This window comes from Salmo salar, chromosome 18 (genome assembly GCF_965601325.2).
Source record: "Salmo salar chromosome 18, fSalSal1, whole genome shotgun sequence".
NCBI classification, from domain to species: domain Eukaryota; kingdom Metazoa; phylum Chordata; class Actinopteri; order Salmoniformes; family Salmonidae; genus Salmo; species Salmo salar.
The window spans coordinates 19,703,433-19,775,521 of NC_138308.1; the positions used below are offsets into that span (position 1 = coordinate 19,703,433).

The following is a 72,089-nucleotide window of genomic DNA, read 5'->3' on the forward strand; positions in this document are numbered from 1 at the left end:
TTGAGACAGGACACCTTTATAAAACACCTTCTCAGCTAGAGCGGGAGCCTCTCCGCTAGAAAGGAAGAAACAGTATGTGTCACATTGCCAGAAGAGGGAGAGGAGGAGGAAGCATATTTTTATTTTTCTCTAGGAGCACGTTGGTGGAGAGGAGAGAACAGCAGGAAAGACAGGAGCAACAGTGCATTTGGAGTGATGAAGAGGAGAGGACCTGTTGTTTTCTTTCAATAGCCTATGGAAAGTAATTGCCTGGGGACGTGGGCTAGACTACATGTTAAATACATGAACTGCTCAAGATGAGATTGATAATGCGAAAAGACAACAATTCCTGGGATCTTCTGAAAGCAAGTCAGTATTCTGGATATATTTTCAGTTTCTTATGTATCAAAGTGGTGGTCTTTTTGAGAGACAAGTTTAAATGTTACTTTCCACAATGGTAAATCTTTGCAAAATGTAATTTACACTGCGTTGTTGAATAATGTACCCCAGTGACGGATTTCTTTGGTTTTCTCTAGCCCACTTCCACTTACTTATTTCATTCAAAGAGGTTTAATGGAATGGAATCTATTTCTCATGTTGAAAACACATGTAGGAAAATACCTTGTGCGTGCGTTGTCGTGTTTTTGTAGCCTATCAGTCAGGATAGCTCTTCACAACACAGTGGTGCAGCTTCAGCTCATTAAATATTATATAGGCCAATAACATTTTTAAAGTTAAAGCTTTAATCTTAAAATGTCTGTGTGATGCTTAATTGGACAGTGCATAAGTCCTAATTTATATTGTTTTCCATTGGTGTGAGAGAAAGATCGGATGTTTTCTGCACTTGATAATTGGACATAGCCTAACAGTCTAATCATGGAAAAGTACAGATGTAAATTGAGTCAGCTGGAACTCCAAAGGTGACAGGTATGCCATGGTTCATTATAAAGTAGGGCTAAATGATCTAGTCCCAGTGGTTTGGTAAAGAGAGACGAGCAGGTTTGTATAAGAAGCCATTTAATGCAATATTCCACCTCCTCACTTTTTCAAGGTGTAATTAGTGAACTCAGTTTGTATTTAATTGCATCAAGTGATTATTTAATCTGTTGATTTGCATATGTGTCCATGATTGTTGCTTTATTTTGCCAACAGCTTTAAATTGTATTATTTGTGTGATTGGACACTTTTCTCTCTATCTATCTATCTATCTATCTATCTATCTATCTATCTATCTATCTATCTATCTATCTATCTATCTATCTATCTATCTATCTATCTATCTATCTATCTATCTATCTATCTATCTATCTATCTATCTATCTATCTATCTATCTATCTATCTATCTATCTATCTATCTATCTATCTATCTATCTATCTATCTATCTATCTATCTATCTATCTATCTATCTATCTATCTATCTATCTATCTATCTATCTATCTATCTATCTATCTATCTATCTATCTATCTATCTATCTATCTATCTATCTATCTATCTATCTATCTATCTATCTATCTATCTATCTATCTTCCCCCAACCACTCTGTCACTTGCTTCCTGTCCTCTGCCCTCCACACACACTCTCTCTCCCTTACCAAGAGTGTTGATGTTGTTTCTGGAGGGCTTGTCTATTGAGTCAGTGTTAAGCCTTTTTTCTGAGTGTTTCATAACACTATTGTGCGTTGGATGGTGTCCAGGTCATTACAGCTGGCTCATATTCCACGTTATTATTCCAACAATGAGAGTAAATTGGCAAATTCTCTTTCAGCTTTGTCTATCTCCTGACCACAAATCACTCTGACGCAATGTCCATTCATGTGGATTGAAGTGAATAATTTTACAACATACTTGTTAGGTACTTAACCCAGGGTTTCTCTTCAATAGAGAGCAGACTGGGGGCAAGAATCTGTGTCATTGACCAATAATAAAACTGATGAACAGAAAATATTGTTATAGCGGTTTTCATGATTATTTTACCAGCTCTGCAATGTCAACAGGGGCACCCACAAGATGCTACATTTATTCATGCTTATTTGATCCGGGGAGCATGTTTGCTTCTGAAATCAATGTTTAATGAGTTTTCACACATTCTCTGGTCTCTCTGTGAGTCTAAGTTGAGAACAACTGTGTTGCAGGTCAGTGGAAGATGTTCTCTTGGCTGTCTGAGTGACAAGTGGGATCTTCTCTACCCTCCAAAAGACCCTCCCTCATCCACCTCCATAGTTCCTGCAAGACACTGACACCATGACCCAAACATCTTCTGAAATGGTTCCTTGAAGACACTGAAATAATTTAGAAAGAAAACACAAATTAAAACAAGAAACCTAAAACTTATTGTGAATTCACCATGGGAGATCCCAACATCAGCCAGCTGGCTGCGGTGTACGCTGAGACCCCTGGCCACGTGCTGGGAAGTAGCGAGCTGGACCCGTTTACGGATAACTACGACACAGACTACGGTATTCCAGACAACGAGATTCCCGACACTACGCAGGGCACAGCCTTCTTCATTGCCACCATCGTCATCGCCATGGTGCTCATCTGCATTATGCTCGTCTGCGGTGTTGGCAACTTCCTGTTTATCGCTACTTTGGCACGGTACAAGAAGCTACGTAACCTCACTAACCTGCTCATAGCTAATCTGGCTATATCTGACTTCATAGTGTCAGTGGTGTGCTGCCCGTTCCTGGTGGATTACTATGTGGTGAAGCAGTTGTCCTGGGACCATGGCCTGGTGCTGTGTGCCTCCGTCAACTACATCAGAACTGTGTCTCTCTACGTGTCCACTAACGCACTGCTGGCTATCGCTGCAGACAGGTGGGTTAGTGCCTCATCCCCTTTTATTGGTGTTTTTCAATGACAGGTGTGTGTGTGCGCGTGTGTCCACTAATTGCCTTGCACTTGTCAGGATTTTTATCTTGTTGAAGGCACCTTGCCCCTTGTGTCAGCCTTGTAGCAATCAATAAGTGACTTAGCTAGCATAGTCTGCCATCAAAGTCAGTGTCAATGTCTCTAAATTGTCCCCTGTAAGTGTCTTCCTTCCTTTGTTGCAGCTTCATTAAATAGTACCCGCAAAACACCAGTCTCAACGTCAACAGCGCAGAGGCGACTCCGGGATGCTGGCCTTCTAGGCAGAGTTCCTCTGTCCAGTGTCTGTGTTCTTTTGCCCATCTTAATATTTTATTTTTATTGGTCAGTCTGAGATATGGCTTTTTCTTTGCAACTCTGCCTAGAAGGCCAGCATCCCGGAGTCGCCTCTTCACTGTTGACGTTAAAACGGGTGTTTTGCAGGTACTATTTAATGAAGCTGACAGTTGAGGACTTGTGAGGCGTCTGTTTCTCAAACTAGACTCTCTAACTTTCTTGTCCTCATGCTCAGTTGTGCACCGGGGCCTCCCACTCCTATTTCTATTCTGGTTAGAGACTGTTTGCTCTGTTCTGTGAAAAGAGTAGTACACAGTGTTGTACGAGATCTTCAGTTTCTTGGCAATTTCTCGCATGGAATAGCCTTCATTTCTCAGAACAAGAATAGACTGACGAGTTTCAGAATAAAGGTCTTTGTTTCTGGCCATTTTGAGCCTGTAATCGAACCTACAAATGCTGATGCTCCAGATACTAAATTAGTCTAAAGAAGGCCAGTTTTATTGCTTCTTTAATTAGCACAACTGTCATGTATACTCCCTCTCCGGCCTCTAGGTCATCAGGCTGCTGATTATCCTGCACACCTGTCACCATTGTCAAGCGCACCAGCACCTCATGACCTCATTATCTTCCCTATACAGTGAGGGAAAAAAGTATTTGATCCCCTGCTGATTTTGTACGTTTGCCCACTGACAAAGAAATGATCAGTCTATAATTTTAATGGTAGGTTTATTTGAACAGTGAGAGACAGAATAACAACAAAGAAATCTATAAAAACGCATGTCAAAAATGTTATCAATTGATTTGCATTTTAATGGAGGAAATAAGTATTTGACCCCTCTGCAAAACATGACTTAGTACTTGGAGGCAAAACCCTTGTTGGCAATCACAGAGGTCAGACGTTTCTTGTAGTTGGCCACCAGGTTTGCATACATCTCAGGAGAGATTTTGTCCCACTCCTCTTTGCAGATCTTCTCCAAGTCATTAAGGTTTCGAGGCTGACGTTTGGCAACTCGAACCTTCAGCTCCCTCCACAGATTTTCTATGGGATTAAGGTCTGGAGACTGGCTAGGCCACTCCAGGACCTACATGTGCTTCTTCTTGAGCCACTCCTTTGTTGCCATGGCCGTGTGTTTTGGGTCATTGTCATGCTGGAATACCCATCCATGACCCATTTTCAATGCCCTGGCTGAGGGAAGGAGGTTCTCACCCAAGATTTGACAGTACACGGCCCCCGTCCATCATCCCTTTGATGCGGTGAAGTTGTCCTGTCCCCTTAGCAGAAAAACACCCCCAAAGCATAATGTTTCCACCTCCATGTTTGACGGTGGGTATGGTGTTCTTGGGGTCATAGGCAGCATTCCTACTCCTCCAAACACGGCAAGTTGAGTTGATGCCAAAGAGCTCATTTTGGTCTCATCTGACCACAACACTTTCACCCAGTTGTCCTCTGAATCATTCAGATGTTCATTGGCAAACTTCAGACGGGCATGTATATGTGCTTTCTTGAGCAGGGGGACCTTGCGGGCGCTGCAGGATTTCAGTCCTTCACGGCGTAGTGTGTTACCAATTGTTTTCTTGGTGACTATGGTCCCAGCTTCCTTGTGATCATTGACAAGATCCTCCCGTGTAGTTCTGGGCTGATTCCTCACCGTTCTCATGATCATTGCAACTCCACGAGGTGAGATCTTGCATGGAGCCCCAGGCCGAGGGAGATTGACAGTTCTTTTGTGTTTCTTCCATTTGCGAATAATCACACCAACTGTTATCACCTTCTCACCATTCCGCCCATTCCAGCCTTGTGTAGGTCTACAATATTGTCCCTGACATCCTTGGAGAGCTCATTGGTCTAGGCCATGGTGGAGAGTTTGGAATCTGATTGATTGCTTCTGTGGACAGGTGTCTTTTATACAGGTAACAAACTGAGATTAGGAGCACTCCCTTTAAGAGTGTGCTCCTAATCTCAGCTCCTTACCTGTATAAAAGACACCTGGGAGCCAGAAATCTTTCTGATTGAGAGGGGGTCAAATACTTATTTACCTCATTAAAATGCAAATCAATTTATAACATTTTTGACATGCGTTTTTCTGGATTTTTGTTGTTGTTATTCTGTCTCTCACTGTTCAAATAAACCTACCATTAAAATTATGGACTGATCATTTCTTTGTCAGTGGGCAAACGTACAAAATCAGCAGGGGATCAAATACTTTTTTCCTTCACTGTATCTGTCACTCCCCTTGGTTCTTTCCTCAGGTGTTATTAACTCTGTTTCATGTCGCTGCGTTGTTTGTGTTTCGTGTTTATTGTTTTCTTTATTTACTAAAACACTCACTCCCTGTACTTGCTTCCCGAGTCTCAGAGCACTAGTTACAGAATAACACCTCACCTAAGAGAAGCATCAGTGTTTTTTTTGTGACAGCGTAAATGACATTGGGTCCGTGGCCGTTCCAGGCTCTCATGCCTCAGCCAGATCGCCAGGCTCCGCTGCCTCAGCCGGCTCATCGGGCTTTCACGCCTCCGCTGGGTCGCCAGGCTCCCCTGCTTCCATCGGCTCGTCAGGCTCTCATACCTCATCCGGATCGCCAGGCTCCCCTGCCTCAGCCGGTCTGGCAGGTTCCCGCGCCCCAGCCGACTCGACAGGTTCCCACGCCTCAGCCGGCTTGACAGGGTCCCGCGCTTCAGCAGGGGTGACCGGTCCGCTCCTGATCCCCGGGTTTGTCCCCTTTGTCGGCATCCTGCGGCATGAGCCGCGCGTCGGGGAGGGGGTACTGTCACGAATATACTCTCCGGCCTCAAGGTCATCAGGCTGCTGATTATCCCACACACCTGTCACCATCGTCAAGCACATCAGCGCCTCATAACACTCACCTGGACTCCATCACCTCCTTGATTATCCTCCCTACATCTGTCACTCCCCTTGGTTCTTTCCTCAGGTGTTATTGACTCTGTTTCATGTCGGTGCGTTGTTTGTGTTTTGTGTTTATTTATTAAAACACTCACTTCCTGTACTTGCTTCCTGACTCTCAGCGCACTCGTTACAACAACAGTTTTCAGCTGTGCTAACATAATTGCAAACGGGTTTGCTAATGATCATTTAGCCTTTACAAATGATAAACTTGGATTAGCTAACACAACGTGCCATTGGAACACAGGAGTGATGGTTGCTGAAAATGGGCTTCTGTACGCCTATGTAGATATTCCATACAAAATCTGCCGTTTCCAGCTACAATAGTCCTTTACAACATTTAACCTCTATGGGCTAGGTGGGACGATTTCGTCCCACCTACTCAACAGCCAGTGTAATCCCGTGGCACGTTATTCAAATTCCTCAAAAATGCAAAAACTTCAATTTTTCAAACATATGACTATTTTACACCATTTTAAAGACAAGACTCTCATTAATCTAACCACACTGTCCGATTTCAAAAAGGCTTTGCAACGAAAGCAAAACATTAGATTACGTCAGCAGAGTACCCAGCCAGAAATAATCAGACACCCATTTTTCATGCTAGCATATAATGTCACATAAACCCAAACCACAGCTAAATGTAGCACTATCCTTTGATGATCTTCATCAGATGACAACCCTAGGACATTATGTTATACAATACATGCATGTTTTGTTCAATCAAGTTCATATTTATATCAAAAACCAGCTTTTTACATTAGCATGTGACTAGCATGTGACTAGCATTCCCACCGAACACTGCCGGTGAATTTACTAAATTGCTCACGATAAACGTTCACAAAAAGCATAACAATTATTTTAAGAATTATAGATACAGAACTCCTTTGTGCAATCGCGGTGTCCGATTTTAAAATAGCTTTTCGGTGAAAGCACATTTTGCAATATTCTGAGTAGATAGCCCGGCCATCACAGGCTAGCTATTTTGACACCCACCAAGTTTGGCACTCACCAAACTCAGATTTACTATAAGAAAAATGTTATTACCTTTGCTGTCTTCGTCAGAATGCACTCCCAGGACTTCTACTTCAATAACAAATGTTGGTTTGGTTCAAAATAATCCATAGTTATATCCAAATAGCGGCGTTTTGTTCGTGCGTTCAAGACACTATCCGAAAGAGTAAATAAGGGTGACGAGCATGGCGCAATTCGTGACAAAAAAATTCGAAATATTCCATTACCGTACTTTGAAGCATGTCAACCGCTGTTTAAAATCAATTTTTATGCCATTTTTCTCATAAAAAAACGATAATATTCCGACCGGGAATCTGCGTTTAGGTAAACAGACGAAAGAAAATAAAGCATGGGGTCGACTCGGGCATGCGCCTAAGCCCATAGTACTCTGATCGGCCACTTGCCAAACGCGATAAAGTGTTTCAGCCAGAGGCTGCCTCGATATCGTTCAGCTTTTTCCCGGGCTCTGAGAGCCTATGGGAGCCGTAGGAAGTGTCACGTTATAGCAAAGATCCTCAGTCTTCAATAAAAAGAGCCAAGATGAAACACAACTTTTCAGACAGGCCACTTCCTGCATGGAATCTTCTCAGGTTTTGGCCTGCCATATGAGTTCTGTTATACTCACAGACACCATTCAAACAGTTTTAGAAACTTAAGGGTGTTTTCTATCCAAAGCCAATAATTATATGCATATTCTAGTTACTGGGCAGGAGTAGTAACCAGATTAAATCGGGTACGTTTTTTATCCAGCCGTGTCAATACTGCCCCCTAGCCCTAACAGGTTAACAATGTCTGATATTTTGATGATATTTTAATGGACAAACAATGTGCCTTTCTTTCAAAAACAAGGACTTTCTAAATTACCCCAAACTTTTGAACGGTAGTGTACAAACTTTCCAGAAAGCCACAGGTTGGTTTGATGGAGTTTCTTACATACAGTTTCCACCTTTCAAATATTTTCTAAACAAACTAAAAGAGAGAGGAGGAAAGTAAGCTATTGGGGCACGTCTTTAATAAAAGATCAGCCTGCTGTACAGAAAATAATCGACTACACTCAGGCGGCATTTAGCTGCTTTATTTGTTCCTCATCAAAAAGACCAGTCTCATTTTTTCTTTGCTTGAACACCATATTTTATGTCCAAAACTGTATCAAAACGGTATTGTGAAAGAAGAATGTTGTATACAATTTTGTTCATGTCAATGGCTTGTGTCTATATTCATAGTCCTCTGAATTAGCCACAGCAGCAACCATTGCAAATTCAATTTTAGCCAATTTCTTTTTTTTTACTCCCCTCGATGTACTTTGAACATTTCATGACTCCAGGACCAACAAAATGTCTTTAAAATAGCTTCTGACGTTTCATAATTGGCCTTGCAAAGACGGGCATCTATTGGTAGATTGGAAAAAACAAAGCAGACATTGAATATCCCTTTAAGCATGGTGAAGTTATGAACTATACTTTGGATGTTGTATCAATATACCCAGTCACTACAAAGATAGAGGCATCCTTCCTAACTCAGTTGCTGGAGAGGATGGAAACCGCTAAGTGATTTCACCATGAGGCCAGTGGTGACTTTAAAACAGTTACAGAGTTTAATTGTAGTTACTCCACAATATAAACCTAATTGAAATAGCGAAAAAAATTAAGCCTGTACAGAGTACAAATATTCCAAAACATGCATTCTGTTTGCAACAAGGCACTAAAGTAATACTGCTAAAAAAATCATTTTCGTCCTGAATACAAAGTGTTATGTTTGGGGCAAATCCAATGTAACACATTACTGAGTACGACACTCCATATTTTCAAGCATAGTGGTGGCTGCATCAGCTAGGGTATGCTTGTAATCGTTAAGGGCTGGGGAGTTTTTCAGGTGAAAAAATACATGGAATGCAGCTAAGGAGAGGCAAAATTGTAAAGGAAAACCTGGTTCAGTCTGCTTTCCACCTGACACTGGGAGACTATTTCCCTTTTCAGCAGGACAATAATCAAAAACACAAGGCCAGATCTACACTGGAGTTTCTATCCAAGAAGACAGTGAATGTTCCTTAGTGGCCAAGTAACAGTTTTGACTTAAATCTGCTTGAAAATCTATGGCAAGACCTGAAAATAGTTTTCTAGCAATGATCAACAACCAATTTTATAAAGCTTGAAGAATTTTGAAAATAATAATGAGCAGATGTTGCAGAATCCAGGTGAGGAAAGCTCTTGGAGACTTACCCAGAAAGACGTACAGCTGTAATCACTGCCAAAGGTGATTCTAACATGGGTGTTGAATATCTATCTAATCAAGATATAGTAGTGTTTGTCTTAAAAAAAAATTATTTTTTTTTACAAACGTTAGGATTTTTCTTCCACTTTGACATTGGAGTATTTTGTGTAGATCATTGACAAAAAAGACAATTAAATCCATTTGAATCCCAGTTTTTAACACAACAAAATGTTGAAAAAGTTTGAACACTTTCTGAAGGCACTGTATCTTACAAGAGACCACTGCTGGGGAGTAGTGAACTGTATGTAGTGCAACTAGTAATATAACTAGTTTCTTGGTGGTAGTTGAACTAAATTCAAATGTATGTAGTGTTTTAAGTACTTATTGTTTTGCTATGTAGCGGTGTAGATAACTACTGGAACAACACACTACATTTTTTGCAAAAATAAAATATGGAGGAAGTAGGCAATAATTTCCTTTCTTTTTTGGCATCAGACCTGCTGCCTAATTCTCACTTGAAATATCGATTTTCTGTTTAATAGGCTAAATTACAATATTATGTTAACATATGACCCCAAAGTGATCTGTCTTGCAATTTGTTGTAATTGACATTTCAGATTTACATATGAGAATTTTTCAAAGTAACTTTAGTTAAGTCAACTATATTTTTCTTAAGGGTAGCTTAACTTCTTTCATTGTAAAGTAGCTGGTAGCTTGGTAAGCTATATTTTTAGAGTAGCTTCCCAAACACTTCAAGAGACTAAGTCAAAGGTCACACCATTTTTTTTTACATTTACATTTTAGTCATTTAGCAGACGCTCTTATCCAGAGCGACTTACAGTAGTGAATGCATACATTACATTTCATACATTTTTTTTCTGTGCTGGCCCCCCGTGGGAATCAAACCCACAACCCTGGCGTTGCAAACACCATGCTCTACCAACTGAGCTACAGGGCTGAGAAAAACATTTGTTACATTTGTTTATATTTGCCATCAACTCAACAAGGGATGTTGTACAATTGGCATTTTGGCAGTAGGCTGTTTTCATTCAAGTGTGGTGCAAGCTCTTGAACATATCTTAGAGCAGTATTTGTGGAAATTGCTTTTGAAATAAGAATTGAGTGAATGCCAAGGGTGTGTTATACAACCAACAATCAAATTACCATCTGGACTCTGGAGTACTCCTTGGAGATCCACAACAATGCAACAATTACCTAGAACTGTTTCTGGGAACATGTTGTGCATGTCTACACCCAGTCAGCAGTCGACTAGACATAAATGACCATGTGTGCTGCGATTCAGCCCTCTTAATGTATAATGTTAATTAGAATCACGCTCAGCATCGTGTACATATTGACTTCAGTTGATAACATGTTGTCCATTTGTTGAATGGATTCTGATTTCTACAGCTACCATTTCATTGCCCAGGGCTTTGACTGAACACTGTATGAGAAGTGTATAACACACTGTTATTGCTTATACTCTTATGGTAATAGTAGCTTTACATAAGTTTCGTCATATTTTGGTTGTGACTGCATCCTCCACTATATCACAACAACTTTGAAGCCACTGTGAGTCTAAATGATTTTACCAGCTCTGCTCACCATGGAGTGGCCCTACTCTATAGAGGGCTTGCAGTTGACGTACATCACCTCCTGGCGGCCATGTTGGAAGACCATCGCATTAACGATAACAGTGCCTAAAACTCGTTGATTCATCACCACGGTCATTTTCTGTGCAGTATTTGGCTGCTCTAACAAGTCAGGAAATCATGAAACACATTTGGTGACACCAAGGAGAAAAGACTCAAGAACTGTCTGAAAGTGAAGAAACCTTTTTGCCCGTCAAGACCTGAACCCAGACAGCTGTCAGTACAGGGTCTATGATAATTTAATCACTGGTAAGTCAAGTCTGATCAATTTCGAGTTTAGTTTAGCTGCTATGTTAACCCAGTGTTTTAACAACATCACCCAAAATGATCTAGCCAGATAGCTTTTAGTCTAGTTATTAGCATGTGTCGCGTGAGTTTCAAGTTTTTGCGAAGCAATTTGTTTCACCATAAAAAACACACATTTATATCAAAGGATTGCATGCATCTATCCTCGCATTTGCAGACTAATGAAAGCTACTATTCCTAATGTGATGAGTAGTTTGGATAGTCATAATTTAGGTTATTAATGAGTATGTAGTGGCATAAGTTATGTCTATAGGCTATATCAGAGACATTTCTTTACTTTGCACAAGAAAAATGTGGCCTTTGATAAATATTTCAGACACTTCTACCACACTTTCTACCACACTTGACAGGAGACATTAGCAGAGTCATTTTTAATTCAATGGTAGCCTAGGCCTACTCTGCTGACACTGACAAAAGATAAATTAAAACAACCTTGTCTTGAATGTAACCATGTAATCTAGGCCAATAAAATGAGGTCCATTGAGCCTGGAGGGGGACATTATTGTCAGAAATACTCCAGTGGCACTGACCCAATGATATTTTGTTGAGAACTTTATTTATAAGAGGGGATATGTATGGACATTACAGTACAAATGCCTCAATGGGACAGGACACCCTGCTGTGTTGACTATTGGTTGTTCCAGCCCAACAATAGATTTAATCTTTATTAGTGGTGTTGGAGGGCCAGTAGGAGGCACTCTTTCCTCTGGTCTAAATGCCCCAGGATAGTGATTGGGGACATTTCCCTGCGTATGGTGCTGTCTTTCGGATGGGTCGTTAAATGGGTGTCCTGATTCTCTGTGGTCACTAAAGATACCTTGGCACTTATCGTAAGAGTAGGGGTCTTAACCCTGGTGTCCTGGCTAAATTTCCAATCTGTCCCTCATTCCAATCATACCATCATGGTCACCAAATCATCCCCAGCTTCAAATTGGCTCATTCATCCCCCTCCTCTCCCCTGAAACTATTCCCCAGGTTGTTGCTGTAAATGAGAATGTGTTCTCAGTCAACTTACCTGGTAAAATAAAAATAAATAAGACACTAAAACACCTAAATGAGTTAAGCACAACCAAACAATTAGGAGCCCTGATGGTATAGGTAACCTGAAGAAGTGATATTCTAAAATCAGGTGTGCTTTTCATTTGTTTATGTACTGTAGGTTTACCAACTGTCCTCTATCAAGACACCGATGTCGACTGGATTCCCAGTGTGAAGATGAACAATGCTGCAGCAGCATCAGTTTCTACTTCTACTACTTCGTTCTTTTCCAGATATGAAAGGGGACATCCCTCAGTTATACAATATGGTTGTCAAATGCTGTGCTTTGGTCAATCTGAATGATTCTGTTGTGCCATTTGAGTAGAGATCACCTTCACCTTGTTGTCATGACACAAAATCGGTATGAATCCAGTATATTCATGTAATTTGGAACAGCATGTAAAAGACTATTGTTTGATATTGTAAACATATTTTAATAGTTGGCTATATTGTTGTATGGGTGATACCATTCTACTTATTCTGCTCCAGCCATTACCACGAGCCCGTTCTCCTCAATTAAGGTGCCACCAACCTCCTGTGTTCCACGTGCCACTCAGACCTCCTGGAAAAAAAGTATCTCACATTGAACTTAGTGGTAGTAGTAGTTGTGTGCATGTTTTAAGATAAGGATCCCATCTCTCCTGTTTCCAGACATTTCACCACCTAAACTACACGGGTTGGATTTGCACAAAACAATTTCATGTCAGCACAAGGCATGTGCAACATCTAGTATAATGATAAGCCACATTGTCTACTGCAGTGGTTCCCAAACGTTTTATAGTCCCGTACCCCTTCAAAGATTCAACCTCCAGCTGCGTACCCCCTGTAGCACCAGGTTCAGCGCACACTCAAATGTTGTTTTTTGCCATCATTGTAAGCCTGCCACACACACACTATACGATACATTTATTATACATAAGAATGAGTGTTTTTGACACAACCCGGCTCGTGGGAAGTGACAAAGTGCTCTTATAGGACCAGGGCACAAATAATAATATAATAATAATCAATAATTTTGCTCTTTATTTAACCATCCTACTGTCGTGTCTTTGGCTATGCCGGATTAAGTGATATGACATGCTAACTTATAAAATGATTTCTCTGTAATTAATATTACCTGATTAAGCTAATCATGTAAATGTAATTAACTAGAAAGTCGGGGCACCACGGAAGAACGTTTATAGAGCTGTTATCTTCCGAATAAACTCTTAAAATACTTAGTAATATTTTACCTCGATAGCAGTCAATATTAACCCTTGTCTTATTTTCAGTCTCATAATGAAAGTTGTAAGTTCTTGGCTATCTTCACGAACCCTGGCTAACAAGTTGAATCAGCAATACAAAATTGGGTTTAATTATTTATTTACTAAATACCTAACTAATCACACAGAATTACAAATACACAGAATACAATGACGTCATACAGAAAACGTCCTGGTGGACGGAACCTGTATCATGGCTGGTTACACAAAGGAAAGGGGGTTGGGCTTGAATGAAAAGCGGGAAGATTTAGGAACAAAGAAACAGCAGCTATGCTATCGTAAATACATTATCTTATGCATTCTAAATTACCGCCCATTTGGAAAAGGAAAATGCAATAAATATTTACTCTGAGCTGCGCTTCGGTAGATTGGTCGTAGATGCTGGCCGGGTTGGCCAACAGATCTTCCTGGCCGGAAGAATGTCAATGGTGGTCATTTGGATACGTGGTGGTATCTTCGTCTGGTTGTTAGACTGGATCCGTCGTCCGTCCTTTCCTAGCCCACGTAACTCAACGGCTAGGAAGTAGCACTTCTGTAGTGAATAAGCTCAAAGTTCATACCAGTTCATACCAGAGCTCACGCCGAGGTTGGCTTAGTTCTGTACTTGACATGTGTGTCCTTCTAACGTAGAGGCTGCAGACACTTTCCTTATGAAAACCCAAATCTCTCATTCGGAAGCTAAAATTACATTTCATCTCCTAACAAACATTTTCAATATCAAACATTTCAATTGCATAACAATTCCATGTGACTCTGATAACTAGAGGGCGTATACTTTCTCAGATACAGTTTATGTCGTCCTGTCATCAGTCATAATGTCTCAGATGACAACCGAACTGACATACATACTCATTACGTTCCCAAGCATATTTCCAACTGGTTTTATTAACAAAATATGTGGTACCTTTCCCCATTTGTTTGATGTTCCCAGACTCTCTATATTTAACACAGGCTATTCAAGTCCTTCAGTAGATTCAGAGAGGGGAAGTGGTAAAAGGTATTTATGGGGGGGGGGGTCATAAACCTTACCCACAGGCCAACGTCATGACACTACATATAAAACTGTGAAAATTGTGAATAACTCACCACAGGTTAATGCAGACAGAGAAGAGCTCCAACTTCTTAATCATAGCCTCAATTTTGTCCCACACATTGAATATAGTTGCGGTGAGTTCCTGTAATCCTAGATTCAGATTATTCAGGTGAGAAAAAACATCACCCAGATAGACCAGTCGTGTTAGAAACTTGCCATCATGCAAGCGGTCAGACAAGTGAAAATTATGATCAGTAAAGAAAACTTTAAGCTCGTCTCGTCTATATTCAAAATAACATGTCAATACTTTGCCCCTTGATAACCTGCGTACTTCTGTATGTTGTAAAAGTTTTATTGCATTCAGCAGAAAATACACGAGAGTTCAGGGGCCTTCACTGTAGAGTCCAACATGTCTTTCAAGCTGTCAGACATTCCTTTGGCAGTAAGAGCCTCTCGGTGGATGCTGCAGTGTACCCAAGTGGCGTCAGGAGCAACTGCTTGCATGCGCGTTACCACTCCACTATGACTCCCTGTCATGGCTTTTGCACCATCAGTACAGATACCAACACTTCATGACCACCAAAGTCCATTTGATGTCACAAAGCTGTCCAGTACTTTATTAAAAATATCTTCTCCTGTTGTCCTGGTTCCCAGTGGTTTGCAGAAGAGGATGTCTTCCTTAATCGACCCCCCATAAACGTAACGGACATATAACAAGAGCTGTGCCTGGCCCGCCACGTCTGTTCACTCATCCAGCTGTAACGCATATAATTCACTGGCTTGTATGCGAAGCAGTAATTGTTTCAAAACATCTCCTACCATGTCACTGATGTGTCATGAAACAGTGTTGTTTGTTGAAGTCATTGTCTGTATAGTTTTTTGGGCCTTTTCCCCCAGCATTGTCCCAGCCATATCCGCGGCAGCAGGAAGAATTAATTCCTCCACAATAGTATGGGGCTTCCCTGTCCTAGCCACTCAGTAGCTCAACATATAAGACGCTTCAAGCCCCTTCTTATTAATGGTATCTGTTGCTTTTATACATGTCTTACTACTCGAAAGTAATCTTAATTCTTGCTCAAAAAACTCCCTTGGCTTATTTTTCAAATTGGCATGTTTTGTTTCTAAATGTCTGCGCAAGAGTGAAGGTTTCATTGAGTTGTGAGATAGTACTTTTGCACATATAACACACTGTGGCTGAGGAAAGGTACTACTCTCAATATAAGTGAACCCCAAATCAATGTAGTTCTCATCATATTTGCATCTCTTCGATGGTCCAACATCCATGTCTGTTGTTCGGTGCTTTCCCGGGTAAGGGGGCAGTAACTCTTCGGCTGCATCGGATTCCCAACTGTCAGTGTCCATGCTAGCTGGGCTAACAACAAATGTACAATTACTGATGCTAGCATTGGAAGTGTTCGTGGAAGCAGAACAACTTGTGTCGTCGACAGGTGCAGGTGTAGTACTGCTGGTAGTAAGAGTACTTCCAGTAGAGCTGGTATGTGTCTCTATGGATGTGGGCCTTACTTTTTTTAACCATTTATCCATTTTTTAGCAAAAAATGAGCAGCAGCTACGTTTGGCTACATACGGACCGTTAGTGGAATTCCCGCGAGAGGGAGGCTACCTGTATTTGACATTGTGTTGTTATTTTGATGAACACTAGATGGTTTAATTTTATTTTTGGCAGTGAAACGAGGCTACTCAGGCGAGAAAAAAAAGTCACCCAAATGTATAGCCCCGTTGGAAAATCTAAACGGACTGTTTGAAAATGTGAGATATATATTTTTTTTTTTATTAATAAAAAAATATATTGTCAGTCACATTTTTATTTAGCATACCCCCTACAGCTACTGCCCCATTACGCGTACCTCAGTTTGGGAATACCTCGTGTACTGGTATCGTTTTTAAAATGAGAACATATAGCTCAACAAAATGTAAACAATGTATGAGTTAAGCTATTCCCTGCTTCAGATGCACAATGTCAAGGGGTGCATTGCAGATGCCCATAAGGCTAATCTCAGGGTTTCCTAAACTCAGTCCTCGAAGGGGTGCACGTTTTGGCTTTTGCCTTAGCACTACACAGCTGAGCTGATTCAAATAATCAACTAATCATCAATCAATCAAATGTATTTATAAAGCCCTTTTTTACATTTGCATATGTCACACAATGCTATATAGAAACCCAGCATAAAACCCCAAACAGCAAGCAATGCAGATGTAGAAGCAGGCTAGGAAAAACTCCCTAGAAAGGCAGGAACCTAGGAAGAAACCTAGACAGGATCCAGGCTCTAAGGAGTGGCTAGTCCTCTTCTGGCTGTGCCAGGTGGAGATTATAAAAGTACATGGTAATTTAAGGCCAGATTGTTCTTCAAGATGTGCAAACGTTCATAGATGACTAGCAGGATCAAATAATAATCATTGGTTGTAGAATGTGCAACAGGTCAGTACCTCAGGAGTAAATGTCAGTTTGCTTTTTATAGCCGAGCATTGAGGTCGAGACAGCAGGTGCGGTGGATAAAGATCAAGCTTGGATAATTTGAATCAGCTGGGTAGTGTTAGTGCAAAAACCAAAACGTGCACCCCTTGGGGTCCTGAGGACAGAGTTTGGGAAACTCTGCGCTAATGCCATCATACTGTAGGGCCAGTGGTCCGGTGCTCAAGTACCCCCAACAGTACACATTTTTATTGTATTCCCAGACAAGCACACCTGATTCAACTTGTCAACTAATCATCAGACTCTCAATGAGTTGAATCAGGTATGTTTGTCTGGGCCTGCAACAAAAATGTGCTGTTGGGGTACTAAAGGGCTGGAAAACCACTGCTGTAGGCTTATGGCTGTACTGGCATTGCACGCCATTATCAGCTGCAAAATGGGTTCACATGGCTGATATCCTGAAAAAAGAGTGACAATCAAATAAAACTAATAAAAGAGTTTACAACTGTACGAAAAGTAAGTTAATGTTAATCTGAGAATACAACACAGACAAATTAGTGGCAGATTCCCTTATCCGCTTTACTGCCGAATTGTGAGCTGTGATTAATCAACATTGACACTGTTCCACTTGAATAATAGTTTTAAGTTAACAATTAAACAAGTAAACACTTCAGAATCAAAACTTTCATATAATTTCACAAGTGTACAAGTAATCTAACTAATATGTAAAGGTTATACATAGTAGAGTTACAAGTAGGCTAAAACATAACTAAAACGTAATTTCCTCGCGCAAACTGCAGCGATAGTGGTCGATCAGGGCCCTGTCGTTCCATCCCGCTCCGGAGGCCAGGGTCTGAAAGTCCAAAGCGAACTCCTGTGCACTCTTCATCCCCTGCCGCAGGTGGAAAAGACGTTCACCCGCCGCTCTGCCCTCGGGCGGGTGGTCGAAGACTGCCCGGAAACGACGGGTGAACTACTCAAAGTGGTCCAGCACCGCATATCCTTCCACTCACACGGCGCTGGCCCACTCCAGGGCTTTCCCCGAGAGGCATGAGATGAGGGCGGACACCCTCTCACGTCCCGAAAGAGCCGGGTGGACGGTTGCCAGGTATAACTCCATCTGCAACAGGAAACCCTGGCAGTGGGCAGCCGTCTCATCGTACTCCCCGGGGAAGGTGAGGCGAATCCCACTAGAACCGGGGGAGGGGAAGTGCAGGGGGAGTGAATTGTGGAGGCCCTTGTTGTGCTGGTGGAGGTGCTGGATGAACTCTCCATCTCTCCCAGCGGTCCATAGCTTGGACGACGCGGTCCATGGCAGCGCCGAGATGGTGGAGCATCACTGTGTGTTCCTGGACACGCTCCTCGATCTCCATACCAGGGGCACCTGCTCCTGCTGACTCCATATTCGGGTGCGTAACTGGTGGAAGGGAAGTCAGACGCAGGAGAGCAGAACTAGGTAATAGCCAGAGCAGTTTAATTCCAAAACCAACGGCATCAAGAAAATAACAACTTGGGTACAAAACCCGACACGCACTAGTCCACATGTGCACAAGCACTTACAAACAAACAATACTACACAAAGACATGGGGGGAGAAGAGGGTTAAATACACAACACGTAATGAGGGAATGAAAACCAGGTGTGTGGGAAAACAAGATAAAACAATTGGAAAATGAAAAATGGACTGGCGATGGCTAGAAGACCGGTGACGTCGACCGCCGAACACCGCCCGAACAAGGAGAGGAACCGAATTCAGAAGAAGTCGTGACATCTACTTTCTTCACTGCCTCAGCATATAACTTCTGCACTAGTCTAACCCTGGGACCTCAACCTTGCTCTCTCGCACTGGACATTTCTGATCCCCAGCCCATGGTCACCCCTACAATTAACACATACCATTACTTTCCCCAATGCTACACATTCCTTTGTCTCATGCCCTTCTGCACACTTCTCACAGCTACAGTAGGGACCTTCCTCCTACACACTGCTGCCACATGCCCATAAGCTTGACACCTGTAACAATGTAATGTATTTGGCACAAAAGCTTGTATGGGATAACTTATGTATCCTAACATGCCTTTGTCGGGCAAAGACTCAACATCAAAACTCAAAGGAACAGACAATGAATTTTCTGTTTCACCACTCACACCCCTCTGTCTGCATCGCACTAAATGACGAGCATCACCGCTACCCCGTAATCAGTCATTTCAATGGCACCCTTTTCTTGAGAGCAAAACAATTCTCATCTCTTTTCCCCATTCGTTTAACGTGAAGCGCCTGTGCCCTCTGACCAGCAAAAACACAAACTATTTATATAAGACCACTTCTGGATACCTTCACTGACTCCACAGCACCCAAATCTGTTTTCACCCACCCTGAAACCACAAATGGATCAGCCAAAAGGCAAGGATCCACTTTTTCCCAAAATTTCACAGAGGGTCTTTATTCTGACCCTCGGTGCAAGACCCTTGGAGTAAAACAAGGTTGTCCACTATCGGCATATCTGTTTATTATGGCCATCAAAATGTTAGCTATTTAAAATCATATTCAACAAAAAATATATAGAGGGCCTAGAAATACAGGGCTTAAAAACAAAGGTGTCATTGTATGCTGATGTCACATCCTGACCAGTATAAGGGGTTATTTGTTATTGTAGTTTGGTCAGGACGTGGCAGGGGTATTTGTTTAGAGTGTTTCGGGGTTTGTTGGGCTATGTGTTTATGTAGAGGGGGATTGTTTAGAGTGTTCTGTGGTTTTTGGTTATGTTCTATGTTAGTATATTTCTATGTTCTGGTCTAGTCTTTCTAGTTCTATGTTTAGGGTTATTGGTTTGACCTTCAATTGGAGGCAGCTGTTCCTCGTTGCCTCTGATTGAAGGTCCTATAAGGTCCTATATGGTGTTTTTGTAATGGGTTTTGGGGGTAATTGTTTTTGCACTGCTGTGTTTAGCCTGCAATACTGTGCGTCGGTTCGTTTTCTTGTTAGTTAAGTGTTCAATAAAAGTTAAAATGAGCACTCAACCCGCTGCGCCTTGGTCTACTACATACGACGACCGTTACAGCTGATGACATAAATTTCTTCTTAAATCCGCAATCTGGATCCCTGCACAGCCTCAATGTGGATCTGGATTACAATCAAACTATGATAAAGTGTACCATATTACGCATTGGATCGCTAAAAAATACAACTTTTAGGTTTCTGTGTAGTTTACCAATAAAATGGTCTGACGGTGAAGTGGACATACTCGGTATTCATATCCCTAACGAAATAAAGGAACTTACTACAACAAATTTTTACAGAAAGTTAGCCAAAATAGATAAGCTCTTGCTACCATGGAGAGATAAATACCTGTCTATTTGTGGAAAAATCACCCTGAGTAATTATTTAGTCATATCCCGGTTTACCTATTTACTTATGGCACTGTCTACGCCGAACGATTTGTCTTTCAAATTATTTGAGCCAAAAATATTTCACTTTATTTGGAATGGCAAGCCAGACAAAATAAAACGGGCTTATTTATATAAGAAAAATGAGTTTGGGTGGCAAAAATGACTAAATATTAAAGTGTTAAACCTCTCACTAAAAGCATCAGTCATACAAAAGTTATACTTAGACCCGAACTGGTTCTCCAGTAGATTAGTAAGAATGTCTCATCCCTTGTTCAAAAATTGTCACTTTCAGTTAATTGAAAATGGAACCTTTTTCACAATATCGCCCTTTCTAAAACAAGACATTCAAAGCTGGTTGCAATTCCAGTTTCATCCTCCAGACAACACAGAACAAATAATATAACAAATTATATGGTTAATTTCAAATATAGTAATTGATAAAAAAAAAACATTATTTATGGAAATCCAATTTTTTGAAGTAATTATCTTTGTTAAATATTATGAATAGGAAAGGTGGAGTTATGTCACATGTGAAGTTAACAAACATACTGTATATGGAAATGTTTGCTCTCTCCAAAATTACAACCAACTGATTGCGGCATTACTGCAAAAATGGAGGAGGCAAGTGGAAGGGGGAGAAGGTAGGGAACATGTTTGTTTGGCAAAATTAGCACACAAAAAAAACATGAATAAAAAAATATATCCGATTTTTACTTGAGGACCAAAATGTTGACCGCGACACCATACAGGTTACAAAATAGCTGGTAAGAGATTTTCGATGTGCCGATTCCATGGCACCTGGTTTATGAACTGATACGCAAAACAACGCTTGATTCAAAACAGAGGGATAGAATCATTTGATCATTTGATCACTTATTTTCTGGTTACAGGTACGGGAATATATAAAAAATTAATCCTGCAATAGCACTGTTGGGGAATTTGGAAAACCATCGTCAATCAATCAACAATATAACAATAATTTTAGCAATTTTTTAAATCTTTAACTTACAATCTGTATACAGTATACTATGCAATTAGACAGGTTCAGAATTTATGTGAAACATCATAGCACAGTAGAAAAATATATGACACATGGAAATCATAAGAGGGTGGTTTACAAAGATAGATGGGATGGAATGAGAATAGATGAGAGGTGGGTTTAAAAGCTCATTTTGACCAAAAACATGATTTATAATATAAGTATAGACAGTATAAGTACTATCTATCTAGATGTAACATATATCAAAATATCAAATACCATTATTCTTGCTATGTAATTATTGTAAAAAAGGGCCATGTATGTAAAATGTGTGTAGAATACACTACCGTTAACATAATTGCAAAAGGGTTTTCTAATGATCAATTATCCTTTTAAAATCATGAACTTGGATTATGCTAACACAACGTGCCATTGGAACTCAGGAGTGATGGTTGCTGATACTGGGCCTCTGTGCATTATCAGCAACCATCACAACATTGACAATGTTTACACTGTATTTCTGATCAATTTTATGTTATTTTAATGGACAAAAAAATGCTTTTCTTTCAAAAACAAGGACATTTCAAAGTGACCCCAAACTTTTGAACGGTAACAGCAAAGTTTACTTTTGGAGGGCCCAAAAAATTATAATAACAATAGAAAAAACTATTGGCCTATAGCAAATGCAGCATATGGTATACATTTTTCACATGCAAATAGCACTTTTCGGTAGTGCTCAAAGCATAGCATTCCATGAGAGCAACACAGCAGAGTAGGATAATACAGTGCCTTCAGAAAGTATTCACACCCCTTAACTTTTTCCACATTTTGTTTTGTTACAGCCTGTGTTGCATGTACTCACTCTGTGTGCAATTAAGGGGAATTTAATCTAAAAGTAACTGAAAGTAATCAGGTTATGTTATTGATTACAATTTCGGGCAAGTAACTAACGGATTACATTTAGAAAGTAACCTACCCAACCCTAAATTATGACAAGGCTGTTTGAAATGTACTAATAGCCCAGCTTAAGTTTTTCCTGGAAGATAGAGTGGAGATTGACCATATTGGAATAAGCAAAGGTTTGATTGTACCATCAAAGGAGCATTTACCCTATTTACCCTGGCTGATAGCCTGACGAGGTACGATCACGAATATCCTACCAACGGGACATCAAAAACTGTAATATCCTATGTTTCACGGAATCATGGCTGAATGACGACATGGCTATTCAGCTAGCGGGATGCATGCTGCACCGGCAAGATAGAACAACACACTCCGGTAAGACGGGGGGGGGGGGGGGGGGGGGGGGTCTTTACCACCACAGACAGATGCTGGCACTAAGACCGCACTCAATCAGCTGTATAAGGAAATAAGCAAACAGGGAACCACTCACCCAGAGGCAGCACTCCTAGTGGCCGGAGACTTTGATGCTGGGAAACTTAAATCAGTTCTACCAAATTTCCATCAACATGTTAAATGTGCAACCAGAGGGGAAAAAATTCTATATCACCTGTACTCCACACACAGAAACACCTACAAAGCTCTCCCTCGCCCTCCATTTGGTAAATCCGACCACAACTCTATCCTCCTGATTCCTGCTTACAAGCAAAAATTAAAGCAGGAAGCACCAGTGACTCGGTCTATAAAAAAGTGATCAGATGAAGCAGATGCTAAACTACAGGACTGTTTTGCTATCACAGACTGGAACATGTTCCGGGATTCTTCCGATGGCATTGAGGAGTACACCACATAACTTACTGGCTTTATCAATAAGTGCATCGAGGACGTCGTCCCCACAGTGACTGTACGTACATACCCCAACCAGAAGCCATGGATTACAGGCAACATTTGCACTGAGCTAAAGGGTAGAGCTGCCGCTTTCAAGGTGTGGGACTCTAACCCGGAAGCTTACAAGAAATCCTGCTAATCCCTGCGACGAGCCATCAAACAGGCAAAGTGTTATTACAAGGCTAAGATTGAATCGTACTACACCGGCTCCGAGGATCGTCTTATGTGGCAGGGCTTGCAAACTATTACAGACTACAAAGGGAAGCACAGCCGCGAGCTGCCCAGTGACACGAGCCTACCAGATGAGCTAAATCACTTCTATACTCGCTTTGAGGCAAGCAACACTGAGGCATGCATGAGAGCATCAGCAGTTCTGGACAACTGTGTGATCACACTCTCCGTAGCTGACGTGAGTAAGACCTTTAAACAGGTCAACATACACAAGGCTGTGGGGCCAGACGGATTACCAGGACGTGTGCTCCGGGCATGTGCTGACCAACTGGCAGGTGTCTTCACCGACATTTTCAACATGTCCCTGATTAAGTCTGTAATACCAACATGTTTCAAGCAGACCACCATAGTCCCTGTGCCCAAGAACACAAAGGCAACCTGCCTAAATGACTACAGACCCGTAGCACTCACGTCTGTAGCCATGAAGTGCTTTGAAAGGTTGGTAATGGCTCACATCAACACCATTATCCCAGAAACCCTAGACCCACTCCAATTTGCATACCGCCCAAACAGATCTACAGAGGATGCAATCTCTATTGCACTCCACACTGCCCTTTCCCACCTGGTCAAAAGGAACACTTATGTGAGAATGCTATTCATTGACTACAGCTCAGTGTTCAACACCATAGTACCCTCAAAGCTCATCACTAAGCTAAGGATACTGGGACTAAACACCTCCTTCTGCAACTGGATCCTGGACTTCCTGACAGGCCGCCCCCAGATGGTGAGGGTAGGTAGCAACACATCTGCTATGCTGATCCTCAACACTGGTGCTCCCCAGGGGTGCGTGCTCAGTCCCCTCCTGTACTCCCTGTTCACCCACGACTGCATGGCCAGGCATGACTCCAACACCATCATTAAGTTTGCAGACGACACCACAGTGGTAGCCCTGATCACCGACAATGACGAGACAGCCTATAGGGAGGAAGTCAGAGACTTCGCCGAGTGGTGCCAGAATAACAACCTATCCCTCAACGTAACCAAGACTAAGGAGATTATTGTGGACTACAGGAAAAGGAGGACCGAGCACACCCCCATTCTCATCGACGGGGCTGTAGTGGAGCAGGTTGAGAGCTTAATGTTCCTTGGTGTCCACATCAACAACAAACTAGAATGGTCCAAACACACCAAGACAGTCATGATGAGGGAACGACAAAGCCTATTCCCCCTCAGGAAACTAAAATGATTTGGCATGGGTCCTGAGATCCTCAAAAGGTTCTACAGCTGCAACATCGAGAGCATCCTGACTGGTTGCATCACTGCCTGGTACGGCAACTGCTCGGCCTCTGACCGCAAGGCACTACAGAGGGTAGTGCGTACGGCCCAGTACATCATTGGGACTAAGCTGCCTGCTATCCAGGACCTCTACACCAGGCGGTGTCAGAGGAAGGCCCTAAAAATTGTCAAAGACCCCAGCCACCCCAGTCATAGACTGTTCTCTCTACTACTGCATGGCAAGCGGTACCGGAGTGCCAAGTCTAGGACAAAAAGGCATCTCAACAGTTTTTACCCCCAATCGATAAGACTCCTGAACAGGTAATCAAATGGCTACCCGGAATATTTGCATTGTGTGCCCCCCCACGTACATTCATGTACATACTACCTCAATTGGCCCAACCAACCATCCTCATCTCCATCCCTTCTGCCTACTTTGCCTCCGTGACCATGTACCCTCATGGCTAACCGGGCTATCTGCATTGTGTCCCACCCACCACCCGCCAACCCCTCTTTTATGCTACTGCTACTCTCTGTTCATCATTTATGCATAGTCACTTTAACCATATTTACATGTACATACTACCTCAATCAGCCTGACTAACCGGTGTCTGTATGTAGCCTCGCTACTTGTATAGCCTCGCTACTGTATATAGCCTGTCTTTTTACTGTTGTTTTATTTCTTTACCTACCTATTGTTCACCTAATACCTTTTTTGCACTATTGGTTAGAGCCTGTAAGTAAGCATTTCATTGTAAGGTCTACACCTGTTGTATTCAGTGCACGTGACAAATAAACTTTGATTTCATCTACTAAAGATATTCAACCACTCTAGGTGGAGCATGGAAAACTGTTAATATATTTTCATTGGAATTTTTGTTTGTTCCTACAGGAGCAGCTCAAAATTGTTTATAGATCCCACTAGGATTGGTTCGCTCATAATGTCATGCACCTTGGTTAAATTGAAAGGACTAGCGAGAGTATACTTTTCATTTGCATGTGTCCTAGTAGCCTGATGAAAATATATACTGACAAAAATATCCTTTCTGCTAGTTTTTATGTACCTTAATACACCCTCTCCTCTGTCCTCAGGTACATGGCCATCGTCCATCCTCTGAGGCCTCGTATGAAGTACCAGACGGCCTACTGTCTGATCACTGGTGTCTGGGTCGTACCTATCCTTATCTCCATCCCTTCTGCCTACTTTGCCTCCGAGACCATGTACCCTCATGGCGGTGCCAGCACCTCTCAGAACACCCACAAGACCTTCTGTGCCCAGATCTGGCCTGTGGACCAGCAGGCCTACTACCGCTCCTACTTCCTGTTTATATTTGCCCTGGAGTTCCTTGGGCCCGTTTTTGTCATGGCGATATGTTACGCACGGATCTCCCGTGAGCTCTGGTTCAAGAGTGTCCCGGGCTTCCAGACGGAGCAGATCCGGAAGAGGTTGCGTTGTCGGCGGAAGACAGTCATGGTCCTGATCGGGATCCTGACATCATACATTCTGTGCTGGGCACCATATTACGGCTTCACCATCCTACGCGACTTCCACCCAACGCTCATCTCCCGCCAGAGGAACTCCCTGGTGGCCTTCTACATTATTGAGTGCATCGCCATGAGCAACAGCATGATAAACACCTTCTGCTTTGTCAGTGTCAAGAACAACACGGTCAAATACCTGAAAAGGATTGTGCTGCTGCGCTGGAGGTCCACCTATGCTCCCAGTAAGACTGTGGATGAGACAGACATCCGGACGTCCTCCATGCCGGTGACCGAGGAGGTCAAATGCATTCGCCTGAGATGAACGAGGAGACACCATTTTGAAACATTCAGATCTTGTGATGTCTTTGTTGGTGTTTTGGCACAACAGAAACTTTTACAGAAACAACAGAAACTTATGTTAATATTGTTTTATGACATCTTCACACCATCTCAGTGATAGCATACACAGTACTGTTGAAAAAGGATATTTCACTTCCTGTTTTGGCAGCATGCAGTGAACACACGAGTCGGCCAGCTGCTCTTAACAAACATTTATTTCATTTCAAATGTAAGAAGAAAAAATGTCTTCTCCTTTATTCTGCTCAAATTTGCAGCAATTAATCTACTGATCAAATAGCCTACAAGCCGTCAGTGCATTTCCTGAAAATGAATAACACACTTCAGGGTTGATTTTCTCTAAACAGCCGATCAGTGACACTTCCGTTTGAACAAGCTCTGCTGCACTAAATTCTGAGATTGGTTGCACACATTGGATATTGTTGCAAAGCTCAGAATCTCCTCTTTTCAACAATATAATGATGAGTCCAATATACATTACCAGTAAAAAGTTAACACATACCTACTTATTCACAGGTTTTTCTTTATTTTGACTATTTTCTACATAATAATAGTGAAGACATCAAAACTATGAAATAACACATATGGAAACGTAGAAATCAAAAAAGTGTTAAACAAATCAAAATATATTTTATATTTGAGATTCCTCAAAGTAGTCACCCTTTGCCTTGATGAGAGCTTTGCACAATCTTGGTATTCTCTCAACCAGCTTCATGAGGTAGTCACCTGGAATGTATTTCAATTAACAGGTATGCCTTGTTAAAAGTTAATTTGTGGAATTTATTTCCTTCTTAATGCGTTGAGCCAATCAGTTGTGTTGTGACAAGGTAGGGGTGGCTTACAGAAGATAGCCCTATTTGCTATAAGACCAAGTCCATATTATGGCAAGAGCAGCTCAAATAAGCAAAGAGAAACAAAATACCATCATTACTTTAAGACATGAAGGTCAGTCAATCTGGAAAATGTCAAGAACTTCAAAAGTTTCTTCAAGCGCAGTCACAAAAACCATCAAGCGCTATGATTAAACTGGCAATCATAAAGACCGCCACAGGAAAGGAAGAAGCAGAGTTACCTCTGCTGCAGAGGATAACTTCCTTAGAGTAACCAGCCTCAGAAATCGGCAATTAATTGTACCTCAGATTGCAGCCCAAATAAGTAACAGACACATCTCAACATCAACTGTTCAGAGGAGACTGCATGAATCAGGCCTTCATGGTCAAATTGCTGCAAGGAAACCAATACTAAAAGACACCAATAAGAATAAGAGACCTGCTTGGCCCAAGAAACACGAGCAATGGACATTAGACCGGTGGAAATCTGTCCTTTGGTCTGATGAGTCCAAATTTGAGATTTTTGGTTCCAACCGTTGTGTCTTTGTGAGACGCAGAGTAGGTGAACGGATGATCTCCGCATGTGTGGTTCCCACCGTGAAGCATGCAGGAGATGTGATGGTGTGGGGCTGCTTTGCTGGTGACACTGTCAGTGATTTATTTAGAATTCAAGGCACAATTAACCAGCATTGCTACCACAGCATTCTGCAGCGATATGCCATCCCATCTGGTTTGCATATGTGTTATTTCATAGTTTTGATGTCTTCACTATTATTCTACATTGTAGATAATAGTCAAAATAAAGAAAAACCCTTGAATGAGAAGGTGTGTCCAAACTTTTGACTGATACTGTATATGTCAGGGTCCATGCAACTGACAAGGATGGAGCAAGTCACATATAAGGTTCTATGGACACAGGACGGATAATGGTCAGGTGGTAAGATTCCTTTTCAATTTGCTCATTGGCTGTTGATCAATGGAATGGGAATGAACTCAAAAAGCCAGTCGACTTTTTTCATTTTTCACTCTTATTTTCCTTGAATATGCTGTTTCACCCTTCAATTTGATATTTAATTAAGCCAAGCGTCTTTTGATATGACGCTTCGTAAGAAAACAAGTGACAAATGAATAGCCCAAGATTGACACAACACTTGGTCATAATGATTTTGTTATTACAAAGAATATAGCGCTCACATTTAACTGAAATACTGAAATAACATGACTTAGGTTTTTTATTTATCTATGAAGGGTGTTTTTCCATCTGTCTTATTTTCCTTTTAATTTTAAGTGTTTCTCTACATAGCATTATCCAAGATCTAGACCGCTAATCTCCTTACTCATTATATATTATATTAGGAGATAGATGCTAAGCAGCTCGCTATGCTGCAGCCCTGCATCTGTCCAGGGTGGGACAATGATGTATATAAACCCTGGATTGCGGATGCTATGTATTGGCCATTGAGAGGCTTTGAAGCCGCCGGTCGATCGGCCATATTGGCAGTCCTAATTAGGAGCAGTCCTCCATAGAAATAAATGGAATTCTACAGTATTTCAATTAAATACGACACAATTGTATTTAAGTATTTTTGTGTTGTAGTGGGGACAATAACATTAGTAATCTCAAAAAAAATTATACTTTAGAGAAAATGTTTCAATATATTTTTTCAATTCTTATTTGCATGTTAAACTGACATAATATAATTTATAAGTATGCATTAAGCTGTCTGTGATAGAATAAATATGGCAAAAACAACAGAGATTATGCCCATATCTACCATCAATCCTAAATCTTTACAAGACCAATTCAAATGGAAATGGTCTATGAAGAGTATTAAGTACACTCTTAGAAAAAAGGGTTCCAAAAGGTTTCTTTGGCTGTCCCCAATAGGAAAATCATTTTTGGTTTTGATAGAACTCTCTGTAGAAAGGGTTCTACAAGGAACTCAAAAGGTTCTAAGTAGCACCTTTTTCTGAGTGTACCAAGTAATTTAAATGATGGAAAAGGTTACCAATGAGTTGAAAAGAATAGACTTACTTCCTATTTATCTTATAAGCAGAGTTAATGTCATCAACATATCAATATTACCAACATTTCTTTATTTGTTTCATAATCTTCCAACTTCACATCCAGGTCCTGTATCATCCATATAAGGCGGGTGGTCTGAATTTATCTAACCTATAGCTTTACTATTGGAGAGCACAACTCGCCCAAGTTAAGCCATGGTTTTCAAACTGATTATTTTATTGGGCAAGAGTAGAATCCTTTGACATCTTCCCATATGAGTTGAAATATCTGCACTCCTTTGGTTTGTAAGAGGTAAAGGAGATTACTAATTACCCAGTCATTTTGAAGTCTACAAGTTTGGAAGGCATTTCATAAATTACTGGGTTACAATCTAGCTCTCTGCCCTTTAGCGCCAATATTTTGAGATCCCTGCTTCTCATCTTGTTTTAAGGATGATGCATTTAAATCCGGGTTTGATAAAGGAATAAGGGAAATTAACCATGTCTTCCAGGATGGTACTTTTTTTTCTTTCAACCAAGTAGGTAAGAAATTCAGTATTCTGTCGACCTATTTGTTTAGATTTTTTCAAGTCGAACATATGGTCCAATTGAAACAGGGTTCTCTTATGGAACCACATCCTCTTAACTAGATGTATTACTGAACAATGGTGAAAAAACTGTGAAGTGTATTTCTAAGGTTCATAAATTGTTATTAGATCACATGCCAATAGAGACAGATGTTACTAGACACAAATGGGAACAAGAATTACAGGTGGTAATAAACAGGGAAGACTGGTCTTATATACAGTTGAAGTCGGAAGTTTACATACACTTAGGTTGGAGTCATTAAAACACATTTTTCAACCAATCCACAAATTTCTTGTTAACAAACTATAGTTTTGGCAAGTCAGTTAGGATATCTACTTTGTGCATGACACAAGTAATTTTTCCAAAAATGGTTTACAGACAGATTATTTCACTTATTATTCACTGTATCACAATTCTAGTGGGTCAGAAGTTTACATACACTAAGTTGACTGTGCCTTTACACAGCTTAGACAATTCCCGAAAATGATGTCATGGCTTTAGAAGCTTCTGATAGGCTAATTGACATAATTTGAGTCAGTTGGAGGTGCACCTGTGGATGTATTTGTCACGTCCTGACCAGCAGATGGAGCTGTTGTTGTAGTTTTGGGGTCAGGACGTGGCAGTCTTGTGTGTGTGATTGTTCTGTGTTGGTCTTGTGACTCCTGATCAGGAACAGCTGGGGATCGTTGTTCCTGATTGGGAGTCATATATGTAGGAGTATGTTTGTCACTTGGTTTGGTGGGTAGTTGTTTTTGCACTGCGTGTTGTGTGCCTGCAAAACTGTTCCTGTCGTATATATTATTTGAATTGTTAAGTGGATGCTCTACTCCTTTATGTTAATTAAAGATGAGTATTCACATACCTGCTGCGCCTTGGTCCATTTCTACAGAAGACAGCCGTTACAGAACTACCCACCACCAAAGGACCAAGCAGCGGAGAAGAGGACAGAGGCAAGTGAGGGAGGAATGTTGGAGGCAGCCCCAAGAATTTTTTTAGGGGGGGGCACAAGGGCTATTTGGCGGGGCGAGATTACAGCCCCAGGCCAGCTCCCCGTACCCTTGTAGGGCAGACTGGACAGGTCCCGTGCTTTGGGGTTGGGGCTGTGGTGAGGCCTGGGATTTTCAGGCCGGTAGGCAAGGTACCAGCGCCCCGCATGTGCCAGGGCGAAGTAAGCATCGAGCCGGAAGGGGTGATGCCAACCCTGCGCTCAAGACCGCCAGTGCGCCCTTTCGGTCCGGTGTTTCCCGCCAGACGCACTAGCATGGAGGTGCGTGTCTCCAGGCTGGCACGTCCTATACCAGCCCCGCGCATCAGGAGTCTAGTGTGTCAACCCAGCCTCGCCAGTCAACCATCACCAGAGCTGCCCGCCAGTCAACAGTCGTCAGAGCTGCCCGCCAGTCAACAGTCGTCAGAGCTGCCCGCCAGTCAACAGTCGTCAGAGCTGCCCGCCAGTCAACAGTCGTCAGAGCTGCCCGCCAGTCAACAGTCGTCAGAGCTGCCCGCCAGTCAACAGTCGTCAGAGCTGCCCGCCAGTCAACAGTCGTCAGAGCTGCCCGCCAGTCAACAGTCGCCAGAGAGGTCAGACTGCCCTGAACTGCAGGAGTGGCCAGACTGCCCTGAACTGCCGGAGTGGCCAGACTGTCCTGAACTGCCAGAGTGGCCAGACTGCCCTGAACTGCCGGAGTGGCCGGACTGCCCTGAACTGCCAGAGTGGCCGGACTGCCCTGAACTGCCAGAGTGGCCGGACTGCCCTGAACTGCCAGAGTGGCCGGACTGCCCTGAACTGCCAGAGTGGCCGGACTGCCCTGAACTGCCAGAGTGGCCGGACTGCCCTGAACTGCCAGAGTGGCCGGACTGCCCTGAACTGCCAGAGTGGCCGGACTGCCCTGAACTGCCAGAGTGGCCGGACTGCCCTGAACTGCCAGAGTGGCCGGACTGCCCTGAACTGCCAGAGTGGCCGGACTGCCCTGAACTGCCAGAGTGGCCGGACTGCCCTGAACTGCCAGAGTGGCCGGACTGCCCTGAACTGCCAGAGTGGCCGGACTGCCCTGAACTGCCAGAGTGGCCGGACTGCCCTGAACTGCCAGAGTGGCCGGACTGCCCTGAACTGCCAGAGTGGCCGGACTGCGCTGTTCTGCCAGAGTGGCCGGACTGCCCTGTTCTGCCAGAGTGGCCGGACGGCCCGGTTCTGCCAGAGGTGCCCGCCTGCCCTGATCTGCCAGGGTGCCCGGCCTGTCAGGATCAGCCCGAGTGGTCCTCCTGCCCTCTGGTCCAGCCCGAGTGGTCCTCCTGCCCTCCGGTCCAGCCCGAGTGGTCCTCCTGCCCTCCGGTCCAGCCCGAGTGGTCCTCCTGCCCTCCGGTCCAGCCCGAGTGGTCCTCCTGCCCTCCGGTCCAGCCCGAGTGGTCCTCCTGCCCTCCGGCCCAGCCCGAGTGGCCCGCATGCCCTCCGGCCCAGCCCGAGTGGCCCGCATGCCCTCCGGCCCAGCCCGAGTGGCCCGCATGCCTTCCGGCCCAGCCCGAGTGGCCCGCATGCCTTCCGGCCCGGCCCGAGTGGCCCGCATGCCTTCCGGCCCGGCCCGAGTGGCCCCCCTGCTCTCCGGCCCGGCCCGAGGGGCCCTCCTGCTCTCCGGCCCGGCCCGAGGGGCCCTCCTGCTCTCCGGCTCGGCCCGAGGGGCCCTCCTGTCCCCCGGTCCGGCCCGAGGGGCCCTCCTGTCCTCCGGCCCGGCTCAAGGGGTCCGTCTGCCTGGCGCAGCTATCGGCTCCACCGAAGTGGGCGACGCCGAGGGTGGAGCAGGGTCCACGTCCTGCACCGGAGCCACCTCCAGGATAGGTGGGTTGGGGAGGGAGGGTGTAGCACAGTGCCGTCGTTGACGGCAGACACCCTCCCTTCCCTCCCTTATTGTTTAGGGGTTATTGTTTATGGGTTTTGTTGGGGATTTTGTTTGTTGGTGTTTTTTCGTTGTTAGGTGCATTCCGGGGTCTGCACCTTGAGGGGGGGGTACTGTCACGTCCTGACCAGCAGATGGAGCTGTTGTTGTAGTTTTGGGGTCAGGACGTGGCAGTCTTGTGTGTGTGATTGTTCTGTGTTGGTCTTGTGACTCCTGATCAGGAACAGCTGGGGATCGTTGTTCCTGATTGGGAGTCATATATGTAGGAGTATGTTTGTCACTTGGTTTGGTGGGTAGTTGTTTTTGCACTGCGTGTTGTGTGCCTGCAAAACTGTTCCTGTCGTATATATTATTTGAATTGTTAAGTGGATGCTCTACTCCTTTATGTTAATTAAAGATGAGTATTCACATACCTGCTGCGCCTTGGTCCATTTCTACAGAAGACAGCCGTTACAGTATTTCAAGGCCTACCATCAATCTCAGTGTCTCTTTGCTTTACATCATGGGAAAATCAAAAGAAATCAGCCAAGACCTCAGAATTTTTTTTGTAGAACTCCACAAGTCTGATTCATCCTTGGGAGCAATTTCCAAATGTCTGAAGGTACCACGTTCATCTGTACAAACAATAGTACGCAAGTATAAACACCATGGGACCACACAGCCGTCATACCGCTTAGGTTGGAGATGCGTTCTGTCTCCTAGAGATGAACATACTTTGGTGCGAAAAGTTCAAATCAATCCCAGAACAACAGCAAGGACTTGTGAAGATGCTGTGGGAAAAACAGGTACAAATGTATCTATATCCACAGTAAAACGAGTCCTATATTGACATAACCTGAAAGGCCGCTCAGCAAGGAGAAGCCACTGCTGCAAAACTGTCATAAAAAAGCCAGACAACGGTTTGCAACTGCACATGGGGACAAAGATAGTACTGTTTGGAGAAATGTCCTCTGGTCAGATGAAACAAAAATATAACTGTTTGGCCATAATGACCATCGTTATGTTTGGAGGAAAAAGGGGGAGGCTAAAGAACACCATCCCAACCGTGAAGCACGGGGGTGGCAGCATCATGTTGTGGGGGTGCTTTGCTGCAGGAGGGACTAGTGCACTTCACAAAATAGATGGCATCATGAGGACGGAAAATTATGTGGATATATTGAAACAACATCTCAAGACATCAGTCAGGAAGTTCAAGCTTGGTCGCAAATGGGTCTTCCAAATGGACAATGACCCCAAGCATACTTCCAAAGTTGTGGAAAAATGGCTTAAGGACAACAAAGTCAAGGTATTGGAGTGACCATCATAAAGCCCTGAGCTCAATCCTATAGAAAATCTGTTGGCAGAACTGAAAAAGTGTGTGCGAGCAAGGAGGCTAACAAACCTGACTCAGTTACACCAGCTCTGTCAGGAGGAATGGGCCAAAATTCACCCAACTTATTGTGGGAAGCTTGTGGAAGACTACCCAAAACGTTTGACCGAAGTTAAACAGTTTAAACAGCACTGCTACCAAATTCTAATTGAGTGTATGTAAACTTCTGACCCACTGGGAATGTGATGAAAGAAATAAAAGCTGAAATAAATTATACTCTCTACTATTATTCTGACATTTCACATTCTTCAAATAAAGTGGTGATCCTAACTGACCTAAGACAGGGATTTTTTACTAGGATTAAAAGTCAGGAATTGTGAAAAACTGAGTTTAAATGTATTTGGCTAAGGTGTATGAAAACTTCCGACTTCAACTGTACTATGTGTTTGAAAGCCCACAAATGCTCATATAACCTAAGACACAAACTCTGCAAATGTAAAACCATTCACAGAGTTCACTATACACCAGAAAACAGCATTAACAAAATTAATGCTGAAATGTCTTTTCTGTTCTGGAGCTGTAAGAGGCAAAATGGTAGTGTTTTGGACATGCATTTTTATCTCAATGTTTTGGAAATCAGTGATTGATACAATTTCATTATGTTTACAGATTTACTGTTTATGCCTCTCTTGCCTCGCTTGTGTCTCTTTAGCACTAGTCACTGTTGTAGATCCATGGAATAAGTATAAAAAAAAAAAAATCCAAGATCTCAATCAAAGGCAGACCAGATGAATCCACAAATATTTTGCATTCCTATTTCCAATTCATGGCAATAAGTGCAAATCAATAATAATGATTGACACTTCAATTGTTTGTTGTTTTTATTTTGGGTTGTTTGATTGTTTCTCTATATGTATTGTTGCACATTTTGGTACTGTACATGTGTGTATTTGTAAACTTGTAAATGTAGCAAGTCATGGGGAGAGAAAAAGAATGGAAAAATGTGAATTGTTGATGCAATTAACTGTATTGTGATTTAATTGTTTCTTCTTCTTTTACAAATGCAAATAAACACATACATGAGTGATATTTCTATTGTATATCCGATCTGAATGTACAAAAGCAGCTTCTATAAAGGTTGTTCTGTTAAAATGTTACCCATGTATGTTGTATTTTTTAGTGGCGTTGTACCATTTGTACTGTTATGCCACTTGAACTAACTTTAAATCTGTAGATTTTGCTGTATGCTCTAAGGTCAGATCTGAATCTGTGAAGAAGTTATCTTATATTGCTGTTCACTGTATTGTATGCGTAAGTAGTTGATTAAACGTTTGGTTTTTATGTTTTGTAGTGGTACTTGATCTGATTGAAATTAATTCCCAAGAATTTCAAAATAATTTATGAGCTCAAACAAACTTCCCTCACCAACAGTCTGTAATGTGAACACGCATAGGTGTCCTGAATTGAACATATTTCATTATTTTGTATTTATTATCACTCTCACATTAGTTGCTAACAAACAGACCACAGGACTTTTCTTTGAAGAATAGGTTGATGGAGACTCACAGCACCAACAGTTGTAATATTTTTGGAAAACCAACTAGCTCTCACAGTCTCACGTCAGAATTAGACATTCAGTCATGTTTCTCATACGTCAAATTTGGAATTTGTTAAACGTTACATTTCTAAGCATTTAAGTTAAGTTTAGGCATTGACTCCAAAATCTTAAGGTTAGGCATTCATTCCGAATATTTAAGTTAAGGGTTAAGGTTTGGGATAGGCTTAAATCAAAAATAAATAAAAAACGGAACTGCACTCAACTGTTGCCCCTAGTGGCCAGTTTCCACATCATCTCCCAACATCCTCAGACATGGATGGACATCGAATACTGACTTGTATTACGGGTGACCTGGCTGTGGAAAACACAAGGGAAAACCACTTGGAGGATAGAAACATTTGATCCTTTTAAAATTGGAAAATGCGTTCATTGTTTTTTTGTTGTGTTTTTGTTATAGGGAATATATACATTTGTGCTTGTTTTCTTGTCTGTGAGTGCATGTACAGTTAATAAAACATAAGGGTAAAAAAAAACGCTTTCCTTATTTTACACAGGTGAGTTGTGATTATTTGTGCTCTTGATTGGATTCTATGATCCATGGAGATCTGACACAACTAGATACACAGTTTATTTCAACCATACTCTAGGGAGAAAGATTGACAGGAAAGATGGCTTGCTCACTTCCTCAACACCCAGTGCATAGTTTATCCAAAATCATAAATGGATACCACCCTCCATCCCACTGCTGGCTTGCTTCTGAAGCTAAGCAGGGTTGGTCTTGGTCAGTCTCTGGATGGGAGACCAGATGCTGCTGGAAGTGGTGTTGGATGGCCAGTAGGAAGCACCCTTTCCTCTGGTCTAAAGAAAATATCCCAATGCTCCAGGGCAGTGATTGGGGACATTGCCTTGTGTACAGTGCTGTCTTTCAGATGAGATGTTAAACAGGTGTCCTTACTCTCTGTGTTCACTGAAGATCCCATGGCACTTACTGTAGGGGTATTAAACCTGGTGTCCTGGCTAAATTCCCAATCTGGCCTTTATACCATCATAGCCATCTAATCATCCCCAGCTTACAATTGGCTCATTCATCTCCTCTCCCCTGTAACTATTCCCCAGGTCATTGCTGTAAATGACAATATGTTCTCAGTCATCTTACCTGATAAAAAAATAACATATGCAGAAAAACTACAAACCAGCATTGGTGGAGGACCATACAGTAAGATCACACTAAAGTTAAAGGCACAGCTACCATCATGACAAAGAAAATGAAGTAATTAACAATTCTATGTGTTTCAGCATGCTAGATGTGTGCACTAATAATGAACAACTAGACTGTACTGTGTGGGCCAGTTCAAATTAGTGATTAAAAACTGTTGTGATTTACATAAACATGGAAAACAGTTCCATACAAAAAGTAAAAGGGAACCTCAGAGCAAACATAGCCCGTTCAATAGCTCTCCTGATTTATTAGTACTGGAGAGCCAGATTTACTGGTACAACTCATGTCTATCATTCCGAGATGATGTACTGCCAAATAACTGCTCATCGTTACTCTGCATCAAACCAGAGCAACAGTATAGCTGACATCTCTGCTGCAGCATTTGATTGCACAGTACAGCTTCCTCATAAATACAAACAACCACTTATCCACCATAACATGATGAAAAAATAGTGCTGAGCGAAAGTACAAAGCTATCTCTGCAGGTAGTATAATTAACATACATTTTTATATTACCTTATTAGAATATTGAGTAAACAGTGACCTCAGCCCTCCATCCACAGTACCTGTCCCTTGAGTTTTTCAATGAGCTTAGCCGTGATGCTACTTGTCAGTCTATGGATGATCATTTAGCGTGTTGGCAGCTAATGGCGCTTGTCACCTGCTATGCTGATCAGCTGCAGGACCTTTGTGGGAGCTGTTAATTTGCCATTATCACGGGTGCTGCTTATTGGTGACATAAGTCTCCTTGCCACAGCCCCTTTAGGTGGGCTGTTAGTTAGCTGCACCGGAGCTAAAGATCACAGACTGTCCTCCTCTCTCTCCCTGGGTGCCCAGCCTTATGCACCTACAGACACACATTATTGTCTATATTGTCAATTTTCTAACATTTTCACAGCTTCGATTTGGCCCATTTAGAGGGGGAAGGCAATCTTTCCACACCATCAAATTTCTCAAAATAGACAACATTTCCTCACACCATTTGTTAATGCATTACGAAATGCTTTTGTGCATCACCTGCTTGTTAAGTCATGACTTGACACTCACATACTCTCATTACTTGTAAAGTGTGAGCCATTCATTATTGTAGATAGAGTGTTACATGTGGTTTAACAATTGCCAATACATTTAAAACTAAATAACTAAATAAATACATATGTCTGACAGAGTACAGACAATGACAAAGAACCAAAACACAAATAGAAGAACAAAGTAGTAAATGTAGTATCAGACAACACTTATTTCCAATGTGGTACTCAATTTCAGTTAGTCAAGTCGCTCAACAAAAACGTAAACACTAACACAGAAGGGCATCCCCACTCCTGTGTCTGACTTTAAGTGAAATGGAGAACATTTCATATCTACTTGGATCATCCCAGTGGATCTGGCCCCAGGTGTTACTTTGGTGCAAGTGTGTCCCATAGCGCTGATTGCCAGAGGCAGCGGTGGAACTGTGTCTTGACCTGCCCTGTCTGACCTCAGGTTGACCTGTAAATGGAACTAGCCCCAGCAGGACAGGCTTATTTGGGTCATCATATACAGCTTCTCCAAGTTTCTCTCTCTCTCTCTCTCTCTCTCTCTCTCTCTCTCTCTCTCTCTCTCTCTCTCTGCCTGCCTGCCTGCCTGCCTGCCTTAAACCATTTTTGGTTCCACAAAATAAATTTTTTTTGAAGGTTAAATAAAGAACCATGCTTAAGGTTCTAAATGGAACCTGTATGGTGCTATAAGGAACCCTTCCCTAAGGTTCTATAAAGAACCATTATGGTTACAACCCTTTTTGGGGCTTTATAAAATCTTTATGGAGAACGATGCTATAAAGAACCTTTCTCATTCTAAAGATCCCTTTGAAGAATCATACAGGGATTTTTATTCTGGCCTGCCGTATTATACTGTATTATTAAAATTCCAAAGGTTTTCCTATTGTGTTAATTGACAAGTTGAATCAAGTGTGCTACAGTGCTGTGAAAAATGATTCGCCCCTTCTAATTTTCTCAACTTGTGCATTTTGTTTGATAATTAATATTATCAGATCTTCAACCAAAACCTACTATTAGATAAAGGGAACCTGAGGGAACAAATAACACAACAATTCCATACTTATTTCATTTATTTCATAAACAAAGTTATGCAACACTTGGGCTCCCGAGTGGCGCAGTGGTCTAACACACTGCATCTCAGTGCAAGAGGTGTCACATCCGGATGTGATTGGGAGTTCCATAGGGTTGCGTGCAATTGGCCCAGTGTTGTCTGGGTTTGGCTGGGGTAGGCCGTCATTGTAAATAAGAATTTGTTCTTAACTGAAAGGGATGGTTTGCTGCCTCAGGCCCCTGCGACTTGCCTTAATAGAAGGAACCATGAATTCTGCTCCGTATCAGAGAATTCTATAGGAGAATGTCAGACCATCCGTCTGTGAGCTGAAGCTGAAGCACAGCTGGGTAATGCAGCAAGACAATGATCCAAAACACAAAATCAACTCTACATGAAAATGGATGAAAAGCAACAAATTCGAAGTTTTGGAATAGCCTAGTCAAAGTCCAGACCTAATCCCAATTGAGATGTTGTGGCAGGACTTCAAACGAGCAGTTCATGCTTGAAAACTCACAAATGTCCCTGATTTAAAGCAGTTCTGCTTGCAAGAGTGGGCCAAAATTCTTCCACAGTGATGTGAGAGACTGATCAACAACTGCAGTCATTGCAGCTAAAGGTGGCACAGCCAGTTATTGTGTATACAGTAAGGGGGCAATTACTTATTTACACAGAGGAATTTGGTGTTGCATAACTTTGTTCATTAAATAAATAAATACAAATATTTTTTGTTGTTGTTATTTGTAAACTCAGGTTCACCTTATCTAATATTAGGTTTAGGTTGAAGATCTGCTAACTTTCATTATAAAATATGCAAAAATGTTGAAAATCAGAAAGGGGGCACATACTTTTTCACGGCACTGTACAGTACCTCTGGAACAGCTGGGAGTCACTGAGAAGAGAACTGAGAACCACTGACAGATTTAGTCAACCAACCAACCTCAACTGAGACAAGGCCATACGTGAGTCTTTCACAAGACACCATCACTGGCTATACTCATATATAATAATTAATGGCATAACACAACTTATTAGATCAACTGGAATGACACTATCACTCACAGTTACACAAAAGAGCTGTGAGCAAACCACACACACAAATATTCTAAAGAGCTGCCTCCCATACATTTTAACTATCACTGAAAGAACAAATGGCCCTTTTCTGAACTGTTGAAAACCCTTGAAAAGATCAAAGGATTCTTTGAGTAATTATGGTTCCACGACGAACAATCACCATTTCCAAAGAACCCTTGAGGAACCCATGTTTTTTTGTGTAAACGCTGGAATTGAATAAATGAAACGTTACCAAACACTTGGTTTCAGTGTGTGTGATGCATTTGATAACTTTCCATCCATTCCATTCCAGCCATTATGACGAGACCGTCCTTCTATATCTCCGCCTACCAGCCTCCTCTGGTGTATGAGTGTGTGTGTGTGTGTGTGTGTGTGTGTGTGTGTGTGTGTGTGTGTGCGCGTGACTGAAAATGTGTGTGTATTTATTGAACGCATCAGTAGTCTGAACATTGTGTTGTCTGTATAAAACATTATACAATCGGTGATAATTGTTCTTGGAGTTAACTAAACTATTCATCACAATAAAGCCTTTTAAGACAGAACTCAACACTGAAATACTCTTTGACTGGAGCTGCTGACTCCTTTATGGACCAGATGCACTCTTCCAATTAAATGCTCACTATGTGGGGGAAATTGTTCCTTCCTCTCCAAACCAATGTGAAGCCACAAGTGGGTGGGTGTGTGTCCTTTAAAGAAAGTGGCAATATGACTCATTTTTACAAGAGTAATAGGCACAAGTAAAACCAGGCATGTTGAGAGCACTGGTCGCCCGCTGCCTGATTAATTAAATGTTTGCGTGCATCTACGCACTCGTAGCCTGCAGGTTTTTAGGGACAGATACGTTTTGGGACAAGAAATCAATGGCTGGTGATGAATAATGGGATTGATTTCAGGCTCATTTAGTGCTCACCGGCAAATAATTTGATCAATTCTGTTTTTTCAATAGCTTAAATGAGGAACTGCCTATTTGTCATCATTATAAGGGAGAAGCATTAGGCCACAGTGCATGTAGAGATTACATTGAACCTTCACTTTCGAATAAAGAGAACCAGGGTGATGTAATTATGTATGTATGCAAATGTTATCTTTTCATTACATTCTCTATTTCATCATGAGCCAATTTCCAAATGTTTCTGTCAGTCTCTCTTTATTAATTATCCTTCATTGATTCCTCTCTGTCTGCTTCTCCTCAGAAAGTATCTGCAGTGTGTCTCATCTTGAACAACCACCATCTTAAACCTTTCTCAAGATGAACTCTACTTGGCTCTCTTTTTCAGCAAATGGGTTCAATTGACATAACTCTATTCAGTGCGAAATTGCTTTGAAATTCCAATTCATATAACAGTCATAGTTATAAACAGTTTCTGTTCTAATATTCCTTTCTGAAAGATATGCTTGCTTTTTTATGCAACGTGTTCAAAATATGTTTCATACCGCTCTCTAAATCGAAATGTAATGATGCTGTTTCACCTCTACAATAAACATGTTGTTGCTGAGATAACAGTAGGATTGTTTTCATCTTATTACATTGCTATTACATTATTATTATTTGTCAAATTATCTAACTTAATTAACATACTCTCTTTAATTGACCAATAAGATACTGAGACAGTCACTACAGCAAATCAGTTGTCGGAGTCAATAACACTGGAGTTAATAGGTACTACAGATCAGGATATCTCTTTGGGAAGGGAGTTGAAACTTTGACATGTGTGTTCTAACAGCTTCTGAAAGTCCAGCAATGGCTCTCTAATTACTGTAAATCTGGTACAGTATAAAGTGTAGATTTGCCAAAGGTCAAAGTTCACATCTGTCTTTTCTGACTGTACATTATCCTGTTATGTATGCTAAGGGAGGTCAAAAGCTATTGGTAAGCTGTGGTTAATGCTTTCTGTTGACATGAATTGCTTATTTAGCAGAGTGGCAGATAATTATTATGACCTTTACAGGAGGTTAAAACTGGTACATTCCGTCCTATGTTTGCTTCTCTTTGGAGCCAAATGCATCTGTGTCTGGGCAGCATCCTCTTTTCCAATCTCACCTGCCCCTCAGCACTGCGATGCATGAAAGGGACAACCTACTGCTCCACTGCATGCTGTCAGGTCACTGCAACTCGTCCCTGCGTTTTTGACAGGCTGTCAGAAGCCAATGTTTTATCCCCCCACAGGAGGAGGAACACATAAACAAAATATTTATGGATATATACCGTTTTGGAATAAGAGTTTCATTCCATAACGCTATATATCCATTTTCAGAAATGTTGGTAAATTAGCTTTTATTCTTTAAAGCAATTCTGAAATAGATTGGTGTGTTTATTCACTATCTAATCATGGCATGGGGTTGTTTAAAAACAGATGTATTTGCTTATAGTCTTTCACTTGATGTTTTCATTTCAGACAGAAAAATAAGAATTGTTTTTGCTAAATTCTATATAGCCGCCGCTCTCAGAGAAATAAGTAGTAGTGCTAGGTTTTACACAGTCAAATGTAACAAATAACCACATTTTTTATAAATAATTGTACAAATTATTAATTTGGGACATCAATACTTACTTTTTCGTACTGTAAAAAAAATCCCCCCATCTACAAACAATGCCCCATAATGACAAAGTGAAAACATGTTTTTATAAATGTTTGCTAATATATTGAAAATGAAATACAGAAGTATCTCATTTACATAACTATTCACTCCCCTGAGTCAACATGTTAGAATCACCTTTGGCAGTGATTACAGCTGTGAGTCTTTAAGAGCTTTGCACACCTGGATTGTACAATATTTGCCCTTTCTTTATTTTTTTATTATTCAACCTCTGTCACGTTGGTTGTTGATTATTGCTACACAGCCATTTTCACGTCTTGCCATAGATTCTCAAGACGATTTAAGACAAAGTGGGAAATAGGCCATTCAGGAACGTTCAATGTCGTCTTGGTAAGCAACTCCTGCTTACAGTATATTTGGGCTTGTGTTTTAGGTTATTGTCCTACTGAAAGGTGAATTTGTCTCCCAGTTTCTGTTGGAAAGCAGACTGAACCAGGTTTTCCTCTAGGATTTTGCCTGTGCTTAGCTCCAGGGGCGCAACTTTCACTGGGGACAGGACGGGTCATGTCCCCCCTAAATTCTGAAATTGCATTTTTATCATTACAGTGTGATACAAAAAGCCACAACGGTGTGCTTTAGGACCATGCGGATGCCTCAGAGTGGTCTGGTAGGCTGTGGTCCTAAATCCAGACGTTTGGATTTCGGACTACTTGGACACCACAGAGTGGGCTGACAGGCTGTGTGAAGGCGAAGCTTCTGGAAGGCTGGCTGGCTGGACCAGCACAAGATAGTTGAGCATAGTTCAGTGTGTATGTGTTGCGCACTTTCACCGAGTTTTAAAAGGAAGAAGAGCAGAAACTGGCTAATATAGCTGGCAAGGTACTGCTGTTTAACTGAACAGAAAAAAACGAAACTAGTGTTTATTCGCAGAGCTGAGCTAGTATTGTAAATCATGTGTAACGTTAGCTAATGTTTCATCCCCTCTTGACTGAGGTGAATGAATTATCTACGCTAGCTAGTAGCTACCACAGCCAGGTCAGCTCTAGCCTCTAGCTATCTGACAGATAGAGATATAAGGTGGCTATTATTACTATCTGACATCTGTTTGTATGGACATGTTTTGTCCCATTTCAAACAGAATTAAAGGAACTTGGCTAGCTTTCGCTAGTTGATGTTCAGTTAGAGAGAGAGGTGGCCAAAAGTTGGCAAACATTAGCTATTATTTTTACCTCAATCACACTAGACCTGAATCAAACATCGGCCAAAGGACTGAAGATTGATATTTTGACGTTTTTTCAGTGCAATGTGAGTTTTTATTTGTCAGTATGGTCATGTAATGTTATTGATCTGTCAGTTTCCCTAGCTAATTCCCTACTTTTCACACTGACATAGTAATAAACAGATCTAACATTACTGGCTTTCTGACTGACTCCCACCCGCTACCGCAAGAACTGGTCCCAAACGCAATGTTTTTTAGTTATATGTGACCTATAGGCAATATCAAATGTGCAAAAATAACTTATGATATAGGTTAAATTACCAGAGATTCTTGCATGGCCCTTATATTAGGCTATCTGTATTACTGGGCTAGATCAGCCAATATACTAGATGTAGTTTGAAGAGAGCAGAGTTGGACTTTCTCTATTTTTATAGCCTACATTTTAGGAGTGTGAAGATTTTCAGATGGAGAAATATGGGTGATCAATATTTAGGCCTTTCTAGGCAATGTATTAAACTATAGCCAAATTATAGGCCTATTTAGGAAGTACATTACCTTGGAAAGATTCTCCGCCCATGTATATTCTATAGACGACTCAATTTAATTGAGACCACACGTGCACCTAATCGCACAGATATGGCTACTGAACTTGAAGCAGCAAGAATAGCACTTGCTATGTTTTGCATAGGCCTATAGGATATAGCCTACCTTTTAGGAGGACAATTTGTAGGCAGAGACAAATAAATGGTGTTGTGACTTTACTTTAATTAATAAGATAACTGTTATTTATTTAATCCACTAATTCTTTTTAATTGTTACCTGATTAAATTAATCATGTAACAATGAACTCATTAGGATTCTGGGCACCACGGAAGAGGTTGTTTAAAGAGTTACAATCTCCCAAATTAAACTCTATAAGGTATATACACTGCTCAAAAAAATAAAGGGAACACTTAAAAAACACAATGTAACTCCAAGTCAATCGCACTTCTGTGAAATCAAACTGTCCACATAGGAAGCAACACTGATTGACAATAAATTTCACATGCTGTTGTGCAAATGGAATAGACAACAGGTGGAAATTATAGGCAATTAGCAAGACACCCCCAATAAAGGAGTGGTTCTGCAGGTGGGAACCACAGACCACTTCTCAGTTCCTATGCTTGCGGTGCTTTCACTCTAGTGGTAGCATGAGACGGAGTCTACAACCCACACAAGTGGCTCAGGTAGTGCAGCTCATCCAGGATGGCACATCAACGCGAGCTGTGGCAAGAAGGTTTGCTGTGTCTGTCAGCGTAGTGTCCAGAGCATGGAGGCGCTATCAGGAGACAGGCCAGTACATCAGGAGACGTGGAGGAGGCCGTAGGAGGGCAACAACCCAGCAGCAGGACCGCTACCTCCGCCTTTGTGCAAGGAGGAGCAGGAGAAGCACTGCCAGAGCCCTGCAAAATGACCTCCAGCAGGCCACAAATGTGCATGTGTCTGCTCAAACGGTCAGAAACAGACTCCATGAGGGTGGTATGAGGGCCCGATGTCCACAGGTGGGGGTTGTGCTTACAGCCCAACACCGTGCAGGATGTTTGGCATTTGCCAGATAACACCAAGATTGGCAAATTTGCCACTGGCGCCCTGTGCTCTTCACAGATGAAAGCAGGTTCACACTGAGCACGTGACAGACGTGGAGAACGTTCTGCTGCCTGCAACATTCTGCAGCATGACCGGTTTGGTGGTGGGTCAGTCATGGTGTAGGGTGGCATTTCTTTGGGGGCCGCACAGCCCTCCATGTGCTCGCCAGAGGTTGCCTGACTGCCATTAGGTACCGAGATGAGATCCTCAGACCCCTTGTGAGACCATATGCTGGTGCAGTTGGCCCTGGGTTCCTCCTAATGCAAGACAATGCTAGACCTCATGTGGCTGGAGTGTGTCAGCAGTTCCTGCAAGAGGAAGGCATTGATGCTATGGACTGGCCCGCCCGTTCCCCAGACCTGAATCCAATTGAGCACATCTGGGACATCATGTCTCGCTCCATCCACCAACGCCACGTTGCACCACAGACTGTCCAGGAGTTGGCGGATGCTTTAGTCCAGGTCTGGGAGGAGATCCCTCAGGAGACCATCCGCCACCTCATCAGGAGCATGCCCAGGCGTTGTAGGGAGGTCATATAGGCACGTGGAGGCCACACACACTACTGAGTGTCATTTTGACTTGTTTTAAGGACATTACATCAAAGTTGGATCAGCCTGTAGTGTGGTTTTCCACTTTAATTTTGAGTGTGACTCCAAATCCAGACCTCCATGGGTTGATAAATTGGATTTCCATTGATCATTTTTGTGTGATTTTGTTGTCAGCACATTCAACTATGTAAACAAAAAAGAATTTAATAAGATTATTTCTTTCATTCAGATCTAGGATGTGTTGTTTAACCTGTTATGGCTAGGGGGCAGTATTTTCACGGCCGGATAAAAAACGTACCCGATTTAATCTGATTATTACTCCTGCCCAGAAACTAGAATATGCATATAATTATTAGCTTTGGATAGAAAACACTCCAAAGTTTCTAAAACTGTTTGAATGGTGTCTGTGAGTATAACAGAACTCATTTGGCAGGCCAAAACCTGAGAAGATTCTGTACAGGAAGTACCCTGTCTGACCATTTCTTGCCCTTCTTGATTATCTCTGTCCATTACAGGGGATCTCTGCTGTTACGTGACACTTCCTACGGCTCCCATGGGCTCTCAGAAGGCGGCAAAAAGCTGAATCGTGGCTTTGCAGGCTCTGGCTGAAAAAAAGTAGCGCGTTTGGATAGTGGCTGGTCACAGTACTGTGAGACTCAGGCTCGTGCACGAGGGGATCCCATGCTTTTATTTTCTCTCTCTTTGTACGTATACACGCTTTCCCGGTCGGAATATTATCGCTTTTTTATGAGAAAAATGGCATAAAAATTGATTTTAAACAGCGGTTGACATGCTTCGAAGTACGGTAATGGAATATTTAGAAATTTTTTGTCACGAAATGCGTCGTGCTCGTGACCCTTATTTACACTTCGGATAGTGTCTTGAACGCACGAACAAAATGTCGCTATTTGGATATAACAATGGATTATTTTGAACCAAACCAACATTTGTTATTGAAGTAGCAGTCCTGGGAGTGCATTCTGACGAAGAACACCAAAGGTAATCAAACTTTTCTAATAGTAAATCGGAGTTTGGTCAGGGCTAAACTTGGTGGGTGTCTAAATAGCTAGCCGTGATGGCTGGGCTATCTACTCAGAATATTGCAAAATGTGCTTTCACCGAGAAGCTATTTTAAAATCGGACACCTCGATTGCACAAAGGAGTTCTGTATCTATAATTCTTAAAATAATTCTTATGTTTTTTGTGAACGTTTATCGTGAGTAATTTAGTAAATTCACCGGAGGTTTGCGGGGGGTATGCTAGTTCTGAATGTCACATGCTAATGTAAAAAGCTGGTTTTTGATATAAATATGAACTTGATTGAACAAAACATGTATGTGTTGTATAACATAATGTCCTAGGTGTGTCATCTGATGAAGATCATCAAAGGTTAGTGCTGCATTTAGCTGTGGTTTTGTTTTTTGTGACATTATATGCTAGCTTGAAAAATGGGTGTCTGATTATTTCTGGCTGGGTACTCTGCTGACATAATCTAATGTTTTGCTTTCGCTGTAAAGCCTTTTTGAAATCGGACAGTGTGGTTAGATAAAGGAGAGTCTTGTCTTTAAAATGCTGTAAAATAGTTTGAAAAACTGAAGTTTTTGTATTTTTGAGGAATTTGTAATTCGCGCCACGCCTATCATTGGATATTGGAGCAGGTGTTCCGCTAGTGGAACGTCTAGATTTAAGTGTTCCCTTTATTTTTTTGAGCAGTATATATATTTCATCGATAAAAAGGCATCTTATTAATCATTGCCTCTTGTCATATCATCATTCTGAACAGTCGTAACCTCCTGCATCTGCAAAACCCCCAGACTTACTCTTGATTCAGTACTACACAAATTGGTTTAATTATTTATTGACTAGCTAACTAAATAATAACAGGATAACATGCACACTTAAAACATGAGACAAAAGTCCCTAGCGGACTTTTACAATATGGTGGCTTTTTACACAACGACATGGAGAGGGAGAGAGCGAGAGAGAGAAAAAGACACTTATCGTCGATACATTTCAGAACGATTCTCACAGTAATCATTTAGATTGCACACGAACCGCCACCCATTTGGAATAAGAAATCATGAATGTATTTACGTGTGAGTGCCTTTATTCGGTCGGAACCAGCCCTACTTAGGAAGGTTGTTGGCCTTTCAGCGGCAAGCTGTATGGCTCTGATTGTCCAAAAGGGGTCTCCTCTTTCCCGTCTTCTACTGTTGTTCACTCTGGAAGATAGCTAGCCAGCTGTGTTGACGGTTCCCATTGGTGATGAGCATAGTAGGATAGTCTCACTTAGATTTTATTTTCTAGATATTTGACTCAGGACAGCTAATCAGCTGTCTCAGTGATTGTCCCGTGTGGCTCAGTTGGTAGAGCATGGTGTTTGCAACGCCAGGGTTGTGGGTTCGATTCCCATGGGGGACCAGTTATTGACAATATTATTGACGTATACACTGACACAGTGACTGAGTTCATCAGGAAGTGTATAGTGGATGTTGTTCCCACTGTGAAGATTAAAACCTATCCAAACCAAATAACGTGGATAGATGGTAGCATTCGCACAAAACTGAAAGCACAAACCACTGCATTTAAACATTTAAAGGTGACTGGGAATATGGTTTAATACAAACAGTCCAGTTACGCCCTCCGTAGGGTAATCAAACAAGCATAACGTCAGTACAGAGACAAAGTGGAGTCGCAATTCAATGGCTCAGACACGAGACGTATATGTGGCAGGGACTCCAGACAATCACAGATTACAAAGGGAAAACCAGCCACACTGATGACTTGCTCCCGGACAAGCTAAACAACTTCTTCGCCTGCTTTGAGGATAACACAGTGCCGCTGACATGGGCCGCTCCTGATGACTTTGAGCTCTCGTTCTCAGTGGCCGATATGAGAAAGACATTTAAGCACGTTAACCCTCGCAAGGCTGCCGGCCCAGATGGCATTCCTAGCCACGTCCTCTGACTATGCGCAGACCAGCTGGCTGGAGTATTTTCGGACATATTCAATCTCTCCCTATCCCAGTTTGCTGTCCCCTCTTGCTTCAAGATGTCCACCATTGTTTCTGTACACAAAAAAGTGAAGGTTTACTGAACTAAATGACTATCACCACGCAACACTCACTTCTGTCATCATGAAGTGCTTTAAGAGGCTAGTTAAGGATCATATCACCTCCACCTTCCCCGACACCCTAGACCCACTGCAATTTGCCTACTGCCCAAATAGGTCCACGGATGACGCATTCGCCATCTCACTGCACTCTGCCCTATCCCATTTGGACAATAGGAATACCTATGTAAGAATACTGTTTATTGACTACAGTTCAGCCTTCAACACTGTAGTACCCTCCAAGCTCATCATTAAGCTCGGTGCCCTGGGTCTGAACCCTGTGTAACTGGGTCCTGGACTTCCTGACGGGCTGCCCCAAGGTGCTGAAGGTAGGCAACAACACCTCCACTACGCTGATCCTCAACGCAGGGGCCCCACTATGGTGCATGCTCAGCTCCCTCCTGTACTCCCTGTTCACCCTTGACTGCGTGCCTCCAACTCAATCATCAAGTTTGCACACGACACAACAGTGGTAGGCCTGATAACAAACAATGACGAGACAGCCTACAGGGAGGAGGTGAGGGCCCTGGCGGAGTGGTGCCAGGAAAATAACCTATCCCTCAACGTCAACAAACGAAGGAGCTGATCGTGGGAGCACACAGAAGAGGGAGTACACCCCCATCCACATCGGGTGGGCCGCATTGGAAAAGGTGAAAAGATTAAAGTTCCTCAGCATACACTTCACTGACAATCTGAAATTGTCCAACCACACAGACAGTGTGGTGAAGAAGGCGCAACAGTGTCTCTTCAACCTCAGGACCTTTACAGATGCACCATTTAGATCATCCTGTCAGGCTGTATCACCACTTTGTACTGCAACTTCACCGTCTGCAACCGCAGGGCTCTCCAGAGGGTGGTGCGGTCTGCCCAATGCATCACCGGGGGCAGACTGCCTGACCTCCAGGACATCTACAGCACCCTGTGTTACAGAAAGACCAAGAAGATCATCAAGGGCCTCAGCCACCCGAGCCACGTCCTGTTTACCTCGCTTTCATCCAGAAGGCGAGGTCAGTACAGGTGCATCAAAGCTGGGACCAAGAGACTGAAAAACAGCTTCTATCTCAAGGCTATCAGATTGTTAAATAACCAGCACTAGCCGGCCTCCACCCAGTACCCTGCCCTGAACTTAGTCACTGACACTAGCCGCCTACCACCTGGTTACTCAATCCTGCACCTTAGAGGCTGCTGCAGTATATGCTGTACATAGACATGGAACACTGGTCACTTAAATAATGGAACACTGGTCACTTAAATAATGTTTACGTACTGTTTTACCCATTTCATATGTATATACTATATTCTAGTCAAGGCTATTGCTATCCACTATTCTATACAAGTATTCTTCAGATATACTACATATTCTGTCCACATACCTTCCATATTTTCTATACATCTCAACACATATACATACACAAAGTACCAGTCGAAAGTTTTTACTATGTTCTAAATTATAGAATAATAGTGAAGACATCAAAACTACGAAATAACATAGTTAGCTAACGCACTTTTGCACATTGTGCTATAACGTACAATTGACCTTATTTTAGCGCCCAAAAAACGTACTACTTCCAGGTCAACTGTAATTTGAATACCATTGTAAAGAACAATTTCTCCCCTTTCCAGAAAAGACCTTCATGCTGCCCGTCTCTGCATGATTGAAGAAGGCAATGAGCTCCGTTGGGTCTTTTTAGAAATGGGGAAGCGAAACCTACTGCGTGATAGGGAAAGGGGGAGATAAGCTGTGTGGTAAAACTGCTTTTTTTACCAAATCTGTCCAACCTATCACAACTAAAATCTAAATAAAACACTATAAAGAGTTTATATAATGTGTCATTACATACCTATTTGAAGGTTTGTGTCGAATTTGAATCGGGTTTTTAGGGCGACGCTAAAGTTTTCTTCAGAAGTAATCAGTGGCTGTCGCGGCTTTTGAGAGTCATGTTGGCTTGCAGTGGGGATGCAAAAAATGTATGCATTCAGTTGTACAATTGACTAGGTATCTTCCCTTACCCTTACCCTGTCCCTGTCCCTTTCTTGTTTTTAAACTGCAAGAGAATCGCTACACCTGGTGGAGAGAGAGGCTGTACGACACAGATTGAGTTGTATTATGCGTGCTGTATGTTACGTCATGACACATCACAATTTAACGTCAGAGGGGTCAGTTTTTTCAACTTTTCTCCAATACTATCGGGCCATTACCATGTCAATCAACACTTGAATAGAAACATAGTTGACACACCAGATTTTGATGCCAACAGTCCCTACAGTCCCATTAGTTTTCATTGCAGACTCGTTTGAATGCTGCGATTGAGCAATTTTTTTAGGAACGGGGTTAGTCAACAGTAGTAACCAAAAAAGTGTTAAACAAATTAAAGTATAATTTATATTTATATTTTTCAAAGTAGCCACCCTTTGCTTTGATGACAGCTTTTCACACTCTTGGCATTCTCACAAACCAGCTTCATGAGGTAGTTACCTGGAATGCTTTTCCAACAGTCTTGAAGGAGTTCCCACATATGCTGAGCACTTGTTTGCTGCTTTTCCTTTACTCTTCGGTCCAACTCATTCCAAACCATCTCAATTGGGTAGAGGTTGGGTGATTGTGGTAGCCAGGTCATCTGATGCAGCACTCCATCCCGCTCCTTCTTGGTCAAATAGCCCTTACACTGCCCGGAGGTTTGTTGGGTCATTGTCCTGTTGAAAAACAAATGATAGTCCCACTAAGCGCAAACCAGATGGGATGGCGTATTGCTGCAGAATGCTGTGGTAGCCACGCTGGTTAAGTGTGCCTTGAATTCTAAATAAATCACAGACAGTGTCACCAGGAAATCACCCCCACACCATCACACCTCCTCCTCCATGCTTCACGGTGGGAACCACACATGCAGAGATCATCCGTTCACCTACTCTGCCTAACACAAAGACACGGCGGTTGGAAACCAAAATCTAAAAAATGACAGACTTCCACCCATCTAATGTCCATTGCTCGTGTTTCTTGGCCCAAGCAAGTATTTTATTTTTAATTGGTGTCTTTTAGTAGAAGTTTCTTTGCAGCAATTTGACCATGAAGGCCTGTTTCATGCAGTCTCCTCTGAACAACTGATGTTGAGATGTGTCTGGTACTTGAGATTTTGGGCTGCAATCTGAGGTGCAGTTAATTCTAATGAACTTATCCTCTGCAGCAGAGGTAACTCTGGGTCTTCCTTTTCTGTGGTGGTCCTCATGAGAGCCAGTTTCATCATAGCGCTTGGTTTTTGCGTGTTTTCCGTGTTGACTGACCATGTCTTAAAAGAGGGACAGGAGCCTGGTGGACTTCAATGACCTGTTATTATCTTTGCAACCACAACATGCATCCACTCCCCGCTTCTATCACTCTCCCTCTCTCCCTCTTTCTCACATATGTCCACAAAACTGTTGTGTGTATTCCTACCCCACAAGATTGATCCCATCTCAATTGTGGCCTGCAATGATAAATCAACAGTTGGTCCTTCTCTCTTTCTCCCCCTCTCTCACCTCTCAGTTTCTCTCTCTCTCTCTCTGATATATGTAAGTCAAGCACTATTTGTAGTTATTCTGTATACAGTATTTTCTAAAAGTTAAATTGCCAAAGACTGCACATTTGATGAGAAGGTGCTAACTAAGCAATTGATAAAGACTTTATGCTGTAAGGTTAATTATGCGCATAAAGTACATCAGATAAAAAATGTCATGACAGGCCGGATGAAAATTTGTCGTCAACTTTCCAAATGTCGACAAAACAAAATAATAATAATAGACAAGGTGAGATATTTTTGTGTTTGTAATATTAATTATGTGAGAAATGTCCGTTGAAACGCTTTTATGCTCAAATATTGATATAATAACCATCATATCTAAGTAAATTTGGAGTCACTGTCACGCCCTGACCTGAGAGAGACAGTTTATTTCTCTATATTGTTAGGTCAGGGTGTGAGGTGGGCATTCTATGGTTTATATTTCTATGTTTTGGCCAGTAAGTATGGTTCCCAATCGTTGTCTCTGATTGGGAACCATACTTAGGCAGCCCTTTTCCCTCCTTGAGTTGTGGGATCTTAATTTTGTTCTGCTTTGTAAAGCCTGCAAGACGTGACGGTCGTTTTCCCTTGTTTATTATTTTGTTTAAGTGTTCAGAGTTAAAATTAATATCAAGATGAACACATACCACGCTGCACCTTGGTCTACTCCTTTTGACGATCGTTACAGTCACGCAATGAAATATTATGCGGTCCTCCCACTACGACTCGTCGGGAAAGCATGCAGTTTATTAGGTTACAGATTAAATAAGTTTTGATGAACTTCACAGGGTGGTGAAAGTGCAAGGTGATTGTCACGTCCTGACCAGTATAAGGGTTATTTGTTATTGTAGTTTGGTCAGGACGTGGCAGAGGGTATTTGTTTTATGTGGTTCGGGGTGGTGTTTTTGTAGAAGGGTATTTGATTTAGGTATTCCGGGGGTTTTGGGCACTGTTCCTTGTTAATGTATTTCTATGTTTAGTCTAGTTAGTTGTATTTCTATGTTTAGGTTAATGGGGGGTTGGACTCTCAATTGGAGGCAGGTGCTTTCTCGTTGCCTCTGATTGGGAGTCCTATATATGGGTATGTGTTTGGTTTAGTGTTTGTGGGAGATTGTCTCTTGTTTTGTGTGTTTATGCCTGACAAGACTGTTTTGTTGATCGTTCGTTCTTTTGTTTGTTCTTTTGGTATTCTTTTTGAGTTAAAATAAACTACAAGATGAGCATCCACATTCCTGCTGCGTTTTGGTCCTCCATTCCAGACGACAACCGTGGCAGTGATGAGCTTGATGCACCTTTCCAATAAATATTAAGGGTCTTATTCTGGTGATGTGATCATCGATGTTTGGCTGCAATTTGACAAATAAAATGATCTTGCTGTTTTATCCATAATAATATCATCATGTAGGCTATACCTGCTGTTGGCTAGTGTGCCAGTGCCAATATCAGAGTGGGCACACTCGCTATAACACAACCTTTTTGTGATTAAACCATCAGTACAGTTGAAAATACAATGGAAACCCATTTAACTAGTATTTTTTATTTGGTACTTGGGATTTTAACCTGCAACAAGTCAATTTGATGGAAACACATCTCTGGTGAAAATGTGCATATTGTTTTTATGTGTATTTTAGCATATTCACATGAAAATCTGTCGCCAATTGGATAGAAACCTAGCTATTGAGGCTAATGTAGTTCAGGCCAGCCTCAGACCAAAGCTCAGGACCCTGAACTCGTCGGGAAAGCAAGATCAGAGGGACGCCAAATGACTGTCATGAATCAGCCAAAACCTGGTTATTCCCCTCCCTCTGGACTATCTCAACAGACCAATTTATTATCCCACACTCTCGTAAACTGCTGAGAAGCTGACCTGTGCTGTGCAACATGCTTATATTTCAATTGAGTAAATCAATTTCATCAAGCTGTCCTTTTTTATGTTATTGCCCATCAGTTATGAAGGAAATGGGCTCCTTCTCTCCCTTTAGTGCAAAATGAGATTGCCGGGGCAAGGCACCATCTGTCCTAACACTCAATTAATTTGTATACCTAAGGGATGATGTTTTACAGGGTTGCTCGTTTATTCTGCTCTGAATTTGGTTTGTGTCTCCCATTGCTAGTCAGCAGGGCTTAAAAGAATTCTCTAACCTTTCCTGGCATTACCACTGTAGTGTCGGAGAAGCCTGCTTTTATTATGGTATTACCTCTGATCAGGACAGCCCTGCGTTGGTGTAAGGACATAATACCCCTAAAGTGAAGATTTTTGTGAAACTTTTTTCTCCCCCCGGTCCCTCAGACTGATACAATCTGCAGTTTAGAGAAGGGCAGGACAATGCTTTGGCATAAAACAGAAAAATAAATACCCTCTATCTGTAGCTCTTAATGCAGAGATGATGAAATGGTTGATGTGCGTTGGCTTGTGGTGAAAGTACCACATGGTGTACTCACTCTGAGAGAATCTTCAAGGCCATGATAAAGTCAAGCGTTTAGTGTTTATGTCCATAAAGGGATGGGGTGACTTTCTTAAATGCCACTTATAGAACCATTTGGCCAACTTGATAGGGTTCTGAATAGAGTGGCTTCATAACAACACTGAGAGCCATGCAACGGAAGAAAGAGAATAGCACTAATGGAATGAAGGTAAGAATCTGAAGGACTGTCAATGTGAATGGTGTCAAGTTAGGCCTACATGAGGAACCCACTCATCTTGAATCTGGGATATTTTTAGTACATCTGATGTGAATGAGGCTGTAGCGATACTATGGTTTTATACATTTATAATACCCTAATGAGTACTGCAATTATTTCTGAATACATTTCCCGGCTGGGAAATTACCTGACAGCTATAATGAGGTTATCCCTTTACACTCATGGGAATTGGCCTATTTGGATAGTGTCACATCTGCTCCTGCAACGCCCTCTACTGCTCATCCTGTGTCTCCTTGACCTGCCGCCACTCCCCCAGTACTCTCTCCCTCTCTCTCGCTGTGTGTGTGTGATTGTGTGGGCGGAGACAGGTGTGCTGGAGTCAGAGCAGATCCCCACCAGCTGCAACCTGCTCCATAATCAAGACCTCTACAAATACTCAGCCCTGCCACTTCCATGCTGCCAGATCGTAATCTCTGCTCAGTCAGTCTATGGGTCTAGCCATTTGTTCCTGTTTAGATCCTGTTGTCCCTGTTTTCCCTTGACTAACACTGTTTTCCTCTCCGCTACACTTCTGCCCACTCTGACTCTGGTCCCTGTCTCCAGTCCCACATCTCGTCATCCTGCTACTCTGTCCTTGTCCTGGATTCCCCACTCTACTACTCCCTTGGATTCCCCTCCGGACCTGCTTACCCTGTCCCAAACTCTCTCGCTCAGCCTCAGCCTTCGCACCTGGTTTCTTGCAACCCGCCCAAGCTTCCCATGGCCTGCACTCCATCTTCCCCCTGTATTTCAATAAATACCTTGGTTACTTCATCCCAGTCTCCTCATCTGAGTCTTCTCTTGGGTTCCCCTGTTCCACTCCGTGTAACAGATAGGGCTAAATTGAAATGTTTCTTACAGAAGAAATATTAAAAGCATACACATAAGCATGGTTTCAATTGAAAGGGAACAGTTTGGAGACTACGGGAAAATTATTAGACCAAAGTTGAGGACACAACAGTTCACCTGACACGACTGCATCCAAACATTACACTGTAGATTTTATGTGCATTTAACATGTACTGTACTTTCTCTCTGCATTTGTTGATAATGAAATCTGAAAACAATTTGGATACATTCAGTAACAATTTTTCTGGAAAATGTGGGGTAGGTGCAACAAAAGACAAAAAAAATGCAAAGTGTCTGAGTAAGAGGACTAACTGGTGTCTCCAAGTGGCCACACACCTCAATAATTTCAATGTACCTTTATGACTCAAAGAAGAGTCTTCAACTATAAAGTGATTGTTTTAGCTTTCCTAGCTGTGCCTTTGAGGAGCTAGAGCAAGCACACTTGTAGTTGTTTTGTTTGGAACACAACCCTGCATCCCCCATCACACAATTACTGTTGTTTAAGCAATCAGGGTCAGGTAGGCATCATTTGAAAGCTTGTTCTATTGTCAACATGACTGGCTAACTTTTAAAATGCGATCTTACAGTGTTAGGCTTTCACAGGGTTATTCAGAGAACCGGATCGTCATTTTGGTGCGCATAGAAATGAGTCATGCATGCATTCAGGTATGTGTTCCTCAGTGAATTTTCTTCAAAATAGACAGACAGGCTCATTCTGTTCAGAACAACCCAGGGTATGACACCATGTAATCTTGTAACTAAATCAAACACAGTGATCATAAACTTTGTCACTGTATATGACATGAGTTTTATGATATGGAATGTGAAGTGCACATTTGGACTCAAGGGTGTTTGGTTTGCTTGTATGACATCAAAGTGGTGTTTATTATAATACTCCACGTCTCAAATTTCCAAATACATTGAATCCTCTTAATTAACAGCATTTCCCTCACTCAGACATGATTTCTTAGCAAAATTGCCCAAGCCACTGTATTCCCATATTTAGGAATTATTTTCAACCCGTATACGGGTACGAGTGTAAAGGTCTATGACACTGAATGGTCATTTGTATAAGTCTATTTACTATTCACAGTTTAGATGGAGCATGCATGGGTACAGACTGCAGAGTAGCAGCATCACCACTAGGCTCTTCTCCAGCGGTTCCCAAACTAGCCCCATCTGGTGTTGCTTGATATGAATATGGGGTTGTGAGAGAATCACCAAAAGCCTGGTAAATGTCTTTATTTTTATTTAATAAATAATTATAATATCATCTTTGTATCTCAAAATCATTGTATTGTGGTTTACCCAAAAATTATAAATTAAAATGATAAACATCTCAAATTTGAAATTCAACCAGTGAGGGAGCACCATTAGATTGTGTTAAAAGGCTGCACTTGACCATTGCACTTGAATCATTAAATACCTAAATGCCTTCTGCAAAATAGACCATTTTCTTATACCAGCATCCTTGGCTAGTTCGGTAGCTAGTACATCAAGTGAATTCAGAGACAACTGAATCGCACAAAAACAGAAAATGTGCTAGAAAACATGACGAAACTTCCTCGAATATGGCTTTACTAGCATAATTGAAAACAATGAGGAGAAGCCAAAATGTAACTTGTGTGGGAATATCCTCTCACGTGAGAGCATGAAGCCTAACAAGCTTAAACGGCACCTTGACATCATGCACAAGGAACATGTTAACAAACCCAAAGTAAGATTAATTTAATCACACCTACAGCGTCATGGCTTAAAATGGTATGCAGCATCATGTAGATATGTGTGCAACAAAAGTTCAACATGCACCTTCTGCTAACATTTCTGTCAAGCCATCTCCGCATACAATTTGATGCATATGTTGGAACGTATGCACCACACAGTGCGCCATGCAACTGCCTTTGCAACGCAATGCTGCAAGGAAAACACATAGTTCCATTGGAAATGAATGTACTTCTTGTCTACCAAAAAGCAATGACGCTATAGCTGTGATCGATGCTTAAGCAGCAGGTACAATTAAAAAAGGCCATGACTGTTTCTGAGAGAGCCCAGAAAGCATAGTTTGAGGTTAGCTATTTTATAGTACAGGACAAGCCATACACTATTGCAGAGATTTGATATTGCCGCCTGCAGCTTGATATAGTAAAAACAATGTATGGGGAGGCAAAGGCACATATCAATACCTTTGTGAAATAACACTGTGAAACATAGGATTGATGCTATTGCTATCACTCAAGAGGAAACACTGACTGAACGACTCAGAAATTCCCCAGTTTATGCTCTCCAAATGGACGTGCTCTGTGCGGGCCGAGATTCCCATGCATTGACTTCTGTTCGGTACATATCCGGGGATGCTATTCACCAGGACATATTGTTGAGTCTCACGCTTCCCAAGCTTGAAACGGCACATGGTTCAGTGCGCTGCGTGGCTGTATTGATGAAATACAGATTTTATGGGATCGAATAGTGGGCTTTACATCGCTTTTTCACATGGTTGGGGTCGTGAGAATTTTCACATTATAAAAATGGGGCCTTAGGCCCTACCCAATTAGACTCTAATGCGAGACTTCGGGTAGGCCTGGGGAGATTACCCAATAGTAAATACACTTTTAGCAGTGTGCAACAATACAACAATGGAAAAAATAGGACTCGAAATAGGACTCGAAATTTGTGGTAGAAAGATTCAGTTAGAGACTGTTTTTATGTTCTGGAATGAGCCCTAGAGAGAGTTTGGGAAACTTTAGGGCAAGACACCATTGTTTTTCACATTCTGTGTTGTGAATTACCATTCAGTGTTTCTCTTCTTAACAATTCTCAATGAATTTACCCTGTCTTGAAAACGTCCAACTCTGGATTTCTCCGTTCTACACTCAAAAAAGAAAGTCTTTGGATCTAGATAAAGGGATACTTGGGGATTTTGGCAATGATGCCCTTTATCTACTCCCCCAGAGTCAGATGACCTTGTGGATACCATGTTTATGTCTCTGTGTCCAGTATGAAGGAAGTTAGAGTTAGTTTCACAATCCAATGTTAACTAGCATTAGAGCATTCACTGGACATCAATGTGTATCTGCTAGCATGTTACAGTAGCATTGGCCTGCAAAACTACCTCTAACTTTCTTCATACTAGACACATTCATCGCCAGAATGCTGAAGTATCCCATTATGATAACACACAACTTCATCTAGGTATTTCCATTAGAACTAGGGTATTGCCAAAATCCCAAAGTATCCCTTTAATTCTATTTTGGACAGTAGTTACATCTAATGGAAACAGGCTATTTTTACATTAAATTATTAATACAGATCTACTTAATATGATTGTCTTATTGAAACACTACTGAATTGAGAAATAATAATTATAAATTATTTTGTCCGATTGACAAAATCTATTTAGGTAATCAAGTTTCAACTCAGTTAGATCAGGTACCTCCCAAATTAACTTACATTCATCCTAACTACAAACTGAAAAAAAGCATTTTGCTACATTCAGCAGTTTTATTTTTCAATTAATCACAGAATAGTGAAGATTTTAGGAGCTTTGTGCTACCAGCTGCTTCTTGCTCATTCACGAGCTTCTCTGATAGCTCCTAAACCAGCAGAATTTAAGAGGCAATAAACTAACCAACAGATCAGTATAACTAAGATTACATTCTCAGTAATGGTTACATACACTTTTTACATGTGGTTGTTTGACTACCTTAGTTGAATGCACTGACTCAAGTCGCTTTCAATAAAAGTGTCTGCTAAATGACCAAAATGTAAATGTAGAAATGTACGGTTCCAATGCATTCTGGATATTATTCTAATGAGCTCTGCCCCCCAAAAAGACAAACTCTTTGACCAAACAAAATTTGGTCAATTCATTCCAACATGATGGAATCTGGTGCAGATCAAGTTCCACCATGCAGAAATGCGCCGCCATTTCCTGGTTGCTCAAATTCTAATAGTTTGCCTAATTTCAAATACACTGCTCAAAAAAATAAAGGGAACACTTAAACAACACATCCTAGATCTGAATGAAAGAAATAATCTTATTAAATACTTTTTTCTTTACATAGTTGAATGTGCTGACAACAAAATCACACAAAAATAATCAATGGAAATCCAATTTATCAACCCATGGAGGTTTGGATTTGGAGTCACACTCAAAATTAAAGTGGAAAACCACACTACAGGCTGATCCAACTTTGATGTAATGTCCTTAAAACAAGTCAAAATGACGCTCAGTAGTGTGTGTGGCCTCCACGTGCCTGTATGACCTCCTTACAACGCCTGGGCATGCTCCTGATGAGGTGGCGGATGGTCTCGTGAGGGATCTCCTCCCAGACCTGGACTAAAGCATCCGCCAACTCCTGGACAGTCTGTGGTGCAACGTGACATTGGTGGATGGAGCGAGACATGATGTCCCAGATGTGCTCAATTGGATTCAGGTCTGGGGAACAGCCGGGCCAGTCCATAGCATCAATGCCTTCCTCTTGCAAGATCTGCTGACACACTACAGCCACATGAGGTCTAGCATTGTCTTGCATTAGAAGGAACCCAGGGCCAACCGCACCAGCATATGGTCTCACAAGGGGTCTGAGGATCTCATCTCGGTACCTAATGGCAGTCAGGCTACCTCTGGCGAGCACAGGGCTGTGCGGCCCCCCCCTAAAGAAATGCCACCCCACACCATGACTGACCCACCGCCAAACCGGTCATGCTGGATGTTGCAGGAAGCAGAACGTTCTCCACGGCGTCTCCAGACTCTGTCACGTCAGTCACTTGCTCAGTGTGAACCTGCTTTCATCTGTGAAGAGCACAGGGCGCCAGTGGCAAATTTGCCAATCTTGGTGTTCTCTGGCAAATGCCAAACGTCCTGCACGGTGTTGGGCTGGAGGTCATTTTGCAGGGCTCTGGCAGTGCTCCTCCTGCTCCTCCTTGCACAAAGGCGGAGGTAGCAGTCCTGCTGCTGGGTTGTTGCCCTCCTACGGCCTCCTCCACGTCTCCTGATGTACTGGCCTGTCTCCTGGTAGCGCCTCCATGCTCTGGACACTACGCTGACAGACACAGCAAACCTTCTTGCCACAGCTCGCATTGATGTGCCATCCTGGATGAGCTGCACTACCTGAGCCACTTGTGTGGGTTGTAGACTCCGTCTCATGCTACCACTAGAGTGAAAGCACCGCCAGCATTCAAAAGTGACCAAAACATCAGCTAGGAAGCATAGGAACTGAGAAGTGGTCTGTGGTCTCCACCTGCAGAACCACTCCTTTATTGGGGGTGTCTTGCATATTGCCTATAATTTCCACCTGTTGTCTATTCCATTTGCACAACAGCATGTGAAATTTATTGTCAATCAGTGTTGCTTCCTAAGTGGACAGTTTGATTTCACAGAAGTGTGATTGACTTGGAGTTACATTGTGTTGTTTAAGTGTTCCCTTTATTGTTTTTGAGTATATATTCGAGAGAATCATTTTACCATCTAAACCGCTGTGAAATATATTTTCCATAACAAAAAATATAGTATTTTCAGCTGTTTGAAGCTGGTGTATAAAACCGAAAATAAAAGACTCAAAAACGAAACTTAAGAACGAGAAGAGAAATAGCGCACATAGAACATATGTACCACTTCTTAGACTTGCTTTCAATGAGAATGACAGATCTATAACACACATTTATATGTGAATTTGGTCAGGTAGTCCAAAAAGTTATATATCGCAGCTTTAACCTGTTGGGGGTAGGGGGCAGTATTGACACGGCCAGATAAAAAACGTACCCGATTTAATCTGGTTACTACTCCTGCCCAGTAACTAGAATATGCATATAATTATTGGCTTTGGATAGAAAACACCCTAAAGTTTCTAAAACTGTTTGAATGGTGTCTGTGAGTACAACAGAACTCATATGGCAGGCAAAAACCTGAGAAGATTCTGAACAGGAAGTGGCCTGTCTGACAAGTTGTTGTTCATCTTGGCTCTTTTTATTGAAGACTGGGGATCTTTGCTGTAAAGTGACACTTCCTACGGCTCCCATAGGCTCTCAGAGCCCGGGAAAAAGCTGAATGATATCGAGGCAGCCCCAGGCTGAAACACATTTACGCTTTTGGCAAGTGGCCGATCAGAGGACAATGGGCTTAGGCGCGTGCACGAGTCGACCCCCTGCTTTATTTTCTTTCCTCTTTTTACCTAAACGCAGATTCCCGGTCGGAATATTATCACTTTTTTACGAGAAAAATTGCATAAAAATTGATTTTAAACAGCGGTTGACATGCTTCGAAGTACGGTAATGGAATATTTAGAATTTTTTTGTCACGAAATGCGCCGTGCTCATCACCCTTCTTTAGCCTTTTGGATAGTGTCTTGAACGCACAAACAAAACGCCGCTGTTTGGATATAACTATGGATTATTTGGGACCAAACCAACATTTGTTATTGAAGTAGAAGTCCCGGGAGTGCATTCTGATGAAGAACACCAAAGGTAATAACATTTTTCTTATAGTAAATCTGACTTTGGTGAGTGCTAAACTTGGGGGTGTCTAAATAGCTAGCCCTGTGATGCCGGGCTATCTACTGAGAATATTGCAAAATGTGCTTTCACCGAAAAGCTATTTTAAAATCGGACATATCGAGTGCATAGAGGAGTTCTGTATCTATAATTCTTAAAATAATTGTTATGCTTTTTGTGAACGTTTATCGTGAGTAATTTAGTAAATTTTTAGTAAATTCACCGGAAGTTTGCGGGGGGTATGCTAGTTCTGAACGTCACATGCTAATGTAAAAAGCTGGTTTTTGATATAAATATGAACTTGATTGAACAAAACAAGCATGTATTGTATAACATAATGTCCTAGGGTTGTCATCTGATGAAGATCATCAAAGGTTAGTGCTGCATTTAGCTGTCTTCTGGGTTTTTGTGACATTATATGCTAGCTTGAAAAATGGGTGTCTGATTATTTCTGGCTGGGTACTCTGCTGACATAATCTAATGTTTTGCTTTCGTTGTAAAGCCTTTTTGAAATCGGACAGTGTGGTTAGATTAACGAGAGTCTTGTCTTTTAAAATGGTGTAAAATAGTCATATGTTTGAGAAATTGAAGTAATAGCATTTCTAAGGTATTTGAATAACGCGCCACGGGATTTCACTGGCTGTTACGTAGGTGGGACGAAGTCGTCCCACTGGCCCTAGAGAAGTTAAGTAAATTCTACAAGAGACAATTACATTCCACCATAAAACATGAATTGATTGTGTAACGTTAACAAAATATGATAGAGAAACTTAAGGGCAGTCAAAATAAAATGTTTGCGTGCATAGACTGTGTTTACTACTAATATGAAACACTCGTTTGAGACAAGCACTCTTCAGGCAAGTCCTACACATTTTTCAGATGTGGTATTATTATTATTAACCCCTGGTCGGGCTCCGTCCCATATGCGGGACAGACATCCAGCGAAAAATCCTATCGCCATTCGCATAACAAAATTTTATATTTTTCTTTTTTCAAATATAGGACTATGTTATATCGTTTTATAGATACACCTCTCCTGAATCGAACCACATTGTCCGATTTCAAAAAGGCTTTACAGCAAAAGCAAAACATTAGATTATGTTAGAGGAGTATATTGTAAAAGTAGCCACATAGCCATTTTCTGACCAACCACATGCATCACAAATAACCAAAAAACAGCTAAATGCAGCACTAACCTTTGACAACCTTTATCAGATGACACTCCTAGGTCATCATGTTACACAATACATGCATTCTTTTGTTCGATAAAGTTCATATTTATATATAAAAACAACATTTTACATCGGCGTGTGACGTTGACTAACTATTTTCCCTCAAATGCATCCGGTGAAACAGTGCGACAATTTACTAAATTACTATTCGAAAACATTTTTAAAATGTAATATTGTCATTCTAAGATTTATAGAGGAATATCTCTTGAAAGCACCTGTAATGCCAGATTTAAAAATAACTTTACTGGGTAATCACACTTTGCGATAAAAGGGGATGCGATACTCAGAAAAATAGGCTACCGTTACAGGTCAGCGCCATCTTGAAACAATCGCATATCAAATCTACTCTTGTATACTATTGTAAATAATCCCTTACCTTTGATTATCTTCCTCAGAAAGCACTTCCAGGAATCCCAGGTCCACAACAAATGTATTTTCGTTCGAAAAAGTTAATCATTTATGTCCCAATAGCTTCTTCTTGTTAGCGCGTTCTGAAGGCTGCACCAAATGTACCGTCGTCCGCGGGACTTCTCTCTCACCAAAATGCAAAAAAAATGTATTTAAGTTCGTTCAAACATGTCAAATGTTGTATAACATAAATCTTTAGGGCCTTTTTCAACCAGAGCTCCAATAATATTCAAGGGGGACGGTTGCATTGTCTTTCAAAACGTTTCGAAAGGGGAGGGTAGCCATGGGCGCCGGCGTCATAATGGTGATGGCCCTCCCCATGTGACCAAGATCAACAGCCTCTCATTCTGTCAGTTTTCACAGTAGAAGACTCAAACCACTTTGTAAAGACTGGGGACATCTAGTGGAAGCAATAGGAAGTGCTCAATGAACCATAGCTCTCGGTGTGATTTATAGGCAAAGTGATGAAGTTGAGTCCGCAATTCAGAATTCCACATCCTGTTACGATCTGTCTCGGGGTTTTGACTGCCATATGAGTTCTGTTATACTCACAGACACCATTCAAACAGTTTTAGAAACGTTAGGGTGTTTTCTATCCACAAGTATTAATTATATGCATATCCTAGCTTCTGAGTTTGAGTAGGAGGCCGTTTAAAATGGGCACGTATTTTTTTCAAAAATCGCTGTAGCGCCCCCTATCCTAGGCGACCGTCAAGAGGTAACATAATGTCCTAGGAGTGTCATCTGATGAAGATCATCAAAGGTTAGTGCTTCATTTAGCTGTGGTTTGGGTTTATGTGACATATATGCTTGCTTGGAAAATGGCTGTGTGATTATTTGTCTATGTACTCTCCTAACATAATCTAATGCCTTTTTGAAATCGGACAATGTGGTCTTTATAACACACACAAACAAGTTCAAATCTTAAACTACGCCTTGCTCAGACAGTCTGTGTTTTTCCACTACACAGATACATTGTTTCTTTAATCTGCAACATGTTTCATAATCTTCTGCAAGCCTAACAGTTTCTCCACTCCACGGGTGGGGACAGAATGTCCTGTAAGGAACACAGTAGTTCAACTTGTCTGTCGATAGCTCCTCTTATCATTTGTTTCACACTTGCACCCTGCTTACATACTAAAAAGGAGCAAAAGGTCCTTGTTCTAATTCTGACTAAAACTACACACATCATCAGATTATAGTTTTATGATTCTAATAAATTTCATACAATTATATGGTTTCAGGGTGGAATTCTTTAGTCATTACTCTAAACATATAAATTCCATTATCACAAGGCCAAGTGTTTTCCACGTCTGAAAGGAATCAATTGCCAACCATAGTTCGTCCTGTGTAATTAGACCTTCACAGGATTTTTTTTGTGTCACGTATAGTTTAACATAATTATTTGGGGAGAGGGATATCACAGAACTTATTGTCTAGTGACATTGGAGGAACTAGACAAGAGACCAATCTTCTGTAACAATTTTCTGTAGTTATTTTTTTTACGATACCAGTTATGTTACACTCTTGAAAAAAAGTGCTAAGTAGAACCATATAAGGTTCTTCGATTTGTCCCCATAGGTGAAACCTTTTTGGTGCTAGGTAACTCTCTGTAAATGGTTCTACCTAGAACCATCTATGCCTAGACCCTATATGAATAGTTATTCTACCAATAACTATTTTATCTTCTAAAGGTTCTCCCTAGAACCCCCTATGAAGGGCTCTACCGATAACAATTGTTAAGGGTTCTGAATGATTCCACCAGAGTTATCGCCTTTCAAATCAAACACTTTATGACAATACATTACATATCTCATAAAGCCTTTCTTTGGGGGCCTAGTTATACCCTAACATAGCAGCATTGGAAAACTCCCTTTGTATATGTCACATCTGGCCTGCAAATCAGATTATGCTGATTTGCAAAGTGATGTGTAATTACTATTGGAATCCATCCAGAGTCAGGATATCCAACAATTGCATTTTTTTTATTGACATGCACTGTCAACTTCCTACATTTAGAATGACTGCCAGGGTAGGGATGAATGATTAATGGGACTACCAAAATCATCTCAACTGTAACTATTACAGTAATGGGTGAAATTAGTCAAAGATTGGATTTGTTTAGAAAAGTGTACGTTATTTATTTTTTTGTAGCATAAGATTAATCAAATTATCATTAATATGATATTGATGGGCATGGTTGAGTGTTTTACTCAACACTGAGTAAAAATTACACAATCCCACACCACTCAAAACAAATCAAATCAATTATATTGGTCACATACACATAGTTAGCAGATGTTAATGCTTGTGCTTCTAGTTCCGACAGTGCAGTAATATCTAACAAGTAATCTAACAATTCCACAACTACCTACTACACACAAATCTAAAGGGATTTAGATTTAGTTATTAACAACAGCACAGTTTTTTTTTTACACCACTGAGGGTTAAGTTAATTTAACTCCTGTATCAAGACTAGAAATGTTACACTGAAAGTCAACACTAGGTAAAACTGGCCAATTTGGTGTGTACCATATACAATACATTGCTCATTCATACTCCCTTCTATTCTCCTACTCTCTGCTTAATAAAATCACAGAAAATGCTAATTTGAAAGACAAAAATCCAGGCAAAATCAAGATATCAACTCTGTATATAGCCTCGTTATTGTGTTACTTTTTATAATTTTTTACTTTAGTTTATTTGGTAAATATTTTCTTAACTCTTCATGAACTGCACTGTTGGCTTGTAAGTAAGCACTTCACGGTAGTCTACACTTGTTGTATTCAGCTCATGTGACAAATAACATTTGATTTGATCTATGTCAGTATTGTATTTTTTATTTAACTTTTATTTAACTAGGCAAGTCAGTTAAGAACAAATTCTTATTTACAATGACAGCCTAGGAACAGTGGGTTACCTTGTTCAGGGACAGAACAACAGATTTTTACCTTTACAGTTACTGGCCCAACGCTCTAACCACTAGGCTACCTGCCGCCCCTTGTATATGTACAATGATTATTAAGGGAATGGCAGATATGTGTAAAAATATTCCTATATACAGTGCCTTCGGAAACTATTCAGACTCCTTGACCTTTTCCACATTTTGTTATTTTACAGACTTACAGGCTTCCGTCTGGCCACTCTACCATAAAGGCCTGATTGGTGGAGTGCTGCAGAGATGGTTGTCCTGCTGGAAGGTTCTCTCATCTCAACAGAGGACCTCTGGGGCTCTGTCAGAGTGACCATCGGGTTCTTGGTCACCTCCCTGACCAAGGCCCTTCTCCCCCGATTGCTCAGTTTGGCCCGGGTGGCCAGCACTAGGAAGAGGAAAAAGGAGGAACCTGAGCTGAGCTTAATTGAGTTTCATAGCAAAGGGTCTGGATACGGTATTTCTGTTTTTATATTTTATAAATTTGCAAACATTCCTAAAAAACAGTTGCTTTGTCATTATGGGGTATTGTGTGTAGATTGATTAGAGCAAATATATATTTGATCAATTTTAGAATAAGGCTGTAAAGTAACAACATTGGGAAAAAGTCAAGGGTCTGAATACTTTCTGCATAGACTGTAGGTACAGTTTGAAACATTCCCACACCTATCTTTTTAAACATATCAGATTACTCAAACTCCTGATGTTAAAGTTTAAACACTGAAGGAAATACTATTGCTCAGGCACTATTAAAAATACAGATTTTTTTCCAATAAAAAGCTTATTCAGATTCAGAGGTGTTCTATGTAGAACTGTTCTTGCCTTCCAAAAAATCCTTCTTGCCTTCAAAACAATTATCACACACACACACACACACACACACACACACACACACACACAAACCTTGAGGTTATGCTGCACTCGAACAGACAGAAATAAGAGGATCTGACCATGGCAGCTTTGATGCTGAGTGAGAATGAAGTATGGAAACTGGATGAGGAAAACATTGGACAGGATTTTCCATCCAGGTTGAGAGACAGGTCTTTATTTTCAGCTGCCATTAAAGAGAAACTTCACTGCTGCTCTATTTCACTATATGTGGCCAAAAATATGTTAATAACATATCATATGTGTCATAGAATTTTTTTTATTTCCTCACTACATGCAAATGCATGCATTTCTGCATCTCAGCAGTAGAAACAGGCCAGGTACATTGCCTTGTTGTAAGCTAACCACAATATCCAGAATTCATAGCGATTTCAGGATGTGATGGCCCGCCCCATGGAGGTGTGAAAAATTAAAACATTTCTGTGTTTGTAGCCAGCACTTTCAGTCAGAGGATTTCAAAACGGAACTGAAGTCTCAACTGATGTTTTTGCCATGTTGTCAAACATTGACAAGGGATGCTATTCCATTGATTTCCCCCTGCACTTCATAGAGGGAGATATCCGATCAGCCAACATCAGTGCAGCAGAAAATAAGTCACGCTGAGGTAACTTAGCTAAGGTTACATAGCTAACTAGCTAGCTGGTGAACTACATTTGTTTATCTAAACTAAAATCTAACTAGCTTTCATAATACGCTGAATAGACATTCTGAAGCATATCAATGTAATTAGGCAGCTGCTATCTAGCGATGTGATTTGTAACTTTGTAAGCTAACGTTAGCTTTGTTACGTTAGCTAACCTTTAGCCAGCCAACTAACTACCGCAGAGACTAACGTGACTGTGTTCAATTTAAAGTCCGATCCCATCAACTAGGGTGACCATACGTCTTCTTTTTCCCAGACATGTCCTCTTTTTGGACCTAAAAAAATGCGTCCGGCCGGGATTTCTAAATCGCCCAAAATGTCCGGGATTTGGCTTTTGCTTTCTACAGTCGCCATTCATTGTGTGCGTTTTTGGGGTTTTGCAAGGCTTTGATCTTTCTCTTTAGGTCCCGCCTTCTCACACGCCACCATTGGTGGGTCATGTAGGCCTACGCAAACATTGGTCAAACTGCATCTGAAACATTACCCTCACCATGGCAACAGCCAAGAGACAGAGCAGCAGCTTGCGTGTCAACAGTGACACATGGCTCCAGAACAGCGTAAAAATGCCCAAACACAAGTGTAAATTCACAGACGATTTACAGAGAAAATTCCCATGTTTTCGTCTTGGTCGGGATCCGTGTGAAGCAGAATGCATGACCTGAAAAGCTGGCACGTACGTGTCAGTGTCAAATAAAGGTGCTAGCGACCTAGAAGCCCACATAAGCTCTGCAAAACACAAAATTGCAGCTAAAGGAGAGAGTTCGTCAGGTAAATTAACCCCTGGTCGGGCTGACGGACATCCAGCGAAAAATCATATCGCCATTCGCATAACAAAATGTCTTTCTTTTTTTTTTTTCAAATATAGGACTATGTTGTATCGTTTTATAGATACACCTCTCCTGAATCGAACCACGTTGTCCGATTTCAAAAAGGCTTTACAGCAAAAGCAAAACATTAGATTATGTTAGAGGAGTATATCGTAAAAGTAGCCATTTTCCGACCAACCACATGCATCACAAATAACCAAAAAACAGCTAAATGCAGCACTAACCTTTGACAATTTTCATCAGATGACACTCCTAGGACATCATGTTACACAATACATGCATTCTTTTGTTCACTAAAGTTCATATTTATATATAAAAACAGCATTTTACATCAGCGCGTAACGTTGACTAACTATTTTCCCTCAAATGCGTCCGGTGAAACAGCGCTACAATTTACTAATTTACTATTCGAAAACATTTATAAAATGTAATATTGTCATTCTAAGATTTATAGATTAGCATCTCTTGAAAGCACCTGCAATGCCAGATTTAAAAATAACTTTACTGGGTAATCACACTTTGCGATAAAAGGGGATGCGATACTCAGAAAAATAGGCTACCGTTACAGGTCAGCGCCATCTTGGAACAATCGCATATCAAATCTACTCTTGTATACTATTGTCAATAATCCCTTACCTTTGATTATCTTCATCAGAAAGCACTTCCTGGAATCCCAGGTCCACAACAAATGTATTTTCGTTCAAAAAGGTAATCCTTTACGTCCCAATAGCTTGTTCTTGTTAGCGCGTTCTGAAGGCTGCACCAAAAGCTCCGTCGGCCGCGGGACTCCTCTTTCAATAAAATGCATTATTTTTTTTTTTAGGTTCGTTCAACCATATCAAACCTTGTATAACATAAATCTTTAGGGCCTTTTTCAACCAGAGCTCCAATAAGATTCAAGGGGGACGATTGCATTGTCTTTCTAAACGTTTCGAAAGGGGAGGGTAGCCAGGGGCGCCGGCGTCATAATGGTGATGGCCCTCCTCATGTGACCACTTTCCACAGCGTCTCATTCAGTCAGTTTTCACAGTAGGAGACTCAAACCACTTTGTAAAGACTGGGGACATCTAGTGGAAGCAATAGGAAGTGCTCAATGAACCATTGCTCACGGTGTGATTAATAGGCAAAGTGATGAAGTTGAGTCCGCAATTCAGAATTCCACATCCTGTTACGATCGGTCTCGGGTTTTTGACTGCCATATGAGTTCTGTTATACTCACAGACACCATTCAAATAGTTTTAGAAACTTTAGGGTGTTTTCTATCCACAAGTATTAATTGTATGCATATCCTAGCTTCTGAGTTTGAGTAGGAGGCCGTTTAAAATGGGCACACATTTTTTTCAAAAATCGCTGTAGCGCCCCCTATCCTAGGCGACCGTCAAGATGTTAACTGACTATTTTGTGAGAGCAGGTAAAACAGAAGATGTTGTTACTGCTGCGGAGGAAGCATCACAATAGCTTCAGATCAATGGACTGCACGTCTGCCTTGTTAAAAAAGGCTTTCCCTGATTCCGAGACTGCCCAAAAATGTTCAAGCGCTTGTACTAAGACCGAAGCAATTGTTAACGCTGTGATAGCACCACATTCTGTCGACATAGCTCAGAAAGCACTAGAAGACATACCTTACTGTGGTGTTTCTACTGATGGGAGCAATCACGGTGCTGTGAAAATATTCCCTCTGCTTATTCAGTATTTTGATTGGAAGAATGGTGGTGTGCAAAGTAAATTAGTCGAAGTTAAAAACACTCCAAATGAGACAGCTGATACTAGGGTGACCATACGTCCTCTTTTTCACGAACATGTCCTCTTTTTTGAAAACTAAAATATGGTCACCCTACATCAACATATGCAGAGGCATCAATATCAAGCTCTTTCTAAAGTCTTACTAAAATCTACTAAATCTTTCTAGGACTCCATGATGTGCTAGCCATAAACATGCTTGTTGTCCTAGTATGTCACGTCCTGACCAGTATAGGGGTTATTTGTGATTGTAGTTTGGTCAGGACGTGGCAGAGGGTATTTGTTTTATGTGGTTCGGGTGGTGGTTTGTTTAGAAGGATGTTTGATTTATTATTTCCGGGTTTTGGGTTATGTTCTATGTTTTTGTATTTCTAAGTTCTTTCTAGTTTAGTATTTTCTATGTTAGGTAATTGGGTGTTGGACTCTCAATTGGAGGCAGTTGTTTGTAGATGCCTTTGATTGAGAGTCCTATAATTAGGGATGTGTTTTGTTTGTTAATTGTGGGTAGTTGTTTTTGCATTGTGTTGGTGGAGCATGCAAAACTGTTTCCTGTCGTCATTTATGTTTTTGGTGTTCACATTTAATAAATGATAATGTTGAGCACGCAACCCGCAGCGCCTTGGTCCTCTCTTCACGAAGACAGCCATTACATAGTAGGTGCGTTTACAACATCCATATTAAGTTAGGCTGATGTTGTAGTATAATATAGAATGCCTAGTGTGCTCACAACTGCTTTGTGGTATAGATATTGCTAGCTGTTGTACATATGTACAGTACCAGTCAAAAGTTTGGACACACCTACTCATTCCAGAGTTTTTCTTTATTTTTACTATTTTCTACATTGTAGAATAATAG

At 41.6% G+C, this 72,089-nt stretch overlaps 1 protein-coding gene across 1 annotated transcript; it reads left to right on the forward strand.

Moving 5' to 3' along the window:
- The first annotated feature begins 2,326 nt into the window (after nucleotides 1-2,326).
- Nucleotides 2,327-26,495, forward strand: prokr1b (prokineticin receptor 1b). The gene is made up of 2 exons (XM_014154809.3): nucleotides 2,327-2,796; nucleotides 25,668-26,495. The coding sequence occupies exons 1-2, from the start codon at nucleotides 2,327-2,329 to the stop codon at nucleotides 26,377-26,379; spliced, it is 1,182 nt and encodes a 393-aa protein (XP_014010284.1). The 3' UTR covers nucleotides 26,380-26,495.
- The last annotated feature ends 45,594 nt before the right edge of the window (nucleotides 26,496-72,089 follow it).

What these genes read in the sequence shown, in the direction of transcription:
- prokr1b (XM_014154809.3), top strand. Translation starts at nt 2,327, where the DNA reads ATGGGAGATCCCAACATCAGCCAGCTGGCTGCGGTGTACGCTGAGACC. An exon ending in CTGGCTATCGCTGCAGACAG is followed by an intron (nt 2,797 to 25,667) that starts GTGGGTTAGTGC and finishes CTCTGTCCTCAG; the next exon opens with GTACATGGCCATCGTCCATC.